At 39.1% G+C, this 72,089-nt stretch overlaps 2 protein-coding genes, 2 long non-coding RNA genes and 1 other non-coding gene across 5 annotated transcripts in view; 4 read left to right on the forward strand and 1 right to left on the reverse strand.

Moving 5' to 3' along the window:
* Positions 1 to 4,899, forward strand: part of LOC104453125 (disease resistance protein RUN1-like) — a 9,553-nt gene extending 4,654 nt beyond the window's left edge. The window contains exons 3-5 of the mRNA XM_010067641.3: positions 3,101 to 3,420; positions 3,509 to 4,185; positions 4,716 to 4,899. Of these exons, the coding sequence (XP_010065943.3) occupies positions 3,101 to 3,400 (300 nt within the window). The 3' untranslated portion in view covers positions 3,401 to 3,420; positions 3,509 to 4,185; positions 4,716 to 4,899. The remainder of the gene's footprint in view (positions 1 to 3,100; positions 3,421 to 3,508; positions 4,186 to 4,715) is intronic.
* Positions 4,900 to 18,604: 13,705 nt separating this feature from the next.
* On the forward strand, positions 18,605 to 24,043 carry LOC120295971 (disease resistance protein RPV1-like). Its single transcript, XM_039317605.1, has 4 exons — positions 18,605 to 19,179; positions 19,577 to 20,147; positions 20,448 to 20,675; positions 24,035 to 24,043. Exons 1-4 carry the CDS (start codon positions 18,605 to 18,607, stop codon positions 24,041 to 24,043), a joined length of 1,383 nt encoding a protein of 460 aa, XP_039173539.1.
* A 1,953-nt stretch (positions 24,044 to 25,996) lies between these two features.
* LOC120295457 lies at positions 25,997 to 27,621 on the forward strand. Its single transcript, XR_005552866.1, has 3 exons — positions 25,997 to 26,218; positions 26,310 to 26,989; positions 27,460 to 27,621. It is a non-coding gene; the product is annotated as an uncharacterized LOC120295457 (long non-coding RNA).
* Positions 27,622 to 36,665: 9,044 nt separating this feature from the next.
* LOC104429023 lies at positions 36,666 to 39,681 on the forward strand. The gene is made up of 7 exons (XR_005553142.1): positions 36,666 to 36,688; positions 36,807 to 36,870; positions 37,693 to 37,761; positions 37,948 to 37,986; positions 38,565 to 38,682; positions 39,002 to 39,156; positions 39,266 to 39,681. It is a non-coding gene; the product is annotated as an elongation factor 1-beta 2 (transcript).
* Positions 39,682 to 47,567: 7,886 nt separating this feature from the next.
* LOC120295638 lies at positions 47,568 to 49,445 on the reverse strand. The gene is made up of 2 exons (XR_005553002.1): positions 48,157 to 49,445; positions 47,568 to 47,991 (listed from the first exon to the last, which is right to left on the reverse strand). It is a non-coding gene; the product is annotated as an uncharacterized LOC120295638 (long non-coding RNA).
* Between the last annotated feature and the right edge of the window lie 22,644 nt (positions 49,446 to 72,089).

Raw genomic sequence — 72,089 nt, forward strand, 5'->3', positions numbered from 1 at the left:
AAACCGATTTGTTGATTCCCATACCATAACCAATTAAACACAATAAAAAGAAAATGTCGACTAAAAAAAATTAATACTTTAGGTAGAAAACAGTATTCTTATCTCTTTCAAATAACCAAAACAAAACAATGTCTCCTTAATTTTTGGTACTGTTGACTGAAAACCGGGTCGATCGATTGCGCCGAACTTAAGTCCATCGGAGAGAGCTATTGACATCACTCCGCGGTTCTCGCGCTCGAAAGCAAAACAGTATTCTTATCTCTCTGTTGTGTTGTGAGTGTCTGATTTTGACTCTGAATACCCCTTTTATACTAATGCCTCTGGTCGACAATACTCGGTTTCTTGTAAAGCTGCCCATACTATCTGAAAATTCCTATTTTGTGTGCGATAAGTTCCACTTTGTCACGTTCTAAGGCCTTCTGCGTTTAACTTCCACATGCATCATTTGTCACCTGCATAGCTTGTCTCCTGCATTACTTGCCACATTCATCCTATGACACTTATCTATACACTATTCTTAAAGGGAGTGATTTCTCTTTGAGTCTCTTAACGTAAATCACTTTAAAATCAAGATCACAGCAACTTGAATTATCTTTAAATGAATTCACGGGCTATTTTCGTCTTTTAGCTCTTAAAAGTGAAAACCCCCATTAACCATCACAACCCACCATCTAAATATAGTTAATCAATTGTCAAAAAAGAAATAATAATAATAATAACGTGTGCTTTGCATTTTTTTAAAGAGGGAATTGTTTTATTTTTGGAACTTCAATTGGTGTCACCAGCCCAATCCGACGTAATTGTGCGTGGAGCGCACTTCACGTTTAGTCTTCTAATTTAACAGGATGACGAGAAAAGTGAGATAGGTCTCAATTTAGGTCCCTTCCAATTTTAACCTTGTATAAGCATTCTTCTACTCATAAAACGAATGGCGAAAGAGTAAATTCTCACTTTAGTTGAGCACTTTTTCTCTAACCGACCCATCCCATACCTTTGGCGGTTCTATTATATCCTCTCAACACACATCATCCCCAATTCTTATCATCATTTCCTTATCATTTTCGAAATTTAAGTTGCAAAGTTCACATAAGAATAAGCCTAATGTTAACAAAGCACGCACATAGCATTAGCAAACTTCAACTGCAAAAATAACGCCATTTCTAGGTCGATTTTTTCTTTATTGTCTCACATGTGCTTTTTCTTGAATAGGTTGAGTGAGAGGCACCACTGTCTTGGAATTACTTTTCTCCAGAAATGGATGTTAATAAATGAGTCCTTATATATAATTTCTGATTCACCTCTTAGAAAAGCATGCCATGCTAAACACTGACAATTTACATTAAGATGCCTCTAGAAAACATATCTGACGAAAATGGATACCAAGATTTACATAGATTTTGTGCCTTTGAAATACTCCTTTAAATCTTATTGCCAAGTGAGACACAAGCTTAATAAGTTCGACTGGATACTATCCAGGGAATTATTTATGCTTAATAGTACGAAGAATCAAACTCAAATCATGTGGCTAATCTACATACACAAGCATTTTCCTTAACCAATAAACGAGCTACGTAGGATTGCCTCTTATAGACACTTCGGCCAAATCTTTCAAAGCACTGTCAGCCATACCTGACATTGCTTTCTTTAACTTATTTCTAATTTCGAATCGTAAAGAACTTGACCATTTAATAAATTTCAAAGAAAAATAACAACTCACTAGACATGTCTCGTTGGCGCCTAACCAAATGTGGCAGGGTTCCATTTAATCATCTCACTGCTCCGCTATTGAAGCAACTGGCTGAGTCATACCCATGGACCAGCCACTGGCTAGTAGCTTTGGCTACCTGTGACCTTTGTTATGTACATCTCAGTCTGTTCATCTGAACGTCTGCTCTATGTCAAAGCTCCAAAATCCTTCGTTCTCCGAATTGTATATCCACGTCGAGTCGGAGCTTGATTTATCTGTGGTTAAATTCAAGACATTAATCCAACAAAAAGTTCAAATGGAGCTTCGTGTCTTTGGAATTAAGGCTCTAGCTTTTAAAATTTTGATACTTGATCATTATTGAAAACTGTCGATGACCAACTGAAATTTTGAGGGGAAAACGACCATTGTTATTAAAGTCAATCAGAGCCATATGGGAATTTTTTTTTTCACCATCTTCAACTATTTAAATGATCTGTTCTAGCAGGAAAGTTAAACTGGATGTTTTGACTTATAAGATGCCAAAGGAAATGGTGCCAATCTTATGCAAACTGACATATATATACCTTCACTCTTCTTTTTGGTAAATACAAATAAGTATGTTTCTCCAGAAACTTTCGTATGATAGAGTTTGTTTGAGAAAAGATATTGCCAGCATCGACAACCTTTTTGTTCCACATGTTAGAAACCTTAATCTAACCATAATATCTTGAAGGAAGTTATTTAATTCATTTTCACTTGGTCTGAAAGCAACTTTTACCAATCTCCGCCCAAATCTAAGATATTAACTAGTCACAGCACTTTTTAAACATACTTTCTGAATATATATATATATATATATATATATATATATATATATATATATATATATATATATATGATTTTCAAAGCAATGATTAAACACTTCACAACAATAGTTAATGAATTGAAAACTAAGCAATTACTTGGTTGCTTAGTAAGTGACTCCAAGGCATTCTTTAATAACTTCTTTCAAAAATTGTAAAAAAGAATTATTTGAAAATTTACAAGTCAACATTTGTGTGTTCTAAAAGGTTTTATGTATTTCGCTCAAATAAACATTAAAATGCATGCGCAACAAAAAATTCGAAAAAAAAGCAAGAGGTACAACATTGAGGTGTGTTTCACTTAGATTTACTAAAGTAAGAAGTATTTTTTTTTTATTTCATGTCAAAATCTAAAATACTGTTCAAATTTCAAAAGGTCATCAAAAAATTAAATGTGAGTATAGGTCTTAACATTTATCTGCTAAGGTTGAAAGGATGACAAATTGTACGAGATCAAGATTTAAAAACGCAAAACTAAAAAAAAAAAAAAAAAAAAATTAAAAATTAAAAGCCAATCCAAACACTTATAGTCGTTTGATTTGATATGCAGCGTACGGCAATGATAGAGACGAATCGTTGCGACGGATTCTTAGTTTATCCATTTTTAGATTGTGGGGCCGCTGAACAGCTACAGGCACGCACAAATTGGCAATTTAGAATGTCACAGAGGTTAAGGTTCCTTCGATTGGGGGACACGACCGCAAGTGAAGACTTAAACGAATTCCTTTCTCAAGTAAGGTGGCTTCATTGGCTTCACATTGAACTCAATCCATCTTTTCCGACAAACGATTTGCATCTACCAAAGTTAAAGGTGTTGCAATTGTCATATAGTTCGATCACAGATGATTGAAAGGATGGAATTCAATCGTGGTAAGATTGAAAAAGCTATTTTTGTGATTTTTGGTTGTTTTGTTATGTCGATTAACTCATTTTGGACAATTTATTCTCCTTTGTATAGGTGGCAAAGCGGTTGCAAGTTATCCAACTTGAATTTATTGATTCTTTAAGATGTACACTTGATCTCTCGGCTTTCATAGAGTTAAAAATTCTCATCTTCAAGAATTGCAAAGAACTGATGCAGGTCCACCCTTCTATTGGCAAAGTCAAGAGCCTTGTTTACTTGGAATTGAGTGGTTGTGGCAGTCTCAAGGAGCTACCGAGAGAAGTGGGCGAATTAGAAGAACTACGAGAACTTATTTTAGATAATTCTGGTATTACAAAGATTCCTACGTCAATTGGTTCTCTGAGGATGCTAGAGAAGTTGAGTGCTTGTTGTAGGTCATTGAGAGAAATCCCTAACTCAATTGGGGATTTACAGTATTTGCAATATCTAGACATTAGTGTGTCTTTGATATCCGACCTACCAGAAAGCATTCGGAATCTTTCTTCTCTCCAACACCTTGCACTATGGAACTGTTACAATCTTCGGTCGTTACCAGAGCTTCCTTTGAGCTTAGAATACCTAAGAACTTCTTATCAAGGGCTTGTATTGCCAGAGCTTTCTTACCTAATCCACCTAGAAAGACTTGTTCTTTCATGGAAACAATCCACTTGAATAAATCTCAATCCTTCAAGACCTTGAATCTTCATGTTGCCTCAACTAATTTGTAGAGGCGACAAAGCAGCAATTATAAGGTATTTATTGATCAACTCATTTTTTGATGGCTTATTCTCATTTGTATTGGTGGCAATCAATTCTTTGAGGAAGCTGAAAAAATTGAGTGTCTGGTCTTTGTGATCGTTTAGATAAATCCCTATCTCAATTGGAGATTTACTAAATATGCAACATCTAGATATTTTGAATTCTTTTGTGAGCTCTTTTTTCGCATCAAATTCGATTAACAGTAGATAATATCCTGTTCAAAACAACACCTTTCAATTCTCCGTGATGATTGGAAACCTTGTCAAGTTTCTTATTGTTCCCTTGAGCATGAATTATAAAAATCAAGGGTCATTTTTTTTCTGGTGGGTGATTAAGTAGTTTTGGCTAGTCTATCCTGCATTATTATAGACCAGCTTCCTATATATTCTAGCGAGGTAAACCGGTGCTGCTTTTGTGATTGGTCTGGTTGGCCTATGTAATAATCAAAACTTACTTTGGACTTCAACTCAATGAGCTGTGTCGATGACTTTTGTGTAATTGCGACAAATTTTCGCTGGTTCAGGGAAACAAGCTGGAGCAAGGAGAACAAGAATTTGCTAGTTAGTTTCTATCCTGTTTGATCCTGTTGTGGCCATGGCATAATACTATCACGTGATTGATCTGGGTCTGGCTAACTTTGTAGAGGAACTTCAAATTTCATAACAGAGACCCATCAAAAAAAAAAAAAAATTTCGGCCGAAAATGAAGGAGAGGGATTTTGCAAAGGAAGCATCGGCAGCAATTGAGGCCCATCTCGCATGCCAACTTTGACGAGGCTTGTGGGCCAGCTGGAGTCCCTAAGGAGTGTTGATGCTTTGAAGATCCAAACACTTGATCTGATCGCAAAAGCACATACTCGACTGACTATGCGTGTAGTTTTTTTTTTTTTTCAATTAAATCTGCTTTCCGTATGCTCTTTGGATCCTACTTCTCTGTTTATGAAATGCGTACATGCTGATTTTTTTTTCCTCATCTGATATCCTATTGCAAAGTTGCTTGATACGGTTGCATACTAATGGTTTCACTCCTGAACTCAATAAGGCTTTGTAGAGGGAGGTATGCATTGCCATTCGTACCATAACTATGAAATAGTAACTTGTGTGCTTATAAAATTTGAGCCATGGAATTTCACCTGAAAAATAGTCTACAAGGATGTATGATGACAATCTCCTCCATTTCTCTTAGTTTATTGTGTGATGACATCCCTTGAATGTTGTCATATAGGTGTGGTTTGATAAGCTCTGTTCTCATGTATGGAACACTGAATTTTTGAAGTTGAAATTCGCCTCTTAGCAAACTCCATCGCTTTGCTGATTTTGCTAATTGCATATGGCGAAATAACTAAAACTTCATTTGTTTCACGGAAAATGAATGATTTGAAAACATATTTGTAAGAAAATATTTTTCTAGAAAATATATTCTGCGAAATAAATGGAGCCTAAAGATGCATTTGTTTCATAGAAAAACTCAAGATTTAGAAAACATTTTTTGAAAAATGATTGGTTATATCTCTTAAAAAATTGTCAATTGAAAATGTTTTCATTACCAACACTATTTTTGTAGGTATTGAAAGAAAATTTGCATTCAATCATTTTTGTAGGTGATACAAGCGATTATTTTTCAAAAAATGTTTTTCCAAATGTTGAGTATTTCATGAAATAAACGCACCCTAAGTAACAAGTACAATTCTCTTATGTAGTTTAGGCACTTCAGTTTTTAAGCCTAATCTTATTAACATCAGGTTTGTTCCTAAACAAAAACAAGGAAAGTGTTGCTAATTGATCACTTCTCCCAAGTCTGTTGTTTCCTTTTTCATCGGCCAGCTAATGAAGTCTTTGTTGATTGCGGTCCAACTGCCAACTAATCAGAGACAACTAAATTCTTTGGCAAAATATGTCGCCAGGTTTTGGTGACGCTGCAAATGATGTTTATGCATTTGTACCTTACCTTTCGTGGGGTAAATTGTGATGCTATAGTCTCAGCTATCTTCATTGATTGATAATTAGTCAATCTTATTCTTCTTGTGTAGATTCAAGCTGCATTTCAGGAAATTCAGAGAAATTCCCAAAAACCAAGGATAGAGATGTGTATAGGAAGGAGCTATGTCATGAGACATAATAAAAAGGCGTTCCGGAGTTTGTCACTATTGGTGTTTCTCATGTGTTCCATGTTGTTAATAATACTTTTCATAGGATTCTTGATGTAAAGCGACCTCTTCTCTTCTCATGCAGTGTAGTAGTCTTTTGCAAGCTTTGACATCATGCTACTCTTTAGCAAAGGCCGAATCTCAAAATTCTTGCAGAAAGACCCCTAGGTGCAAGTTCTGTATGTGAAGTTAAGCAAAATTTTGTTAACAAGATCACCGTTTAGATGTCCACTTCAGTCTACAATATTGTGACTGGAAGAGAAACTTTTCATGGAAAAAGAGGATTTTGTAGTATAAGCAAATAATCTTTTAATGGCAGCCAAGAGTCTCAATGAAAAAGATTCCAAAAGGACAGTGGTTTCTCAAATGGAAGAATTCTGGAAGCAAAATAAAAGTGTCTCTGATCTGGTCTCGTGAAAAAATTCATATGTCATCGTTTTGTAATCACTATAATCTTATAATCTCAAACTTTGATTCATTTGCGGGCCTAAAAAAGAACCTTGATCCATTTACGCATGAATCTACAAAGCAGAAAAGACACAGGCGTGCATTTTCATAATTGAAGTCAAACTTTCTTTGGCGATGGCTACAAGTCAAGCATACATTTCTGCTAGAATGGAAAAAAAAAATGAATAAACAAATAAATAAAAAGAGAGTCCAATTCAGCCATCTATGCAAGTACCCAAACCCATTTGCCGTAGGCCCATTGGCTATTAAATACAATTCATTCACAAGTCAAACCCATCTAACATATGGCCTCATTCACACCAGCCCATCAAATCCAGAGATGCAGTCCAGACCACTTGAGCACATACACTGACCTCACCGGGAAATCCTCTCTGGGAAGTGAAATTCAACTGCCGCCCTTCCTTCGCTGCTGGTCGCTCCCCGCTTCAGAAGGCTCCTCTGTTTTGTTCTTATTTATCTGCGAGGAAGCCCCAAAGTGCTGCTCATCTCTCGCTCGGTAGTCCTTCACCGACTCAGATCAACAGCAGAATACGTTTTAGTGGATGTTCTCATGTAGCTGTGCAAAGAGGTCTGGGTTATGTAGCATATGCGGCTGTTCTCTCTGTATGGCAGAACACGGATTTTGTTTGGCGGGTAGGGAAAGAGTGAAAGAATGAAAAAGATGAGTGGAATTGAGCAGGGAAATTGAGAGTAATCTTTTAGGTGAACTCATGAGGGGAAAAAAGAAGAGAAAGATAGACATGGCAAAATGGGAAGGTTGAAACATTCTGAGTAGGAAAACAAAAGAGAGAATAAAAAGGATTTCTAAAAAGGGACGCAAGGAATAAAGATAAATAAAAATAATTAAACTGATAAATAGAAAATAAATAACAAAAATAGCAGGAAAATGCTAGTCTTGGTTAGGTAGTTACATCTATGCATTAATCAATATTCACTTTATTTCATGTTATTTTCATTTCAATAACATTTTAGGTATTCTAATTCTATTCATTTCATATTATCTCATACATGAAATCAAATAATGAATTTACTTAAATTGAACATCACAATAAAATGTTATCTCTATTCTACAATCCACCGTGCACTTACCAATCCGAAACGAATAGAATCTTTATGTCGTGAGTGTTGACACTTAAATTTTCGCTAAATATCAGTGATTAAAATTACATAGAAAACTAGAAATCAATTTGGCCCTAACAAAAAGAGATTTTTCGCATTACCTAGATATTAATATCATTTGCATCTACTAGGTTGAATTTTCTATTTTCTTTTCTCTTTTTTAACTATATTTTCGGATAAATATTGTTTTTTTAAAAAAAAAAAAAGAGAGAATGGCTTGGTGCTGGGCCTGACCCTAGCCCCTTTCCTTTTCCGCGCAGGCCCAGGGCCAAGCCCTTTCCGGCCCGGCCTCCCTCTCTTTTTTCTTCTTCTTCCTTTCTCCTTCCCCCTCCGCCTTTGCAACCCTCGCAGCTCGCGCGAAGACGACGACGCGCATGAGGACGACCTATGGCGGAGTAGGCCAGTGACAGATGGGACAGCTCGCAGGCGTCATCAATGCCGTCAAGCTAACAAGCAGAGCAGGGCTAAAAGCCTGCTGCGGAATGGACGTTCTAGAGCACACCTGTTCGGCCGAGAGGAGGCTCGGTCGGCGCGCCAAGGACCGGCAGCCGAAGCCTCCGTCCACCGGCCTCCTCGAGCTACAAAAAGGGTGTCCGCGAGTCCGCCAGAGGGAGAAGGCCAGCAAGCTTAGGAGACCCCCCCGAGAGACATCTGGGGCGTCCGGAGAGCGAGCAAGCCGGAGAGCAGAGAGAGATCGGGGCGAGATCCAAGCAGAGGGTGGCTAAAACCACGGCCGCAATTGGTTTCAAGGGCCGATGCTCCGGTAGGCCCCGGTCCTTTTTTGTGCCTCGCTTTGGTCGGGCCAGGCCGGAGCTCGCGATCGTCCGGCGCACAAGCTCCGGCCCCGACCTTCCTTTGTTTGCTGTACACGTCCTGGATTTTTCTTCAAGGATTCGGTTCAAGATTTGAGGGCGTTCGCATCCGCCGGTCCCTCAACGCGAGCTGCTGCAGCTCCGTCGTGCGCAGCCGCGGCGACCGGTGCCGCTCGCCTCAGTTGGCTTTGCCAAGCTGTCGATCGGGTCGGGTGCGGGGCTTAGCCGGGTAGGGTTCCGGTCGGTTTGGGCCGGACGTTCGTGGGCCGGCTTGGTCTAGGTTTTAGGTTTAATTTGGTGCATGGACTACGGGCTGGGTTCTTTTTATTAAAAATATAATCGGACTGGGCCCACTCGCTGAGATCAGTCCGGCTTCTTGCGCCCGGACCAGGAGGGCCCGGGCTGGCTTCAACCCGGGTCGGATGCGAAGATCCGACCCCGTTCCCTTTTTATAATTTAATAATATGTTACTTTTATAATCAAAAATCAGAAAAATAAAAAAAATGTTTTATAATTCCAGAAAAATCGGAAAATCCCAGAAATAACATTTATCTTCCGAAAAACATAAAAAATAAAAAAAAGGTCTTTTGAGTGTTTTTAAAAAAAATGTGTGAAAGTGCATAAAAGAAAAAAAAATCATGTTTAAATTCTTCTAAGCAAATATTGATTTATTCCAATTGCGTCATTATTATGCATGGATTTCTATTCCTTATAATGCATGTAAATCCATATTCCCGTAAAGAATAAAATCCTAAAATTCATTATTAGTATAAAATGCTATATAAATGTTTTACTTGATGTCTAAACAAAGTTAGGTGTCAGAAATACATTAGTGATTAATTAGTATGATCAAGTCTCTGATCATAATTTCTTTTCTAATTGTGTAAAAATGAGATATTTCTCATACTATTTTATTTGGATTTCTAATTAACTCGTCTCAAATTAATTAATGGCTAATCCTATTTAAAAGTGACTTGCAAGTTAAAAAGTTGAATCATAAGTCATGAATTGGTGGCTTGGGAGAGTCCGAGTTAAGCCTAACACTTGGTGAGCCATTAGCCTCCACGTGCCCCGCATGTAAGAGGGTGTCGAAAGGGAGGTCGCAATAGTGAGACCTGAATCCCAAGGTCATCCCCATAAAAGGCTATAATTCAATGGATAGAAACTAACAAGAGTAAAAAATATTAAGACAAATATAATCTACAAAGTGCGGTGGAGCACACAACACAACACATGGAATCGCTAGCTCCATATGTTCAAAAATCAAGAAGCGAGTTGGTACGGCAATAACCGCTCTACTTAGGAGGAAGCAAGTTATTTACCTGATTATTCTTGAAAACTAAGTTGTTTATTTAGTCACCTTCCATTAAGACAAAGATTCGAATGAAGCTTGACTTCATGAACAAAATGCCATCTGGCAGGTCAAACAGCAATAGGCAGGTTTGACCTTTCTTTATGCCGGTGGAAGATTGACATGAGGAGGTGAACTAACTAAAGAACCAATCAAGACATCATCTTCTAATTCTTTCCCAACCGTATCCAACGGCAAGTCACCAACTTATCATCACAACCCTAATTCTACCCGACATTTCTTGCTATATAAACTTCAATCCCCTTCCTCTCAGCTCATCAATTTTAAGTCCCTAAGCTTATCACAACATAACATCTATTGCCCACTTTACCAATATGGCTCCTTCCTCAAAAAGCTTTGTCATCTTCATTGCCATAATTTTCTCTAGCATGAATATGAGCTTCGAAGCTCGTCATCTGCTACAAGCAACCATTCCATCCATACCGACTCTTCCCACCATAGCAATTATACCAAAACCAGGGTCTTTGCCTCCCTTGCCTGCCATGCCAACATTGCCCAAAGTCGCCATGCCACCCATGCCCACCATCCCAACGACCTTGCCTCAACCCACATTGCCGACACTACCTACAACCCAGCCAACATTGCCCAAGACTACTTTGCCGCCACTTCTAAGCTTGCCGACCATGTTGACCAGCTTGCCGCCGATGCCAAGCATCCCTACTTCTCTCCCTAAAATCCCCTCTATTCCTTTCCTCACCCCACCTCCAGCCACAAGCCCCTAAAGATTTTAGTACCATTGATCCATCGTTTATCTCAGCGTGTCTTTAATTAGGATTTATTAGAACGTTTCTTTATTATGAGATGTCTCTTGGGATTCTGTTTGTTTATGTTTGTTGCCATGTATCTTCGTACCTCTATGATATGTATTGATCACACATTACTTTGCTCACGTTTTATTATGTTCTTTTTGTTGCTGCCACAACTCATTATCATGTCCAGTATATGAACGATCTAGTTTCAATTGAAAACACGAGCGGTCCATAATTATAAATTACAAACAAATCTCTTTAAGTGACAAGTTCATGAATTGTATTCATTAGGAAAAAAGATTCAGATAGAAGTGCACTTTGAATGTTGTTCCAGACAAAAAAATTGTTTGGAGTCTCAAAATTGACTGTAGCGACGTGCTTCTAAAATGAGCACTTGGCACGTCAATATGATTGCCGGACATTAACTCCAAGTCTAGTTTCGAGCTCTCCTGAAGGTCAAAATATCGACTACCCTAAAAAATATATAAGCGTATGACTTTTCGCAACACACATGAGAGGGTGTCAAGGCGTTCTTGATTCAACATATGTGGTTCTAGAATGCCATCTTTGTCACAACAAAGAACTTGTTTGCATAAACGGCACAAGCTAGAACTATCTCCTTATTGGCTCTTATGAATCCTGCACAAATAGCTAAGATCAGAAGTTTCTCAAGAAAAGTTCCACATAACCATAAGACAATTGTTTTCCACGACACACTTGTCATGAGAATGAATCGGTAAACTGCATGAAGAAAATTATGTAGTTACAAGAACCGGTAGAATAGAAAATTTTTCTTTTCTCATACCATGTTTACTTCAACATATATAAAAAGAAAAAAAAAGAAATACAAAGAGGACAGTACGAAAAGCAAACAAATAAAACCGATCTTATAAATTATTTATCTTGTCCAGCCATTTGCTTGGCCTGCATTATAGTAGGCCTAAGATGGCTAAGACCCAGCTTCCTTGCACAGTTGTTGTGGTTCTTGCTGTTATGCTCCTGCTCATTGTCATCTAAATCTTGATCACAGTCCACACAATGATTGCTCGAGTTATCCTCATCACCTGAATGGGCAGAGCCGCTTTCCCTGCTTGGATTACCATATCTAAACCTGTCTTGCTCTCTACAGCAATCCCTTTCACAGCGATAGCCATTGCAACCTGTTTTTGCTCTCTACCTCTGTCCCTCTCATCACTAAAACTTGATCCAGCTCCTCTAGTCTTCACACCATTGGCCATAATCAACCATCCATTAGAAGTCTCAAGCCAAAACTTGACAATGTCAACAAAAGAACCAATGAAAAGATCGAACCAAAATGTACACCCTTCCATTCATCTCGTTGATGTCAGGGATATTCAAAGTAACGAAGTTGTTGCGTTCCCTGTTTGGATCAATCTGCGAACCTATTTTTCCTTTTGCCATGGAGATAATATCAATGGCTGTTTTCAGTAACACGACCTGAAACTTAAATGACAACCAAATTGACTCACAAAACTTAACAGTGAAGTCATATTGCAAAACCTATTATTTTGGTTGGATCAATCTGCAAAACCTATTTTTTCTTTTGCACATGGAGATATTATCAATGGCTGTTTTCAGTTACACAACGTTAAACTTAAATAACAACCAAATTGTACTGTAGATCCAAACATGTTGCAGACATACACTGAGGTATCCTCTTCGTCAGATTGTCCTCTTCTTCTTCTGTTCTATGGATCCCTTGCAGTGCCCTCAGTGAAACAGAAATAGTTACAATATACATCGGATTTGGAATCTAGATCCAAGATCAGGTTGTTTAATCGGAGACCTATTCCAATTTTCAAAAGTTTAAAATTAGTGCTCACAGGACACAGGCTGAAGTCCTACCTTGAAGTCCGCGCGGCCTTTTCGTTTATCACCAATCATCTACTGAATTTCCAACTGAAACAAGTGAGATGCATGGCCCAACAAATTTTAAAAAGAATACATGAAATCTTAATTATCATCAATAAATTTAATTATAATTATCAGATGTGAATAAATAATTCATATATTCATCTTCCTTGACAAAGCAAAACCTAAGCACGTTTTTTTTTTTCCACAAAATTTTTGGGGGTCAGGGTCTACTTTTATTGTTGTTTTTTACTTTCATTTTATTCTATTGATTCATTTGTAAAATAGTCCTAACCAAAGGTGTAATACTGAAACTCTTTCAAAAGCTAATAAGCGCATGCAATGCGAATAACCGGCCCAACAATCATGACATTTACTCTTTTATTATTTTATTTTATTTTATTTTTTGCGAGAAGAAGTAAAAACAATTTGCCAGCGAGTGATTCATCCCTTCTGCTTAAAAGAGGACAGAGAAGTGCTGCATCATTCCTTTCATTCTTTCATTTCCATCGAAACCAATCAATTCCCGTGCAATCATGACATTTATTCTTTTTATATTATTATTATTATTATTATTATTATTATTATCATTATCATTATGATTATTATTATTATTATTATTATTATTATCATTATCATTATCATTATCATTATCATTATCATTATCATTATCATTATTATGATTATGATTATTATTATTATTATTATTATTATTATTATTATTATTATTATTATTCTTCGAGAAGAAGTAAAAACCACAATGACAATATTTTCTTTTACTCTTCATGCTTAGTTTAACCTTTCTTACTTGCTACTAAACGTGAACATATTTAGTTTGAACTCAAGAGTTATTATTATATAGGATGTAAGATTTTATAGGATTACTATCCATTATTCTAAAAAATCAAGTTATTAAATAAATGCTCAGTTTAATTTAAATATTCTACAAGTAATAACTCAGGCAAGTAACGAGCCTCTAATTCGTGGTGCTCAGGCTTGGGCTTGGGCTTATGTCTACATTCCAAGGCAAGGTGCGCAGCGGAGACGCTTGGATGGCCGTCGCGCTCATCCTATCGGTCGCGACTCCACACTTCATCAATTTCATCGAGCTTGTTTTGCGACTTGTGGGGATGTGTCGCGGACCTGGACCCCACTAGTCTGAAATGAACGCCACAGGGAATCGGTCGGAGCAGCTTGTACTGTTGGTTGGTCTCCCAAAAAAAAAAAAAAAAAAAAACCAGAAGCAAAAAGCAGAGGAGGAGAATGGCACTTGGAGTAAAGCCCACTGGAGACGCTGCGGGTAGTCTTGCCATGATGCATTTTCTTTTGTTCCCAAGTGTTATCATTGTAGAGTGTATTCAAGTCTAAGGCCTTTCTTTACCAAGCTTGCGTAGCTGGTCTTCTTTGGTGCGTTATATTATGCATTGAGACTAAGTCAATTTTGGGTTTAGACCAACTTGTTTGTGTTGGTTTTTTTAATTGTTTCAAAATTTCTGTATTAATAGTAATCGAGGTTACTCGAGATTATTGCTTTAGTCTATTGAGTTTCACTAGTTCAAAAAGCAAATCATGGTGAATCTGTTCTGTTTTGTTGGAATAGACGTACATTAGATTGAGGATTTTATTGAGGATCCTAAGTTTGATCTATAGTGAATACTTAATATCAGTTTATAACATAAAAAAGAACTCGAAGATTGACTACCGATTCAAGAGAAAAAGGAGGAAAAAAAAAGGAAAGATGAATGGTACTTGCGATCGTCATGGGAGTATTACAGTTGTCCGCTAAATTCATGGTTTTCACACTTGTGTGTTGCTCTCTTGTTTTTAACTTTGTTTCTCAACCTTTTGTGAAGTGATTTGGCCTCACTTTGACCTATCTTGACCAACGTTGCCCCGTGTTGATCTAGGTTGACCAAAATTGACCAAGATTGGCTAAGGTGATCAAGATTTACTGCAATCCAAGATATGATCAAAATTGATCAAGATAAAGGACCCTAGTTGAAATTGGATCATCTCTATCTCATCCTAATCTCATGCATCTAATCCAATCTAGCTCTCATCTCTCATGTCGCATACATGCACACGGATCAGTCTTATCACGCAATCCCGTGGGTTGGAGTTCACGGGCACACAAAAAAAACACAGGATCAATGAACAATGGGAAAAAGATCAGAATGGCTCGACAAAAGTTAAAATCGGAATAGGAGAAGATTCTCGCGTGCTCAAACCGAAAAGCAATTCGGTGAGTTTTCAAAAAGCAAGAAGATCACCACCGTTCAGATTTAGAAAAGATAAAAAGCAAAAGAGCGATGAGGAAAGAGACGTTCTTGTTTTTGTTCGAAGTGACGAGGACCAACCAGGCAGGGATTTTCTTCTTTATTTAACGACTGACAAAATTACCCGTTGTTTCTATTAATTTTTTTTTTCTTTTTGATTGATCACGGATATTTGGTACTAGATTTTATGAATATCAATAATTAATGCACGATGAAGATAAAAATGAGGTATATGCATATGCTTTCTAGTGTAAGCTTACATTGAATCTCGGATTAAATGAATGGTTGGAGCAAATATGGAGAAATTCTTAAATGATTTAGGTACATGCAAGTTCAAGCATTTGAAACGTTGATATTGATGGATCTCACATCTAGTCTGCATCATCTAAGGTGGGAATGCACTGGATTCATGTGCATTTAGGAAAAATATGGATATCACCATTTTAACTTAAGTTAATTTTACAAGTATAGGTGAAAGTTTCTTCCGATCAAGAAAGTGCAAACATCTCCAAGGCAAGTCCCCTTGAAAAGATAATAATGTGCATAGCACCGCTCCAAGCCATTGCTTTTAATATTAGATTAATCAATAGCACCCACCTGAAAAGACTCGTTCGTTAAAAACTTTGCACTTGGAATTGTTCAGAAAGTGTATGCTCTCCAATCAACCCTTTCATTTGTTTATCTTAACCTTTTTGTGCAGCAGGAAGGCATCCTCTCTTCATTTTTGCCTATCAAACTTCCATGGAGAAAGGGCAGAGTCTGAGCCAGGCAAACAAAGCGATGCTTGTTGAAGAAGAAAAACCAATTTAAATTTAAAAAATTAATGCCAATTAAGTTGACAAAAATTGACCAAGATTGGCTAAGGTTGATTAAGATTGAATTTGGTCAGGATAAAGAATCCTAGTTGAAATAGGATCATATCTATATCTCATCCTGATCTCACGCCTCTAATCCAATCTACCGCTCATCTCTCATCTCCCGTACATGTACACGGATCACTCTTACCTCACATTCTCACCCACGCACCAGCAGGTTGGAGTTCACGGGCACACAGAAAGAACACAGGGAGGATCAATGAACAAGGGGAAGAAAGATCAGAATCGCTCAACAAAAGTTAAAATCGGAATAGGAGAAGATTCTCGCGTGCTCAAACCGAAAAGGAATTCGGTGAGTTTTCAAAAAGCAAGAAGATCACCACCGTTCAGACTTAGAGGAGGTAAAATGCAAAAGAGCGATGAGGAAGATAATGGGAATTACAGAAGATTTGGTCAAAGATGGGGAGCTGGAAGTGACAAGGACCAACCATGAAGGGTTTTTCTGCCCTTCACGATCAGCAATGGGGCCAGGAAAGAGACGTTTTTGTTTTTGGTCGGAGCCAGGAAAGAGACACGGGCGACACCTTTATCGAGGATGTTCCTGGGCGGTTACCATGGTTAGGGTAGAGCTAACTCTCGCTGAGAGAGCGAATCGGGGCTGACGGAGGGAGAGAGAGTGAGTGAGTTTACATTTTCGTCTCTCATGTTTCTAATTTCTTTATCGAAATTTTATATGTAATGACTTACAAATTTACCTGCTGTTTCCATTAATTTTTCTTCTTGTTGATTGAGTACGGACATTTGGTACTAGATTTTATGAATAACAGTAATCTAAGCTCGATGAAGGCAGAAATAAGGTATATGCATGCACTTTCATATAGATGCTTGTATCGAACCAATGATCAAAGGCACAATTGGAGCAAATGGAGAAATTCTTAGATGATTTAGGTGCGTGTAAATCCAATCATTTGAAGCTTTGATATTGATCAGTCTCACGTCAGGTCCACATAATTTAAGTTGGGATGCATTAGATTCATATTACTTTGGGAATATCTCATAAAATATGAATATCACCATTTTAACTTAATTTATTTCATCCAATTAAGAAAGTGCACAAGGCAAGTCATCATGGAAAGAAAATAATGTGCATAGCACTGATCCAAGTCATTACATTTACTATTAGATTAATCAATAGACACCCGCCTAGAAAGACTCGACCCTTTCATTTGTTTATCTTAATCTAATTTTGCAGCAAGAAGGTATCCTCTCTTCATTTTTGCCTATCAAACTATAAGGAGAAAGGGCAAAGTCTGAGCCAGGCAAACAAAGCGATGCTTGTTGCAGAAGAAAAACCAATGTTAATTAAAAAATTAATGCCAATTAAGATGCCATTTGGCTTTGACCAAGATTGACCGAGGTACAGCATTCGATCCAGATTTGTCGAGGTAAGGAAGCCTAATTGGAATTAGATCATCTCAATCTCGTCTTAATCTCATGTATCTAATCTAACCTACCTCTCATCTCTCATCTCCCGTACATGCAGACGGGTCTCTCTTATCTCCCATTCTCACCCATGCACATGCGGGTTGGAGTTCACGGGCACACAAAAAAAAAAAAAAAAAAAAAAAAAAAAAACACGGAGGATCGACGAACAAGGGGGAAAAAGATCAGAATCGCTCGACAAAAGTTAAAATTGGAATAGGAGAAGATTCTCGCGTGCTCAAACCGACAAGCAATTCGGTGAGTTTTCAAAAAGCAAGAGGATCACCGCCGTTCAGACTTAGAGAAGATAAAAAGCAAAAGAGCAATGACGAAGATAATGAAAATTGCAGAAGATTCGGTCAAAGATGGGGAGCTCGAAGTGACAAGGACCAACCAAGAAGGGTTTTTCTGCCTTTCGTGATCAGCAATGGGGCCAGAAAAGAGACGTTTTTGTTTTTGGTCGGAGCCAGGAAAGAGACATGGGTGACATATTCATCGAGGGTAGAGCTAACTCTCATTGAGGGAGAGCAAATTGGCGAATATGCTTACGGGGGAGAGAGAGAGAGATAGAGAGTTCACCTTTTCGTCTCTCATGTTTCTAATTTCTAAATGGAAATCTCTATTTAACTGCATACAAATTTACTTGTCGTTTCATTAAATTTTATTTCTTTGGATTGAACGCGTATATTTTGGTACTAGATTTTATGAATATCAACTATCATTTCAAATAGATGCTTATATTGAACCACTAATCAAAGGTATGATTATATTGACCAATATGCATTCAATAATCAAAGGTATATGTGAGCCAAATGTATTTAAATCTTTGATATTAATGGATCTCGCATTGTATAAATTATGCATTCAATAATCAAAGGTATGCTTATATTGATCAATATGCATTCAATAATGTCTCATATAATATGGACATCACTATTTTCACTTTATTTAATTTTATATATGACTATTGTTTATAATTTGTAATTCATTGATCAAAGACATGATTGATGGAAAATTTATCCAATTAGAAAAGTGCACGCATCTAAAAGCTGAGGCCCATTGGGAAAAGAAAATGTGCAATGCACTGCTCCAAGTCAATAACTTTTAATATTAAATTAGTCAACAGACACCCGCTTAGGTAGACTCGGCCGTTAAACATTTTGTATTCGGAATCGTTCATAAAGCAAATGCTCTCCACCCAAAAAGCATATGCTCTCCATCCGACCCTTTTCATTTGTTTGTCTTGATCATTTTGTGCAGCAGGAGGACGTTCTCTCTTCATTTCTGCCTATCAGACTTCCATGGAGAAAGGGCAAAGCCTGAGCAAGGCAAACAAAGAAATGCTTGTTGCGGAAGAAAAAGAGAGCACTGAGGGAGCACCCTCTCCTTCATCCTTCCTTCCGAAACCCACTAAAGGAGGTAGCACTCGATACGACGTATTCTTGAGCTTTAATGGCTTAGATACTCGAAAGGAATTCACTGATCACCTGTACCACAGACTCGGTACTGCAGGAATCTGCGTGTTCAGGGACTGTAACAGAATCCGAATTGGCGAGGAATTTAGTCCAGTGCTTCTCGATGCCATCACATGTTCTAAGATTTCTATCCCCATCATCTCTGGACATTATGCTTCGAGCAAATGGTGCCTCCGTGAGCTTATTCATATCATGGATTTCAAGAAGAGCAATTCACATATAGTTTTGCCCATTTTTTACAAAGTGGACCCATCCGATGTGCGGCATCTGAAAGGAAAATTTGGGGAGGCCTTCCATTCGCATAAGCATCGTTTTGATGAGAAAGATATTGAGGAAGGGCGACAAGCACTTAAAGATGTGAGTGACTTACATGGATGGAAATCCGATGAATTTGCTAGCGGGTACTTCTCTTTCACTTTATTATTATTTTTTTGATGAGTAAGTTTCTTATTCATGCAATTGCGATGAAATATGGATGAACTACTTCCAGTATATGCTCACAAGGAAATCCCCAAAATATCCCGATGGACAACCATAGTATGCCCAAACACAACAAAAACTAGTACTCCCCCAAAATGTCCCCGGAAGCTAAATCAGCAACTGCTAAAAAAAACTACACCTACAAAGGATATCAATGCTTAATCTTCCAGAGCTTAACGCCACCGAATAAAATCAACCTCCAACGGGGATTGGCTGAGTTTTTTTTTTTAGTATGTAGATTGGCTGAATTGATAAGGATCAGATTTGCTTGGACCATTTCTAGGTTCATAGTCTCTCATTGTTTTTGTTGCTTGACAGGCATGAGGGAGAACTGATAGAACGTGTTGTCGAAACTGTTCTAGGAGAGTTACGAAAAGATTTTCCTCTACTTGTTCCGAAGGAACTAGTTGGACTTGATGATCAGCTGAAGAAGATTATGAGTTGCATAAATAGTCCTTCCGTCAATGCTCGAATGATTGGAATTTATGGCATGGGGGGGATAGGCAAGACAACTCTTGCCAAGTGCATCTACAATCAACTCTCGAATAAATTTGATCATGTCTGCTTCCTTCCAGATATTCGAGAAACGACCAAGCACCACAGTATTAAGTATCTACAGAGTCGACTAATATCTGAGATACTACAAGAAAAAAATGAAGTGTCAACGGTTGATTCAGGAATTAACTTAATCAAATCTAGATTCACAAGGAAAAAGGTTCTCATTCTTTTGGATGAGATAGATCACAAGGATCAGTTAGATGCTTTGGCTGGAGGAGGTTACTGGTTTGCTTCAGGAAGTATTATAATTGTTACAACTAGAAATAAAGCTGTTCTTCATCGATCCGAATTCGAGGTAGACTACGAGCATGAAATGAGAGTGATGAATGAGGTGCATTCTTTCATTTTATTTAACAGACATGCATTTCGAACGGAACATCCTTCAAGTGACTTTGTAGTTATATCTCGTCAGATCATATCCACTATGGGTGGGCTTCCCTTGGCACTTAAGGTTATAGGTTCATACTTGTATAAAAAAACAAATCCAAAGGTTTGGGATGATATACTGAAACAATTACAAAAACAACCACATAAAAAGGTCCAAAAGATATTGAAAATAAGTTATGATGCATTAGAAGATGGACATAAGGAGATTTTCCTCGATATTGCCTGTTTCTTTATTGGCAAAAAGATCGAATTTGCTATGTACATGTGGGACGACTGTGAGTTTTATGCAAGTCAAGGAATTGAAGAGTTGAAGCTGAGGTGCTTGATAAAAATTGAAGATAATGGTAAATTAAGTATGCATGATCAACTGAGAGATCTTGGAAGGGATATTTTCTGCAAAGGACAAACACTCATGAAACATAGTAGACTATGGGTCGACGAGGAAGCCTTCAAAGGACTGACGGAAAAGAAGGTAACATATGACACTGCCTTTTCTGTTCCGTCCTCATATTTTCATATATTTGATTTGATCAATTCTAATCTTTTATCTATTATGGACAAACGCTCCCAAATTTTATGGAAAATTCTATGTCAACATCGATTCATATCCATAGATTAACTGTGACAGTTGATTTAGATTACAAATATTCTAAGGATGACATGTTATATTATTCAACTCAAATTCATTGATATAAATTACATCTGTCCAATATTTAATTTACAATCAATTTAAGATCCTTTAATTATGATTCTACACTAAAATTTCATTTACTATAATCGTGTAATTCTCATATCTAGCTGAAAATATTGATAATATGAAAGACTTCAATTTTGAATAAAGATGAAGCACAACATCATAGATCCAATAAATAAAATTTTCCGGGTTAACAAAACAACTGGCAATAAGTGCCAATTAAAATAACTAGTAATTAAACAAAAACAGTAACATTGAAAAAATATCTCACGTTTATCATACGTGCTTGCTTTCTAGTATGGCGGTATGTAGTGTGGTGCCAATCTTATGAAAACCAATGTTTGATTTTTTTTTTTTAAATATTCTAGACACGCGTCCCTCTACTAGTTTTATCTATCTCTTTCACTCTTCTTTTCTTTTAATAGAGACGATAGTAAAAATCCCTTTATTAATTATATTAGGAAAATTTTACCATTTTTTTAAGGTTTATCGCATTGACCTTGTTATGATAAGGAGGGATTTTTCTTTCTTTCTTTCTTTGTTTCTTTCATGTGGTTGTCTTTTCCTTTTGACTTTTCCTAATAAACATTTCTCTCCTCTCCAAGTTGTTTAATTTTATTTATATTTTTCGGGACAATGCCCTTTGCTTATTATTATATCGATGCCTTTTATTTGTTGTATAATTTTCAGCATGAAGCCACTTTTTGAACTACGTTTATCTTTTACTTAAATTTTCAATGTTCATGTCATTTCATTAATTTATATTAACCTAGTTCATTCACATGATTCAATATCACATTCTTTTGTTGATTCAATAACTATTCTTAACATCAGCAAAAAGAGCTCACTATATGGGTGTTTGAATTGACTAGAAGTCGAATCAGTTGGAGCAAAGATAAATGTTGAAAGATGCTAATTAGTTTAGGAAACAAATTAATTGATTGTAAGATGTAAGGGATTTTAATTTGATTGTGGCATATTTATGGGCTAATTTCCAATTTCTCGGCTATTTAATTTATGATTTTGTCTATTTTATATCCTACTTCTATATGTCTTTTTGGTAAAATGTATGTGTATCGTGTGGAAACTTTTGACAAAAGTTTGAGGTTTGGGACCCCCTTTCTATATAAGAGACTTCTTTCTTATGTAATGTAAAGTAGAAATTAATGCATAAGTGAAATTATGAAAGATAGCATGAGATGATGATTTCAGCTGGATTTTAGTGACTGTTTCCATCCTTGGTTTTCACTAGTTAATTATTTCAATTTGGAACTTTCTAAGAAAAATTCTTGTGAAAGAAAAAAGGATAAGTGCATTAGAAGTTTCAAAACTCCAACAAAAATGCAATTGAATTCTAAAATTTTGAAAAAGTATAATTAAGTCCTCACACTTATAAGGAAAATGTAATTGAGTCCTAAAACTTTCAAAAAGCGTATGTAAATCCTAAAACTTGTGAAATTAGTTCAATGATGCCCGTTCGTTGATTGCATTTTTTCAAAGTTTTAGGACGTAATTGAACTTTCATGATAAGTTTTAGAACTTAATTGTAATTTTTAAAATTTTTAGGACTTGATTCATTTTCATGATAAATTTTAAGACGTGATCGTACTTTTTGAAAGTTTTAGGACTTAATTGTACTTTTATTACAAATTTTAGGATTTTCAGTGCACTTATCCCAAGAAAGAAAGGAATGGATCAACTGGTTGTGAACTCATGCCATACGTAGGCATAAAGACTAAAATAAATAAATTAAGCACAAAGATATTAGTATAGTATAGTGTATACCAACCTCTCTTGTCTAGGCACGTATAGACACTTCTTAATAAGATTAAGAATAGTGGACGTTGCTCTCTTTTTTACTTGTTCAACTCTTTTGAAGTTTCTTACAACTTCACAAAAACCCAAAGCCATATGTATATATGTCCGCATGAAGCCGATTTGTTGATTCCCATACCATAACCAATTAAACACAATAAAAAGAAAATGTCGACTAAACAAAAAATTAATACTTTAGATAGAAAACAGTATTCTTATCTCTTTCAAATAACCGAAACAAAACAATGTCTCCTTAATTTTTGGTACTGTTGACTGAAAACCGGGTCGATCGATTGCGCCGAACTTAAGTCCAGTGGAGAGAGCTATTGACATCGCTCCGCGGTTCTCGTGCTCGAAAGCAAAACAGTATTCTTATCCCTTTGTTGTGTTGTGAGTGTCTGATTTTGACTCTGAATCCCCCTTTTATACTAATGCCTCTGGTCGACAATACTCGGTTTCTTGTAAAGCTGCCCATACTATCTGAAAATTCCTATTTTGTGTGCGATAAGTTCCACTTTGTCACGTTCTAAGGCCTTCTGCGTATAACTTCCACATGCATCATTTGTCACCTGCATAGCTTGTCTCCTGCATTACTTGCCACATACATCCTATGACACTTAGTCTATACACTATTCTTAAAGGGAGTGATTTCTCTTTGAGTCTCTTAACGTGAATCACTTTAAAATCAAGATCACAGCAACTTGAATTATCTTTAAATGAATTCACCGGCTATTTTCGTCTTTTAGCTCTTAAAAGTGAAAACCACCATTAACCATCACAATCCACCATCTAAATATAGTTAATCAATTGTCAAAAAATAAAAATAATAATGTGTGCTTTGCGTTTTTTTAAAGAGGGAATTGTTTTATTTTTGGAACTTCAATTGGTGTCAACCAGCCCAATCCGACGTAATTGTGCGCGGAGCGCACTTCACGTTTAGTCTTCTAATTTAACAGGATAACGAGAAAAGTGAGATTGGTCTCACCTTAGGTCCCTTCCAATTTTAACCTTGTATAAGCATTCTCCTACTCAAAAAAACGAATGGCAAAAGAGTAAATTCTCACTTTAGTTGAGCACTTTTTCTCTAACCGATCCATCCCACAACCTTGGCGGTTCTATTATATCCTCTCAACACACATCATCCCCAATTCTTATCATCATTTCCTTATCATTTTCGAAATTTAAGTTGCAAAGTTCACATAAGAATAAGCGTAATGTTAACAAAGCACGCACATAGCGTTAGTAAACTTCAACTACAAAAATAACGCCATTTCTAGGTCGATTTTTTCTTTATTGTCTCACATGTGCTTTTTCTTGAATAGGTTGAATGAGAGGCACCACTGTCTTGGAATTACTTTTCTCCAGAAATGGATGTTAATAAATGAGTCCTTATATATAATTTCTGATTCACCTCTTAAAAAAGCATGCCATGCTAAACACCGACAATTTACATTAAGATGCCTCTAGAAAACATATCTAACAAAAATGGATACCAAGATTTACATAGATTTTGTGCCTTTGAAATACTCCATTAAATTTTATTGCCAAGTGAAACACAAGCTTAATAAGTTCGACTGGATAGTTCAAGGAATTATTTATGCTTAATAGTACGAAGAATCAAACTCAAATCATATGCCTAATCTACATACACAAGGATTTTCCTTAACCAATAAACGAGCTACGTAGGATTGCCTCTTAGACACTTCGGCCAAATCTCACAAAGCACTGTCAGCCATACCTTTCATTGCTTTCGCTAACTTATTTCTAATTTCGAATCGTAAAGAATTCGACCATTTAATAAATTTCCAAGAAAAAGAACAACTCACTAGACATGTCTCTTTGGCGCCTAACCAAATGTGGCAGGGTTCCATTTAATCTCACTGCTCCGCTATTCAAGCAACTGGCTGAGTCATACCCGTGGACCAGCCACTGGCTAGTAGCTTTGGCTACCTGTGACCTTTGTCATGTACATCTCAGTCTGTTCATCTGAACGTCTGCTCTATGTCAAAGCTCCAAAATCCTTTTGTATATCCACGTCGAGTCGGAGCTTGATTTATCTGTGGTTAAATTCAAGATATTAATCCAACAAAAAGTTCAAATGGAGCTTCGTGTCTTTGGAATTAATGCTCTAGCTTTTAAAATTTTGATACTTGATCATTATTGAAAACTGTCGATGACCAACTGAAATTTTGGGGGGGAAACGACCATTGTTATTAAAGTCAATCAGAGCCATATGGGAATTCCATCTTCAACTATTTAAATGATCTGTTCTAGCAGGAAAGTTAAACTGGATGTTTTGACTTATAAGATGCCAAAGGAAATGGTGCCAATCTTATGCAAACTGACATATATATACCTTCACTCTTCTTTTTGGTAAATACAAATAAGTACGTTTCTCCAGAAACTTTCGTATGATAGAGTTTGTTTGAGAAAAGATATTGCCAGCATCGACAACCTTTTGTTCCACATGTTAGAAACCTTAATCTAACCATAATATCTTGAAGGAAGTTATTTACTTCATTTTCACTTGGTCTGAAAGCAACTTTTACCAATCTCCGCCCAAATCTAAGATATTAACTAGTTCACCACAGCACTTTTTAAACATACTTTCTGAAAAAAAAAAAAAAAATATATATATATATATATATATATATATATATATATATATTTGATTTTCAAAGCAATGATTAAACACTTCATAGTTAATGAATTGAAAACTAACCAATTACTTAGTTGCTTAGCAAGTGACTCCAAGGCATTCTTTAATAACTTCTTTCAAAAAATTGTAAAAAAAAATTATTTGAAAATTTACAAGTCAAGCATTTGTGTGTTCTAAAAGGTTTTATGTATTTCGCTCAAATAAACATAAAAATGCATGCGCAACAAAAAATTCGAAAAAAAGCAAGAGGTACAACATTGAGGTGTGTTTCACTTAGATTTACTAAAGTAAGAAGTATTTTTTTTTTTCATGTCAAAATCTAAAATACTGTTCAAATTTCAAAAGGTTATCAAAAAATTAAATGTGAGTATAGGTCTTAACATTTATCTGCTAAGGTTGGAAGGATGACAAATTGTACGAGATCAAGATTTAAAAACGCAAAAACTAAAAAAAATAATAAAAAATAAAATAAAAATAAAAATTAAAAGCCAATCCAAACACTTATAGTCGTCGATTTGATATGCAGCGTACGACAATGATAGAGACGAATCGTTGCGACGGATTCTTAGTTTATCCATTTTTAGATTGTGGGGCCCATGAGCAGTTTGCAGGCACGCACAAATTGGCAATTTAGAATGTCACGAAGTTAAGGTTCCTTCGATTGGGGGACACGACTGCAAGTGAAGACTTAAACGAATTCCTTTCTCAAGTAAGGTGGCTTCATTGGCTTCACATTGAACTCAATCCATCTTTTCCGACAAACGATTTGCATCTACCAAAGTTAAAGGTGTTGCAATTGTCATATAGTTCGATCACAGATGATTGGAAAGGATGGAATTCAATCGTGGTAAGATTGAAAAAAGCTATTTTTTGTGATTTTTTGGTTGTTTTGTTATGTCGATTAACTCATTTTGGACAATTTATTCTCCTTTGTATAGGTGGCAAAGCGGTTGCAAGTTATCCAACTTGAATTTATTGATTCTTTAAGATGTACACTTGATCTCTCGGCTTTCATAGAGTTAAAAATTCTCATCTTCAAGAATTGCAAAGAACTGATGCAGGTCCACCCTTCTATTGGCAAAGTCAAGAGCCTTGTTTACTTGGAATTGAGTGGTTGTGGCAGTCTCAAGGAGCTACCGAGAGAAGTGGGCGAATTAGAAGAACTACGAGAACTTATTTTAGATAATTCTGGTATTACAAAGATTCCTACGTCAATTGGTTCTCTGAGGATGCTAGAGAAGTTGAGTGCTTGTTGTTGTAGGTCATTGAGAGAAATCCCTAACTCAATTGGGGATTTACAGTATTTGCAATATCTAGACATTAGTGAGTCTTTGATATCCGACCTACCAGAAAGCATTCGGAATCTTTCTTCTCTCCAACACCTTGTACTATGGAACTGTTACAATCTTCAGTCGTTACCGGAGCTTCCTTTGAGCTTAGAATACCTAAGAGCTTCTTATCAAGGGTCCATATTGCCAGAGCTTTCTTACCTAATCCACCTAGAAAGACTTGTTCTTTCATGGAAACAATCCACTTGAATAAATCTCAATCCTTCAAGAACTTGAATCTTCATGTTGCCTCAACTAATTTGTAGAGGCGACAAAGCAGCAATTATAAGGTATTTATTGATCAACTCATTTTTGATGGCTTATTCTCATTTGTATTGGTGGCAATCAATTCTATGAGGAAGCTGAAAAAATTGAGTGTCTGGTCTTTGTGATCGTTTAGAGAAATCCCTATCTCAATTAGAGATTTACTAAATATGCAACATCTAGATAATATCCTGTTCAAAACAACACCTTTCAATTCTCCGTGATGATTGGAAACCTTGTCAAGTTTCTTATTGTTCCCTCAAGCATGAATTATAAAAATCAAGGGTCTTTTTTTTCTGGTGGGTGATTAAGTAGTTTTTAGTCTATCCTGCATTATTATAGACCAGCTTCCTATATATTCTAGCGAGGTAAACCGGTGCTGCTTTTGTGATTGGTCTGGTTGGCCTATGTAATAATCAAAACTTACTTTGGACTTCAACTCAATGAGCTGTGTCGATGACTTTTGTGTAATTGCAACAAATTTTCGCTGGTTCAGGGAAACAAGCTGGAGCAAGGAGAACAAGAATTTGCTAGTTAGTTTCTATCCTGTTTGATCCTGTTGTGGCCATGGCATAATACTATCACGTGATTGATCTGGGTCTGGCTAACTTTGTAGAGGAACTTCAAATTTCATAACAGAGACCCATCAAAAAAAAAATTTCGGCCGAAAATGAAGAAGAGGGATTTTGCAAAGGAAGCATCGGCAGCAACTGAGGCCCATCTCGCATGCCAACTTTGAAGAGGCTTGTGGGCCAACTGGAGTCCCTGAGGAGTGTTGATGCTTTAAAGATCCAAACACTTGATCTGATCGCAAAAGCACATACTTGACTGACTATGCATGTAGTTTTTTTTTTTCAATTAAATATGCTTTCCGTATGCTCTTTGGATCCTACTTCTCTGTTTATGAAATGCGTACATGCTGATTTTTTTTTTCCTCATCTGATATCCTATTGCAAAGTTGCTTGATGCGGTTGCATACTAATGGTTTCACTCCTGAAGTCAATAAGGCTTTGTAGAGGGAGGTATGCATTGCCATTCGTACCATAACTATGAAATAGTAACTTGTGTGCTTATAAAATTTGAGCCATGGAATTTCACCTGAAAAATAGTCTACAAGGACGCATGATGACAATCTCCTCCATTTCTCTTAGTTTATTGTGTGATGACATCCCTTGAATGTTGTCATATAGGTGTGGTTTGATAAGCTCTGTTCTCATGTATGGAACACTGAATTTTTGAAGTTGAAATTCGCCTCTTAGCAAACTCCATCACTTTGCTGATTTTGCTAATTGCATATGGCGAAATAACTAAAACTTCATTTGTTTCATGGAAAATGAATGATTTGAAAACATATTTGTAAGAAAATATTTTTCTAGAAAATATATTCTACGAAATAAATGGAGCCTAAAGATGCATTTGTTTCATAGAAAAACTCAAGATTTAGAAAACATTTTTGAAAAATGATTGGTTATATCTCTTAAAAAATTGTCAATTGAAAATGTTTTCATTACCAACACTATTTTTGTAGGTATTGAAAGAAAAATTGCATTCAATCATTTTTGTAGGTGATACAAGCGATTATTTTTTCAAAAAATGTTTTTCCAAATGTTGAGTATTTCATGAAATAAACGCACCCTAAGTAACAAGTACAATTCTCTTCTGTAGTTTAGGCACTTCAGTTTTTCAGCCTAATCTTATTAACATCAGGTTTGTTCCTAAGCAGAAACAAGGAAAGTGTTGCTAATTGATCACTTCTCCCAAGTCTGTTGTTTCCTTTTTCATCGGCCAGCTAATGAAGTCTTTGTTGATTGCGGTCCAACTGCCAACTAATCAGAGACACCTAAATTCTTTGGCAAAATATGTCCCCAGGTTTTGGTGACGCTGCAAATAATGTTTATGCATTTGTACCTTACCTTTCATGGGATAAATTGTGATGCTATAGTCTCAGCTATCTTCATTGATTGATAATTAGTCAATCTTATTCTTCTTGTGTAGATTCAAGCTGCATTTCAGGAAATTCGGAGAAATTCCCAAAAACCACAGGATAAAGATGTGTATAGGAAGGAGCTATGTCATGAGACATAATGGAAAGGTGTTCCGGAGTTTGTCATTATTGGCGTTTATCATGTGTTCCATGTTGTTAATAATACTTTTCATAGGATTCTTGATGTAAAGCGACCTCTTCTCTTCTCATGCAGTGTAGTAGTCTTTTGCAAGCTTTGACATCGTGCTACTCTTTAGCAAAGGCCGAATCTCAAAATTCTTGCAGAAAGACCCCTAGGTGCAAGTTCTGTATGTGAAGTTAAGCAAAATTTTGTTAACAAGATCACCGTTTAGATGTCCACTTCAGTCTACAATATTGTGATTGGAAGAGAAACTTTTTTCATGGAAAAAGTTTCTTTTGTAGTATAAGCAAATATTCTTTTAATGGCAGCCAAGAGTCTCAATGAAAAGGATTCCAAAAGGACAGTGGTTTCTCAAATGGAAGAATTCTGGAAGCAAAATAAAAGTGTCTCTGATCTGGTCTCGTGAAAAAATTCATATGTCATCATTTTGTAATCACTATAATCTTATAATCTCAAACTTTGATTCATTTGCGGACTTTTAAAAGAACCTTGATCCATTTACGCATGAATCTACAAAGCAGAAGAGACACAGGCGTGCATTTTCATAATTGAAGTCAAACTTTCTTTGGCGATGGCTACAAGTCAAGCATACATTTCTGCTAGAATGGAAAAAAAAAAAATGAATAAACAAATAAATAAAAAGAGAGTCCAATTCAGCCATCTATGCAAGTACCCAAACCCATTTGCCGTAGGCCCATTGGCTATTAAATACAATTCATTCACAAGTCAAACCCATCTAACATATGGCCTCATTCACATCAGCCCATCAAATCCAGAGATGCAGTCCAGACCACTTGAGCACATACACTGACCTCACCGAGAAATCCTCTCTGGGAAGTGAAATTCAACTGCCGCCCTTCCTTCGCTGCTGGTCGCTCCCCGCTTCAGAAGGCTCCTCTGTTTTGTTCTTATTTCTCTGCAAGGAAGCCCCAAAGTGCTGCTCATCTCTTGCTTGGTACTCCTTCACCGACTCAGATCAACAGCAGACAAAGTTTTAGTGGATGTTATCATGTAGCTGTGCAAAGAGGTCTGAGTTATGTAGCATATACGGCTGTTCTCCCTGTATGGCAGAACACGGATTTTGTTTGGCGGGTAGGGAAAGAGTGAAAGAATGAAAAAGATGAATGGGATTGAGCAGGGAAATTGAGTGTAATCTTAGGTGAACTCATGAGTGAAAAAAAAAGAAGAATGATAAAGATAGACATGGCAAAATGGGAAGGTTGAAACATTCTGAGTAGGAAAACAAACGAGAGAACAAAAAGGATTTCTAAAAAGGGACGCAAGGAATAAAGATAAAAAAAAAAACTGATAAATATGAAAATAAATAACAAAAATAGTAGGAAAATGCTTGTCTCGGTTAGGTAGTTGCATCTTAAGCGATAGTTTTAATGGAATATCATTTGGTTCACGTTCGTCTAGTTTAGATAAATATAAATGTATGAGCGGTGATACAAGTTGAGGATGGCATAGGGTGCGGATTCTCCGTGCTCGGCAGGGCCCCGCATCGTTTGGGGCGGATTTACACCATAAGAATGGTGCGTCAACCCAGCAACACCTGCTCATTCCACCCCCTACTAATTACAAGTAATCTTGATAATTACTGATTTATTTAATCTTTGAAAATGTTGGATTAATGCATGTGATCCATTGAATCATGTGAGTCTCACGTGAATTCCACGCGATCTAATAGATGGATTGTGTGCACTGGGTGTATATTGACATGCAATTGATAATTTTCCGAAAAAAACGAAAATGACTTGGTGGTAGGTGGGATATGTTTTAAATTCAGATAAAACCACGTAAATTGATCTAGAACAAAACCACAATTTATCAAGGTTATTAAACAATGCAAAATGAATAGTTATGTGCATTAATCGATATTCACTTTATTTCATGTAATTTTCACTTCAATAACATTTTAGGTATTCTGATGAATATTATCTCATTCATGAAATCAAATAATTCAACATATATTATATTTGTTTAAATCGAACATCACAATAAAATCTTATCTCTATTCTGCAATCCGCCATGCACTCGCCAATCCGAAACGAATAGGGATACCGTGTTGTGGGTGTTAACACTTAAATTTTGACTAAATATTTATAATTAAAATTAAAAAAAAATTAGGAATCGATCTAGCCCTAACAGAAAAATATTTTTTGCATCACCTAAATATTAATATCACTTGCATCTACTAAGTTGAATTTTCTATTTTCTTTTCCCTTGTTTTACCATATTTTCGGATAAATAATTTTTTTTAGGGAAAAAACCACGAAAAACCCTGAACTTTGCCCAAAGTGACACATTTACCCCAAACTTTTTTTTGTGACGTGAAAAACTCCAAATTTTTCAAACCGTGACACATTTACCCCACTAAGGGCTTTTTTTGTCTTTTATTCTTTTTTCTTTTTTTCCTTTTTTTTTCTTTTTGTCTTCTTCTTCCCTCCGCCGACCGACGTCCGCGAGGGTCGCCCTCGCCGGCGTCGGGCAGGGTGACCTCACCGGCATCGGGCGAGGGGTGCCCTCGGCAAAGGGTTGTCCTCGCCGGACACAAGCGGCCGCCCGACACCGGCGTCGAGTGAGGACGACCCTTGCAAGATCTAGCGAGGGCAGGGACACCCTCGCCCGACGCAGGCGAGGGCCGCCCTCGCCGGCGATGGGCGAGGACGGTCCTCGCCGGATCGGCAATGGCAAAGGCGGGAACACCCTCGCCCGACGCGGGCGAGGTCGGCCCATCGGCGGCGTCGGGTGAGGATGGCCCTCCCATTTGGCGAGGGCACCCTCGCTGATCATGCGGGCGGCGGCCCTCGCCCGACGCCGGTGAGGGTGACCCTCGCCGACGCCGGCGAGGGTAGCCCTCGTCGGACGCCGGCTTCCCTCTGCTAGGTGGAGGGAAGAGAGAAGAGAAAAAAAATGAAAAGACCAAAATGCCCTATAATTTCAAGGTAAATGTGTCAAGGTTTGAAAAGTTTGGGGTTTTCACGTCACAAAATTTTTTTTGGGGTAAATGTGTCACTTTGGGTAAAGTTAAGGGTTTTTTTTTTTCCTTTTTTTTTTTAAAAGAGAAATGGTTTGGGGCTAGGCCAGACCCTAGCCCCTTTTCCTTTTCCGTGCAGGCCCAAGGCGAAGCCCTTTTCGGCCTGGGCTCCCTCTCTGTTTTTCTTCTTCTTCCTTCCTCCTTTCCCCTCCACCTCTGCAACTCGCGCAAAGACGACGACGCGCACAAGGACGACCTATGGCGGAGTAGGCCGGTGACAGATGGGACAGCTCGCAGGCGTCATCAATGACGTTGAGCTAAGAAGCAGAGCAGGGCTAAGCCTGCTGTGGAATGGACGGTCGAGAGCACATCGGTTCGGCCGAGAGGAGGCTTGGTCGGCGCGCCAAGGACCGGCGGTCGAAGCCTCCATCCATCGGCCTCCTCGGCCTATAAAAGGGTGTCCGCGAGCCTGCCAGAGGGAGAAGGCCTGCAAGCTCAGAAGACCCCCCGGTCGTTTTTTGTGCCTTGCTTTGGTCGGGCCAGGTCAGAGCTCGCGGTCGTCCGGCGCACAAGCTCCGGCCCCGACCTTCTTTTAATTGCTGTGCACGTCCTGGATTGTTCTTCAAGGATTCGGTTCGAGATCCGAGGGCGTTCGATCTGGGCGGGACCTGAGAGAGAGAGAGTCCTCTCCCGACCAAACTGAGGAAACCCTGGCCACGTGAGACCACCGCCGCAACGCTGTCGCGGCGCCCCAGTCAAGCTACGCCGTCCACCGCTGCTCGCCGCTTCACCGGTCCACCGCCATCCCTACTGTTGCTACCGCCTTGCCATCGCATCCGCCGGTCCCTCAACGCGAGCTGCTGCAGATTCGTTGTGCGCAGCCACAACGACCGGTGCCGCTCGCCTCAGTTGGCTCCGTCGATGTTGCGTGAGTGTAATGAGAAAGGGAGGCTGCAGATTGGGTCATGTGCGGGGCTTAGCCGGGTAGGGTTCCGGTCGATTTGGGCTGGACGTGTGTGGGCCGGCTTGGTCTAGGTTTTAGGTTTAATTTGGTGCATGGACTATGGGTTGGGTTCTTTTTATTTAAAAATATAATCGGACCGGGCCCACTCACTGCGCTCAGTCCAGCTTCTTGCGCCCGGACCAGGAGGGCTCGGACTGGCTTCAACCCGGGTCGGATGCGCAGATCCGACCCTAGTCCCTTTTTATAATTTAATAATATATTATTTTTATAATAAAAAATAAAAAATATAACAATAAAAATGGTTAATAACCTAAAAAACCCCAAATTGGTATACATGTGACAAATTTATCCCAAATTATTTTTTTTTATTATGAAAAACCTCAAACCAGACACCTGTAGAAATTTATCTTATTGATCATAAAAACTATAAACCTGAGTACGTTTATGACAAATTTATCCAAAACTTATTTATTCGATTGCAAAAAAAACCCCAAATTGGTAAAATTTGTGGCAAATATACCATCAATAAAAAAAAAAATGGTCTTTTGAGTGTTTTTAAAAAAATGTGTGAAAATGCATAAAATAAAATAAATAAAAATGCGTTTAAATTCTTGTAAGCGAATATCGATTTATTCCAATTGCGTCCTTATGATGCATGGATTTCTATTCCTTATGATGCATGGAAATGCATATTCCCTCTATTTGGGTAAAGGATAAAATCCTAGAACTCGTTATTAGTATAAAATGCCGTATAAATATATTACTTGATGTTTAAACAAAGTTAGGTACCGGAAAAACGTTAGTGATTAATTAGTGTAATCAAATCCCTGATCATAAATTCTCTTCTCTGGTCGCGTAAGAGTGAAGTATATCTCATGATATTTTATTTGGGTTTCTAATCAACTCACTTTAAATCGATTAATGGCTAATCCTATTTAAAATTAACTTACATTAAAAATTCAAATCATAAATCATCAATTGGTGGCTCTGGAGAGCCCGGGGTGTAAGAGGGCGTCAAAAGGGAGGTTGTGATGGTGAGGCACGAGAAATCTGCATCCCAAGGTCATCCCCACGAAAGGCTATAATTCAACAAATAGAAACTAACAAGAGTAAAATATTAAGACAAATATAATCTACAAAGTGCGGTGGAACACACAACACAACACATGAATCGCTAGCTCCATATGTTCAAAAATCAAAAAGCGAGTTGGTACGGCAATAATCGCCCTACTTAGGAGGAAGCAAGTTATTTACCTGATTACTCCCGAAAACTAAGTTGTTTATTTAGTCACCTTCCATTAAGACAAAGATTCGAATGAAGCTTGACTTCATGAACATAATGCCATCTGGCAGGTCAAACAGCAACAAGCAGGTTTGACATTTCTTTATGCCGGCGGAAGATTGACATGAGGAGGTGAACTAACTAAAGAACCAATCAAGACATCATCTTCTAATTCTTTCCCAACCGTGCCAAACGGCAACTCACCAACTTATCATCACAACCCTAATTCTGCCCGACATTTCTTGCAATATAAACTCCAATCCCCTTCCTCTCAGCTCATCAATTTCAAGTCCCTGAGCTCATCACAACATAACATCTATTGCCCACTTTACAAATATGGCTCCTTCCTCAAAAAGCTTTGTCCTCTTCATTGCCGTAATTTTCTCTAGCATGAATATGAGCTTCGGAGCTCGTCATCTGCTACAAGCAACCATTCCATCCATACCGACTCTTCCCACCATACCAACTATACCAAAACCAGGGTCTTTGCCTCCTTTGCCTGCCATGCCAACATTGCCCAAAGTCGCCATGCCGCCCATGCCCACCATCCCAACGACCCTACCTCAACCCACACTGCCGACGCTGCCTGCAACCCAGCCAACATTGCCCAAGACTACTTTGCCACCACTTCCAAGCTTGCCGGCCATGCCGACCAACCTGCCGCCGATGCCAAGCATCCCAACTTCTCTCCCTAAAATCCCCTCTATTCCTTTCCTCACCCCACCTCCAGCCACAAGCCCCTGAAGATTTTAGTACCATTGATCCATCATTTGTCTCAGCGTATCTTTAATTAAAATTTATTAGAACGTTTGTTTATTATGAGATGTCTCTTGGGATTCTATTTGTTTATGTTTGTTGCCATGTATCTACGTACCTCTATGATATGTATTGATCACACATTACTTTGCTTACGTTTTATCATGTTCTTTTCATTGCTGTTACAGCTCTTTATCACGTCCAGTATATGCAATTGATCTAATTTCAATTGAAAACATGAGCAGTCCATAATTATAAATTACAGACAAATCTCTTTAAGCGACAAGTTCATGAATTTTATTCATTAGGAAAAAAGATTTAGAAGTGCACTTTGAATGTCGTTCTAGACAAAAAAGTTGTTTAGAGCCTCAAAATTGATTGTCTCGACGTGCTTCTAAAATGAGCACTTGGCACATCAATATGATCGCCGAACATTAGCTCCCAGTCCAATTTCGAGCTCTCCTGAAGGTCAAAATATCGACTACCCTAAAAAATATATAAGCGTATGACCTTTCGCAACACACATGAAAGGGTGTCAAGGCGTTCTTGATTCAATATATGTGGTTCTAGAATGCCATCTTTGCTACAACAAAGAACCCGTTTGCATAAACGGCACAAGCTAGAACTATCTCCTTACTGGCTCTTATGAATCCTCCACAAATAGCTAAGATTAGAAGTTTCTCAAGAAAAGTTCCACATGATCATAAGACAATTGTTTTCCACGACAAACTTGTAATGTGAATGAATCAGTAAATTGCATGAACAAAATTATGTAGTTACAAGAACCGGTAGAATAGAAATTTTTCTTTTCTCATACCATGTTTACTTCAACATATATAAAAAGAAAAAAAGATATACAAAGAGGACAGTACAAAAAGCAAACAAATAAAACCGATCTAATAAATATTTACCTTGTCCAGCCATTTGCTTGGCCTGCATTACGCAGGGCTAAGATGGCTAAGACCCAGCTTCCTTGCACAGTTGTTGTGGTTCTTGCTGTTGTGCTCCTGCTCATTGTCATCTAAATCTTGATCACAGTCCACAAAATGATTGCTCGAGTTATCCTCATCACCTGAATGGGCAGAGCCGCTTTCCCTGCTTGGATTATCATATCCAAACCTGTCTTGCTCTCTACAGCAATCCCTTTCACAGCGATAGCCATTGCAACCTGTTTTTGCTCTCTACCTCCGTCCCTCATCACTAAAACTTGATCCAGCTCCTCTAGTCTTCACACCATTGGTCCCAATCAACCATCCATTAGAAGTCTCAAGCCAAAACTTGACAATGTCAACAAAAGAACCAATGAAAAAGATGGAACCAAAAATGTACACCCTTCCATTCATCTCGTTGACGTCAGGGATATTCAAAGTAACGAAGTTGTTGCGTTCCCTGTTTGGATCAATCTGCGAAACCTACTTTTCCTTTTGCCATGGAGATAATATCAATGGTTGTTTTCAGTAACACGGCCTGAAACTTAAATAACAACTAAATTGATTCACAAAACTTAACAGTGAAGTCATATTGCAAAACCTATTATTTTGGTTGGATCAATCTGCAAAACCTATTTTTTCTTTTGCACATGGAGATAATAACAATGGCTGTTTTCAGTAACACAACGTGAAACTTAAATAACAACCAAATTGCACTGTAGATCCAAACGTGTTGTGGACATACACTGAGGTATCTTCTTCGTCAGATTGTCTTCTTCTTCTTCTGTTCTATGTATCCCTTGCAGTGCCCTCAGAGAAACAGAAATAGTTACAATATACATCGGATTTGGAACCTGGATCCAAGATCAGGTTGTTTAATCGGAGACCTGTTCCAATTTTCAAAAGTTTAAAATTAGTGTTCACAGGACACGGGCTGAAGTCCTACCTTGAAGTCGGCGCGGCCTTTTCGTTTATTACTAATCATCTAATGGATTTCCAGCTGAAACAAGTAAGATGCATGGCCCAACAAATTTTAGAAAGAATACATTAAATCTTAATTATCATCAATAAATTTAATTAGAATGATCAGATATGAATAAATAATTCATACATTCATTTTCCTTGGCAAAGAAAAACCTAAGCACGTATTTTTTTTTTCGACAAAAATTTTGGGGATTATGATCTACTTTTATTGTTGTCTTTTAATTTCAGTTTATTCTATTGATTCATTTGTAAAATAGTCCTAACCAAAGGCGTAACACTGAAACTCTTTCAAAAGCTAATAAGCCCATGCAATGCGAATAACCGGCCCAACAATCATGACATTTACTCTTTTATTATTATTATTATTATTATTATTATTATTATTATTATTATTATTATTATTATTATTACGAGAAGGGTCATGAAAAGCGAGGATTTTTCTGTGTTTACGAGTGCCTATTGTAATTATAGACTTGCATGAAAGCATGTTCGGAGGCCCTTATCTTCAATTTAAGGTCAACAATATCGATTGCCTGATTTTCTTGGTATGGTTTGGGGAGGAGATCAGTGCATGCCTGCGTCGTGTTCTTTGAATTTGTTGAAGTTGAGAAATTTTCGGCATTGTTGCATCTCATCTTGTTATAGCATTTTATTTTGATTTTAGAGTCGAATGCTTCCTAATGTCTCCTATTTTGTTCAATTGTTTAGCTTCCTGGCAAAGCTGCTGGTGTTGGAGTAGGTGCCAAAGGTGCTCTAGTCGAAGAAGTTAAGGGGGATGTTATATGTACTGATGCAGTGGCTTCTTTTTTAAGACTTCGATGAGAAATTGAATCAAATGAAATGGTGTAGAAGGGTTTATCCACCCCGTTCAGAGGGATAGGCTCAGTTTGTTGTTGTTTTAATAAGAATTTGGCATCATAAGCTTTCTGAGTGATGTTACAGATTTTCTTGTTTTATATATAGGCTAATCTCCTCAATAATGTCAATTTTACTTTCATCGAGGTATGCTTTTCTATTATCAGGAGAGACTGTTCTGTCTGTAAAGCCTTTGCGGCAAATGAGATGGTCCTGCTGCTAGAGGCCTCGCTTCTTCTAGAAATATATACTTTCGTTTGCTAATTCTATTAACTTCTTACACTTTATGTAACCCAAAATGGAATTATCCCTTCCAATCTTCAGTAAGCACCGATGGAATTTTATCCATAGTGGCGAGTAAAACTCAGAAACATTGTTTCATTTGATTCAGTGAATGTTTTTTATGCACTCTGCTACACATGTTACAGAATAGGGATCTTGCTTTGATCTAGGTTTGAACAACTTAATAATGACTAAGTGATTAGACCCTACTATCTTGCCTTCGTGGAGAAAGTTGTCCTTATCTTGTCCTGTGGAATTACATGTATGAGTAAATAGATAGTCTTAAATTTCGAAACAAGGACCTTATGTTAAGTTGACCTTTAGATCACTAAGCAACTGAATGCATCTCTTTAAGATTCGCTTTAACTCGGTAGAGTTTTGACTTTTGCTGACGTTTCTATTTTGAATGGTCAAGATTTGATGTTTCATTTTCTTTTCACCAGGCTGCTCCTGCTGAGGATGGCGACGACTTGGATCTCTTTGGTGAAGAGACAGAGGAGGACCAGAAGGCTGCAGAAGAGAGGGAGGCAGCCAAAAAGGCATTCACAAAGAAGAAAGAAAGTAACTTTGCAATCATTCTCCTAAATTCACTTTCTTGGAGTGACTTCTCTCCTGGGTTAAGAAAAAAAATACATGCAATAGTAGCAGCTGTTATATCTTGACTCTTGGGGGCTGATGCGTCCTGGTTCATTTACGTTTATACCTGATATGATCAGTAAGTGAACTTTCCTCTGCGATAAAGAAAACAAAAGATAGATGTATACAGCTTGCTTGCTTGAAGGTGTTAACCTAATTCTTAGAAACTTATTTATCACGTTGATTAGGCTGCTTGCTAGCCTGAACTTGTTTCTTTTTTTGGAATAAAATTCTCATCAGTGATTTCAATATCTTGGCTTGTGTGTGTATCTGGTTCCTGTTATAGGTGGAAAGTCATCTGTCCTCTTGGATATGAAACCTTGGGATGATGAGACAGACATGAAGAAGCTGGAAGAGGCTGTCAGGAGGGTGAAGATGCCTGGCTCTTCTGGGGAGCTTGTAAGTTTTGACTGTCTCATTATATCGCCAGTATGACCATAATGCTTTGTCACTGAATGTCATGTTTATCCCCTTATGAGGATTTCTTCTTTTGCTTTCTTCCTTGCAGCGAAACTGGTTCCAGTGGGTTACGGGATTAAGAAGTTGCAGATCATGATGACCATTGTGGATGACCTTGTCTCAGTGGACACCCTCATCGAGGAGCATCTTCAAGCTGAGCCTATTAATGGATACGTTCAGAGTTGTGACATCGTCGCCTTCAACAAAATCTAAGAACAGTGCTTCTGAAGTGCTGTGGTGGAATGGCCTTTTTGTCGTGATAATGTAGTTTTACTTACTAGCATTCCATTGCTGTTCTTTAAGCTTTCTTCTGGACATCTACTTTCAGCAAGGTGAAAGATGATACGCCTGCTCTTGAATTGGATGTTCTACACTTGTGTGTTGACTCAGATAGTCTTGTTTGGTGGACGTGTTGTCGTGGTATAATCTCAATTATTCCCACCTAATCGATTTCTTTGAGGGAGAGCTTTTACTATGGCTTTAGATCGACTTGTTCTTGGATTTTGACGATCAATCTGAGCTTTTACTCAGATAGTCAGCCATACTTGTTCCGGACTCGGCGTAGTCGACCCAACCCGAGCTCTAATCTTTTAGTTACTTTTCTCTTAAACTGTTCCATCTAAAGAATAGGTGACTCTGGATTGGCTCGTCAAGTCGATGAGGAAGCTTCGGTGCTGAGGTCGGGTCGGTTCATGGGTTAGGATTTGTGTGGCGCGAGCAATGTAGATAAGTGGGTGAGTGACGTGCTGACGCAAAAACACGTCCACACAGGTTTCGAGTGGGGCGGAGAGGGTGGAGGATTTTGTTCAGAGTGACAACCAATGCCCTTGCTCTTGTGAAGCGGTTCACTTCCACCTTAGTTGAGCCCAACCTGGTGCTCACCCCTGAATGTTCGTCGTTGCATAGCCCTCTTGTTTTCACCTCTTCCCTCATATATGTTTGCCCAACACTTACGAACGGTTAAGTGAGTAATGCTTCCCCCTTATGTCCATTTGGTCTGGTTTCATTCTGATGATTCCAGTCTGGAAGGATGCACGAGCACCCCAATGTTCATGCTGATCTTTCTTAGTTAAGTTACAGCGAGAGAAAATTCCAATATGGAGATCTGAACTTCAAATGAATAACGGAGTCACAAACTTTTCCTAGACTTATGGCAAGGTGTGAATACTTAAATCTTTTTCCGACTGACACTTTTGAATTTCGCACAACTTTCGAGTTAAGTGTCTAGACAAACACTAAATTTCCAAAAAATTAGGATGAATCAACAACGAGCTGGGTGCCGCATCAACATAGTATTGCTCTGTTGGTTTTGGGTTGAAAAATGGGTCTACTTCACCCCCACGAACTTTTTACTAATTCTAGTTTCTACAGCGAGAAAATTGCATACTTCTGAAAATATATAACATTGTGAGGCTGGCATATGCAGTTTCTGCTGAAAGGAGAGAGAACAAAGAGAAGAATGTCGGAACCGCAGAGAACAAAGCTGTGGTGGAAATAGCGCGGGCATTTTTCAGATCCACGGAAAATGGGATTCGTGCGGTTCCCCAATGCTCTTGCTGTTGGTTGTAAGAACGTGAGGATGAGCTCGTGCCATTTCCAGACAACAGCGGAAAATTCTGCATGATTGAAGGAGAAAATGAGGCTCCTTTTCGCTCTCAAACATGGCTGTCGATGTTGGTTCCGCATGCCTAACGCTCTCATTCGACTGACTCCTCGTCCGACTCGTTAAGAGCAAGAAGGGCAAAACAGAGAGTTACTTTTCGTCCTTGTTCTTGTGCTTCCGTGGCTGTTCAAGATCTGAACTTCGTCTTTTTCAGTTTCGGGTATGATGAAGAATGTGGAGGGCAAACACGTGACAGAAAGAACAGAAGAAGGGGAGTTCATCCCTGATGGATCTCCCGGTGCTTTGGTCGAGAGCTCCATGAATGCGCACGTCGTCATTTGGCATCGGCAATCGCCTTTTGATTGGTCCAAGAGCAGTAATTTGCTGGAGAATATGGCCAGAGGTTCGCGCCAAACAACGATGAAAGAGGCGGAGAACGTCACACGCAACGGCAGACGTGATTCAGCCCGAGAGAAGGTGATCTCGACTATAAGGCTCTACAGAGAAATTTGTCGCCAGCTCGAACGGGAAAAACCGAGAGCACGCGAAGAAGGCAGGTGCATTAGAAGGATTGATTTCTTGGCTGCTAAAGAGGTTAAGAGAAGAGCCGGGTACGTGCACGGCGGCAGGCAATTCATTGGAGAGGTTCCAGGAGTGGAGGTAGGACAGAAATTCCGTTACAGGATGGAGCTCGCCATTGTCGGTCTCCATCGTCCTCTTCGGGGCGGCATTGATTGCATAGGAACTCGACCGGACACGCTAGCCACGAGCGTCGTTGCTTCCTGGGATTATGCAGACGATCTGACAAATCCTGACGAGCTGATTTATTTGGGCCAGGGCGGCAGAATGTCCAGTCGCGACAAGGAGGAGGCTGAAGATCAGAAGCTTACTCAAGGGAATTTGGCCCTAGCGAACAGCATGAAGAGGAACAAGCCAGTGCGAGTGATCCGTAAGGACTGGGATGGCAGCTTCATATACGATGGACTGTATGTCGTAGACCGGTTCCAGAAGACTAGGAGAGTTAAAGGAAAGATGGTCTTCGAATTTACAATGAAGCGACTGCCAGGCCAACCGGAAATTCACCAGAAGAAGAAGAAGATGAAAGAAATCGTCTGGATAGATTAATCGGAATGAGTCTCGAGTCACCCCCATCGATCACCAGGACCACGCCCCCGCCTCGCAATCCCTCACGCACTGTAAGTACCCAATCTGACACGCCCACAGTTCTTGTACGCCCGGTTCGGTCGCCAAGCAGCAGTACCCGATCGCTCCAATGTTCATCTCTGTTTCTGGCTAGAGGAGACTGGAAGTGGCCAATCCTGCTAGAAGCTCCGTAATCGGAGATGCCATCCAGAACCTCCTCGTGCAGGTTTCCACCATTAGCCGCCATCGGGATTTCTCCTCGGCAAGGCAAGGTCGGAAACCTTCCATCTCGGTACCGCCATGATCGAGAACAGAGACTAATGTACCATTATGCGAAAACCGACTAGTATCAGGGCTGTTGTTGACGATTTGATCTAAATCTTTGCTGATGCGATACTATTGAATCGAAACGTTAAAGTTAATCCCAGAATCGTCTAATTCATTATTGGGGCGTGTGTTCAGATCTGTTAACTGTTAAAATGTAATCGTTAACGTGTTTGAAACTGAACCATTGATGTAATAGGTTTGCCAAATTCGAGTGGAGTCCCATTGATTCTCATGTCCATTTGTCTGTCAACTAAACCCGCCATGCCCTCTGTATACGAGTCAATCTGTTAGTTCCTTGTTCGTGTTATGATGCAATGATTACTGAACGACTCTATCTCGCGAACTAGTATCGAAGATCCATTGAACAAGTCATCAAGAATTGCTCTGCATCGTAAATGTTCGCTTCGAAATTATGTTCTGTGCGCAAACGACGGCAGCCTTTGAAACTGGTCGCCCCAGGATAACGGTCTGGTTTTGTGAGTGTGCAGCCGCCGGATGGCGGCGGCGGTCCTGTGACTAGAGATGAATGACGGTGATGTTCAATCTAAGCTTGGTTTTGTTGATGGGTGAATCGGTTAAAAATGGAGTTCTCAATATAAGGAAAGAATTAGACTTGAGTAGATCCTTAACAGGCTTAAGGAGGAAACAGGCGAGAGAACCGCCTTGGGGTGAGTAACCCCGCGTTGTCTTCCATATTCGCTATCTGTCAGGAAGACAAAGATAGACAAGGAATTTGGGGGCCTCACGGTGGTGGAGGTTGACATCACGTCAGGACTTTGGTTTTGGCTATCATCGGGTAGGCAGATATAATAGCCTCTCGCGCCTGGGATGAGTGAGGATGGATAAAATGCCCACAGCTGTGTTGAAATTCTCAATATAAGCGAAGAAGAAGGTGATGGGCCTAGAGTAGTTATGGTGGGAAATGGGCTTAGTTGGGCTTAAGGTGAGATTAGTGTTATTACTCTAAGCCCATCACCTTGTGGAACTACATGTCAAAAGTTGTACACCGTGGAGTTTGTTACAGATTAAGAAAAAGCCAAAATGTCACTATCATGAAATTTAAATTAAGTAAAAAGAATCCTGTAAAGAATCTAATCAGAAATTGTCTTGAATTAGACTTGAGTGCGTCATATTGTATTCTGAAAGTTTGAACATTCCCATCTTGGAAATTTTTCGCTTCCCGAAAAAATTTGATTTTTTTTTTAAATTTGTAAATTGTGTTGTCCCGTGTTTTCGTTAGCTTTGATGACTGAGTACCAAAAATGGAAAAAGTAGAACCCAGCCTGATTCCAATGCAGTTTCCTTTTGAAGCATGAAATTGACGTCAACAAGTAGAAAACTAAAGGTCGGCCACGCGGTAATATTTTCCAGCTCTCTCCATTTCCTCGATTCGTTTGGTTGCATACGCTTTTCAAATTTTTTCCTGAGTTTCTCTCTTTTTGTTCTCTTTTTCCTCAATAGAAGGAAGTAACTAAATTTATTACCCACATAACGTACTATTAAGTAATTAAAATTCCAAATTAAAATGTGAATGGACAAACAAAACACGAAATTAATTATAACTCATTGAACGATATGTTGAGCGTATATAATAACATCTCATACCACATTAGGCGAGACATGATCATAAAGAAAAAATTTTCTTTGTCCAAACTCAGATCCGAATGGATAGAACAGATTTGAGATGCTTTACTGTATTTAGATGGTATGGGAAATCGAAGGCGTATCGTGTTCCGTCTAATTAAATATAAGATAAAGCATTGATGAGATAATAGGTGGATGGAGGGGGAGGTGAGATGTACTTTTTGTTTCCCGGACACAATGGTAAGGAAAATCTAAATACGGATGGTGAATCTCGTAATCAGGTCAAGTAAGAGGTGGGCTAAAATGCGAATTGTCGAACACAATATTATTTATATATATAAATTTATTTATTTACGTAATTGAACCGAAAGTCGGAGTTGTACGAACAGAATACATATTGCATGACGGTATGTGAGAGTGAGAGAAGCTCATGCCACTTCCCATTTCCAGATTTCAGCGGAGATTTTGCAGAGGTTGAGGAAAGCTTTCTTCGCTCTCAACCATGGCCGTCTTCCTCTGGCATGCTTCGTCAGCTCCACGAAACTCGTGATCCGCAGCTCACTCGGCGACTCGTCGTCCGACTCGGTAAGAGCAAAAAGAAAGGCGAAACACAGCTACCTTTATGCATTCTCCTTTCTTCTCAGTGGGAACCTCTCTTCTCGTTCTTCCATGTTGTCTAGGATTTGATAGAGTCTTGTCCGAGGTTCAGGTCCGGACGCTGCATCTTACTGCTTAGCCCTGTTGGCAGACAGCATCGCTCGTTTTAGACTGAAAGGAACTTTTCTGTAAGGGTTTGATCATTTTCCTCCCACCTTCAGGTTTTGAGGCTTGGCTTGCTTTGGCTCGTGGCGTGCGTTTCTCGATTCAACTCCGATGATGTTTCGGACAAAATATGGGTAAGTCATGCATGTGCTCTGCTTTTGACCTAATCTTGTTTTGGAGTGCCGTGTTTCATGGATAGTGCGCTAGAAACACCCCGCGTTGTTCTCTTGTCAAAAGTTTGAACTTAACAAATTCGTGGGTGTGGGATATTTCATGCAATCTAGTATTCGAGCCTCAGTACAAGCGCTCTTCAATTACTAAAAGGAACGGAATGGAACTTTGAGTGAATCTTGAAAGTAACGATCGATGGGTTGATTGATTGAAGGTTTCTCGCCCTTGAATTCTCTTGTTCGTCCAAACTTTGCTCGGCAACAATAACGGCTTTGAAGCAGGTGATTTGCAAAGCCTAGTTTGATCGTCAAACAATATTGCTCTCGTCATTTTTAACTCATCTCCTGAATGTGGGACTTCAAGCATGGGGTGAATTACCAAAAAAGTCATAAACCTATTGTAATTGTGCAAATTCAGTCCTAAAAATATTTTGGGACCAATTTAGTCCTAAATCTTTTATAAATGTGTCAATTTAGTCCATCCGGCAAAAATTGATCGGTCGGCGCTGATGTGGACATTGGCCGTCTAGCTAACGCTGACGTGGCATTTTAAAAATATTTGTATTTTCGAATTTTTAAATATTCTTTTAAAATTTTTGAATTTTTTTTTTCCCCATCTTCTTCTTCCTTTGGCCAGCCAACGTCGGCTAGAGGCGAGACCTGGCGAGATCAGCCTCGCTGGCCATTGGTGAGGCTCACCCCCGTCGGCCAGAGGCGAGGGCTGGCGAGGTCAGCCTCACTAGCCACTGACGAGGGCGAGGCCCCGCTGAGGCAGAGGACGAGCTGGTAGGGGCGGAGGCAACGCTGGGCAGCACAGGGAGGAAGGTGAGGGAGTGGAGGAGGACGGCGAAGGCGGAGTTGATGGTGTGGTCGGAGGAGGCGAGGTGGCTGAGGGGGACGTGATCGACAGAGGTGACGCCGGCGGGGAGGCCTGCTCGAGGAGCAGTCCTTGATGTAGTTGAGGGCGACGACGAGGGGGAGGGACGAGGGGTTGGCTTGGTTGTCACAGAGCTTCAACGACCTTCAAAAATGCCCCAAATCCACCGGTGCTAAAACCCTAATCTCGCCCTGCCCCTCGCCATCTACCACTGCGAACAATGGCCAGATCCTCTTCCCTCGTGGTGGTGCCCCACCAGGTTGACCCCTCGTCCCTCCCCCTTATCGTCGCCCTCAACTGCATTGAGGAGTGCTCCCTCGAGCAGGCCTCCCTCGCCGATGTTGCCTCCATTGAGCACGTCCCCCTCAGTCGCCTCGCCTCCTCCGAGCACACCATCGACTCCACCTTCGCCGTCCTCCTCCACTCCCTCACCTTCCTCCCCCACGCTACCCAGCACCACCTCCGCCCCTACCAACTCGTCCTCTGTCTTGGTGGGGCCTTGCCCTCGCCAGTGGCCAGCGAGGTCTTTGGTTGACGAGGGCGAGCCTCACCAGGAGTTGGCAAGGTTGACCTCGCCCCCTCACCTTTGGCTGGCGCCGGCTGGCCAGGGGAAGGAGAAGATGGGAAAAAAAAAAAAAAAAAAAAAAAAAGGAATTCAAAAATTCAAAAAAATATTTAAAAATTAAAAAAAATGAAAAAATTATTTTAAAAATGCCACGTTGGCGTTTGCTTGATGGCTGACATCCACGTCAACGCCGGCTGGCCAATTTTGGCTGGATGGACTAAAATGGCACAATTGTAAAAAGTTTATAACTAAATTGGCAAAAAAATAAATAAATTAGGACTGAATTAACATAATTGCAATAAGTGTATGACTTTTTTTGGTAATTCTCCCGCGTGAAAGGATATTCTATTAATTAGCTATTGAAATGAGAAGTTGTGGCCCATGTCATTTCCAAAAGTAGAATAAATTTTGAGACTTTCAGAGAAAAGCAATGGTTCTTACCAACGTCAACGCCAAATAGGGGTAAATGGTTTTACGTTTTATATAGGTTCCACTTAGAACCTACACTACTCATTAAAACAGGTTCTTTATTTTTCGGAATCTGGAACTTCCCTTGCATATAATGGAATTTAAAATCTACCCTATCACCAGTTCCAAGATCGGTTCTAAGAACTACATAGGTTTCACCTATATTAGTAATTGAACGATTACAGTGAATCACCACATTTAATGATCACCACTTATTATTCTAATTCACTGATCACAACTTATATTTAGACACATGAAGAATACAAAATATTAGTAAAGTAAAAGTCTCAGTCATAAAATTAAAGCGTAGAATACGTGTTTCAGGTTATACACTTATCATTGGACGCTATGGAATACCGTAGGATTGCGCAAATATATATATCAAGAAAAACACAAAAATTTGACTCAAGTTCTAGGTTCCAGGTTCTACACGTACCTAGAACCCGAAATTTACTCGTCGAAGCAGGTTCTCCAATTTTTTAACCCGAACTCTACCCTACATACTTAAGAACTTGGAATCATATAGGTTTCCATCGGTCTAGATCTTCGATTCCAGTGCTACCATAGAACCATGCCCATCCCTAATGCCAGGTGGTCATTATAGTTAAATTCAATATCAGTCTACTCATTTTTTAACTACTTAACTGGTATGTTTTCCAATATCATTTAAACAATTATGGAATAGAGATGCATGCTCAAGTTTGTTGCAGTTACTTTTTTTGTCAACAAGCATATATAATTTCTTTTGCCAAGTTATGATCTATCTGAGATACCATCTATAATTTCATTTCTTACAAGGTTCAAATAATGGCTAATTTGACAACAAAATCCAGACATTACACTGAAAAGAGATACACAAATTAGGTGATAACATTAAAAATTACAAAAAAGTGGTGCTATTATGGTGACTTATTCTGTTTTTTTTTTTTTTAACAGCATTCTATTGGTATTCTCATGGGAGAACATAAAGAGAAGAAGATAAATCACAAGACTCTAGAGATGTCAAAGAAGGCCATGCCTGCGGATGTTTCTTCTGTCAGAACTGTTTTTCCAGCTTTAGGATCTTCTTCCGGTTACACATATATTTTGCAGTCTCAATCAGGTTCTGTTGACTGCAGAAGCAATACTGTGATGAAAAGCATCGGACAATCTACTCTGGAAAAGAGTATGTCATGTTTACCCGCAGGATGCAGAAGTCACTCCCCTCTTCCTAGCCTTGCACAGCATCAGCAAGCACTATTTCCTTCCAAGACAGCCAATTTGAAGCAAGAACATTCTGGTATGATGGTGAATGTGGAGGACAAAAACGAGACAGAGAGCATAGAAGAAGGGGAATTTGTCCCTAATAAATTTCCCAATGCTTTGGTCAAGAGCTCTATGAATGCACGCAATATCATGTGTCATGGAAATGAGAAAAACTGTGCTTTGCAAGGGCAATCACCTTTTGATGGCTCTAAGAGCAGTATTTTGATGAAGAATATGACTAGAGATCCTCGCCCTGAGAAGTGCTTGTTGACTTGTAGAGATTTCCCTCCAGGATGCGGAAGTCATGCCCGAGTAAAAGACCTCATAGAAGAATTCATTCCTGACAAATCTTGTGATTCTTCAATCAAGAGCTTGGCAACTGCACATGTCTTCAAATGGCGCAGGAACAAAGATCATGCTGATGGTCAAGGTGTTGGTGCTAAGGAAGCAGGGTCACAATCACAACTAAAAGTTCAAACATCTTCCATGAGGACAATTAATAAGGAATACCTTAGAAAAGAGAACTCCCTTTACAATCATTGCAACAACGTCAACGGATCAAATAGAGACACCCAAATAACAATCAAAGAGGCCGAGAAAATTGTTCAATGCTCTCCTGGTGCATCCCCTGTTATGAAGAACAAAGGTTCTAAGAGGACGTCTCTTGACAGGTGCTACATCGGGAACTACTTAGAGGAAAGCACACCAGATGGTCTGGAAAGTTTGCATGCTGTTCCAAAATCAGATAGTGGGATAGCAAGCCCTCCCTGTTCTGAGCTCAGAAATGCGAATGTCACTCGCAATGACAGACATGATTCAGCCAGAAAGAGAGTGATTGCAACTCTAAGGCTCTACAGAGATATTTGTCGCGAGCTCTCCCGGGATAAATCAAAAGCAGGTAAAAAGAGCATGTGCATTAGAAGGATAGATTTTCATGCTGCGAAAGAGATCAAGAAAAGAGTAGGATACGTCCACGACGCCATGCAATTTATTGGAGATGTTCCAGGAGTGGAAGTGGGAGACAAATTCTATTATAGGATGGAACTCGCTGTTGTCGGGCTCCATCGCCCTCCTCAGAATGGTATTGATTACATGGGACCTCACCCAGACATCCTAGCCACAAGTGTTGTCGCTTCCTGGGATTATGCAGATGATCTGACACATCCTGAAGAGCTGGTTTATTTGGGCCAGGGTGGAATGCCTGGTCATGACAAGAAGGCTGAAGATCAGAAGCTCACTCGAGGGAATTTAGCTCTAATGAACAGCATGAAGAGGAACAGGCCAGTGAGAGTGATCCGTAAGGATAAGAATGACACCCTCACATACGACGGACTGTATGTGGTAGACAAGTGCAGGAAGATACGAAGAGCGAATAGACAAATGGTCTTCGAATTTCTTATGAAGAGACTGCCAGGCCAACCTGAGATTCTCCAGAAGAAGAAGATGAAAGTACTCAAGTCGTCCGGATAGGAAGAGTCAGTACCTAGCACTCGGAAATGAGAAAAGAGATGGAACAATCTGAAACTTCAAATAGCTAATAGTTGTGTGTAGTAGATCAAGCTGATGTTTTGTTTTGCAGACATGGAGTAGCTATAATCCTTTTCCCTGTGTTCCTAGGATTGTCATAAGCGTATCTCTTGTTAACAGTTGCTTTTATGGTACTTTTTGGGAGCTACTATAGTGTAGTTTATGTTAGATAATACCAACGGACGAGTAAAGTATGGCAATTTCACTCATTATTGGACATCAAATCAGCAACTTCACTTGTTTGTTTAGTATTCAGCAAAAGATAAAAGCAAAAAGAGCCTGTCAAAATTTTAAATGCTATTTGAATTTGAAACTGAGCTGTAAGTGAATTTATATGTCAATATCCATACGCTGTGAAAGAGAAGGCAAAAGTTTCTTGCGACACTAGTTAGCATTTTTCAAGGAAAAATTGTTCAAAAAATCTTAAACCTATTGTACTTTTGCCAATTCAATCATAAAAATTTCCCATCTTTCTCCTTCAAAATAGTCAGGTTATATTTGCTCTGCTTATCCACTATATTCAAATTGATATAGGATAAAAGTCTTGATAGCATGCAACCGATACGATAATTTCCACAATTCTCCTATTAAGTAGTATTTTATGATCATGCTCGCTCATACTCACAATTCACAGGAAAGGGTAAAACGTCATTTTTCATACAAAGTCTTCTCTTTCATCTTACTTTTCATCTACAATATGCAGAAGTCTATTTCTCCAGATTTGCTTCACCTCACATCTATTCTTCCAGATAACTACATGGAACATCATTTTCTTCGCAATTTTCTCCACCTCCTAAAATATTTACTAATGTCACAGATTAAAGATTGGCAAATAAATGACCAGAACTACTGATTGGCATCCATGCCAACCATCGAGGACCAACATGAGAGAGAGAGAGAGAGAGAGAGAGAGATAATGGAGGGGGTGAACGTAGCAACAAGCAAGTGATGCTGAGAGACTAAGTGAGCAGGATTCTAAGAGATGACCACTGAAACTCCATACAGACTTGGTTTGTGCATTTCGTCAAACCTGTGGTGAGCAGTTTCATGATCTGGCAGGCTCCTAATGATGGGTAACTTCTTATTTCAAATGGTTAACTTCCATTTCTGGAGTAAACATGAGAGATGCAATGGAGGTGCGGTTAAAAAATAACCAACAGGACAAGTTAATTTATGCATTATTACAATCTTATCGTGTTAATCGCATAATAAGTCAATCAGGCAATCTTCCCATGAGCTAACTTTCAACAAAAATTAACCGAAAGTAGTCAAGACCCTAGTCATTTTTATAACCCAAAAGCACTTCAAGTTTGGTGGAGAAATTGAAACGACGAACTGAGAAACATCTTACCGTCAAATTTATCATTCTGAGCAGCAACAATCGGCGAGCTGGGGTCATAATTTGGCAAGATAAGGTTCTTTTATTATAAAAAAGAAAGCCATCTAAAGTGAAAACTCTTTAAAGAAGAAAAAAAAAAGGCGAAAAGTCTTTTAATGTTGTACATGTAAGAGAGAAAAAATCATCCAGAGTTATAGGCATTGATTAAACACAGGTTCTTGGTCTAGTTCTTTGATTCCTGGTTCACTTACCACTCGAAATCGAAAATCGAACATATTGTACTAATTCTTACAAATATGGAAGTGGTTTATCCTGAAATTATGTTCTTTCCTGCTACTTTTATCAAAATCAAAACTAAATCATTATATCACTGTGAAAGCAAAATTTTCTTGTTTTTATAGATAAAAGTAGCTATTTTTCAAATTATTGAAGACAAAATCAGCCCCAAACCAATTTTTCAGAGTAACTTTATAACTTATTCCTTTTTCTTTAAGGCAACATTTTTTTTTTTTTTTTTATGGCCAAATGAAACTCCTCGTATATAAGTTTATGTTGACATCTAAATTTTGATTAAATGGTTAGGATAAAAATAGCATAGAAAATTAAGGATCAATTGGCCTAATAAAGAATATTTTTGCATCACATAGACATTGATATTATTTGCATCTACTAAGTTTTATTTTTATTTTATTTTCTATTATTTTACCTTATTTCGGATAAATAAAATATATGTATTAAAAGAGAAGGCCCACGGTTCTCTTCTCCTTTCTTCCCCGAGCGGGCCCAAGGCCCATTCCCTTTGGCCCAACCCCCTCCCCTTTCTTCTTCCTCCTTCTACCCCCTGCAGCTCGCGCGCGCGAAGGACGCCCTACCGAAGCGGAGCAGAGTAGCTGGCGACGGACGGGACGACGTCTCGCGGGCGCCATCAATGCCCGAGTGAGACTCGCGCGGCTGCTCTTTGTTTTCAGCCGTCGTTGCTTGTTAAGTGAGTTTCGATGGAACCCTCGCCGTTACCCCTTCGCTTCGTATGATCTTGTTTCAACGTTTCCCTGTGCATGTCGTGCTTCGCGAGTGACCGATTCCTGGCCGGTGATGATGAAGGGTGGCGGTGCCGGCGACGTCGGTCTGGCGGCTCTCGAAGCTCTGGTCAATGCGTACTTTCGGTTGACTGTGGCAAAGGGCGTTCCGGCCTGGACTTTGTTGTTTGGGAGTGGTGTTCGGCAAAGACCCCTCCAGGATCCTGTCACGGCATGAACAAAGGATGTACGAAACAACCAATATTTCCAGAAAGCATATCAAATTTAAGAAGATGTTCGCAGATCTAGTTGAGGCATTTTATCGAACAATTGGAGCATGGAGCATGGAACGAGAGATTTCCGCCCAGACCGAGACTCAAACCTGGACCGGGACTCATGACAAACAACAAGCATGGACCAGGATAGCAGCACGTATACGCCGGAACTCACACGAACTGGAGAACGCCAGCCCGGTCTTGCGAGCCCAAAACAGAATGCGAGGAGAAAACGGGGGTTGTCGGTGGCATTCCCTACCCGGCTGTTGGTGGCGTCGGACGGCGGACGAGCACGTTAGATCGGGTTGCGTCCGTTCGCCTCGCTCGTCTCCGAGCCGAGGTCCTCGGGAAACTGGTTCCCAAAAATTTGGACAAGTCGAAAACCGGCGAAACTCGCCAGAACCTACCGAAGCTCGGCGCAAGGGAGGAGGAGGGGGAAACGTCTTATGCACGGTGACTCCGGCGAAGGCACCGTGGTCACCGGGGGCTTCAGCCGAGGGGGGCGGTCGACGGAGGCTTCAGCCGCTGGTCCTTGGTGTGCCGACCGGCCTTAGTGCGGCCGAACCGGCCATCTTCTCAGCCGCCCACCCCACCTGCTCCGCTTTGAAGGCGAGTCCCACCCGTTGCCGGCCTACTCCCCTCTCTCTGCCGTAGATTGTCCTCCGCGCGTCGACGTCCTCCGCGCGCGAGTTGCAGAGAACAGGAAGAAGGAGGAAGGAGGAGGCGGAAGGGCTGGGCCTGGGAAAAAAACTGGTGGAATAAGATTTAGGATTTTTTAAATAATTTTGTCAATTATGAAGCATGGTTACATTCCTTGTAGACGAAAGATCCGATTGAAGCTTTGACTTCATGAACACATTGCCATCTGGCAGAAGAGAACAACTATTTGACCTTTCTCTTTTGCCGGTGGGAGATGGAAATGAGGAGGTGAGCTAACTAAGAACCAATGAACTTCTCATCTTCCATTTCATTCCTACCTGCACCAAAAGACTAGTCACCAACTCATCATCTCAACCCCAATTTCAACACCATCTCTTGCTATATTAACTCCAATCATTCTCCTCATACTGCCATCGCAAGTAGAAATCTTTCTTCACTTGAGCCTATACACAACACACAACTCATTCTCCATTTACCAATATGGCTTCTTCCTCAAAGAGCTTCATTCTCTTCATCGCCCTAATTTTCTCAACCATCAACATGAGTTTGGGAGCTCGTCATCTGCTTCAAACAACTATGCCATCCATTCCATCTCTTCCCACCATGCCAACTTTACCCACATCACTGCCTCCGTTGCCAGCCATGCCGACATTACCAAAGGTCGCCTTGCCACCAATGCCTGCCATCCCAACAACTCTGCCTCAGCCCACATTGCCAACGCTGCCCACCACACAACCAGCACTGCCCAAGACTACTTTGCCACCACTTCCGAGCTTGCCAACCATGCCCGCCACCTTGCCTCCGATGCCTAGCATCCCTACTTCTCTCCCTAAAATCCCTTCTATTCCTTTTCTTGCTCCTCCTCCAGCCACCAGCACCTGAAAATTTTAGTACCATACGAGGTCACCTGAGAGTATTTACAATTTGTTGGAGTGCCTCCTTTTCTTTGTAGAATTGTTCGAATAAAGAGTCGTGTGTTACGATCTCTTCTGGGATTCTGTGTACCATTCATGTTACTTTTTATATATCATTCATATATATGTATTGACCGGTGACTTGGCTCAGATTATTGTATTCTTTCCATCGGTTCCAACTCATTTTTTCGTGCAATACAATCAATTGGATTTATGATGAGAAAAAGATTCAGATAGAAAAGTAACAGAAATGAAGAGCGCTACAACTATTGAATTGACACCTCACAGCAATCCATATATTTTGCATTCCAATAAAATGGTGTATTACTCGTGCGTGCGCATGCCCAATCAGATAATTTATAATCGTTGCTTTTAGCAACATAAGTAATTGGAGTTAATTTCTTCTACTTTGTGGAACTCCATTGCCATTGAAAAATGTTCGGCTTTCTAGATGAATGAATTAGGGTATTAGTACATCCGACATATCATCTAAATGTGAAAATTTGTCATCTAAAGGAAGAAATATGAAATGAATTGATAGTAAACCATGGGATTTTGTTATTTCTTCCCTTTCTAAAAAAGAAACTAATGGTAAATTTCCCCCTGTTAGAGCCAACTTTTACCAAATACCTATCGTTGTCATGGCGGCAATTAATTCTACCTGAAAGGGGAAGAGACAAAATCATGATCTGGGTTGTCCTGCATGACCTTTTATTCTTTAGTATGGTTATTAGTGCAGGCTGTTGCCAATGTATTTTTAGATATATGTTGACAAATTTGGAACACAATTTCATTTGATCCCTCAACTTTAGGGTTATTGAACGTTAAATTCCGAACTTTAAAAGGTTTCATTTTCTTACACTTGTTAATGCTGTGAACTTCTTCCGCTATCATATGTTGTGCACATGCCTTTTGGGTGCAAAGTGTAATCTTTTCTTTAATTTTGTATCGAATGGTCCTTGTTGGTATCAATTCCAACAAAAATTTTATATATATATATATATATATATATATATATATATATATATATATATATATATATATCCAATAACCTTGAACTTGCCACTTAAATATATTTGGTTATGAAAAAACCAGATATATTAGAATGGATACCACAAAAAGTAAATTGAAGACAAAAATATTATCTATTGGATTAAGATGTCATCATATTTTTCAACCATTTAGGTTGTAATTTTTTATGAAAATATATTATTTGAAAAATATTTTCTTAAAAATGATTGCTTATATAGTTTGAAATAATTAATCAATGAAATATGTTTTGATTTTCGACAACAATTTATGCCTAAATATTTTCATGGACAATAAAATTAATTTCTATTTATTCTATTTCGTAATTGTTATAAGTGATCATTTTTAAAATTAAAAAAAAAAAAAGGTTTTTCAAACAATTCATTTTTTGCGAAACAAAGCGTACCTTAATTTTTTTTTTTTTTTGGACTAAAAGGGTACCTTAATGTCAATGCATGATTTTACTTGTTATTACAACATATACTTTACTAATCTAATGTGCTTTAGAAAAAACTTTATAAACTAGGAAATTTTAGAAAAATTAAAAAATATTTGTGATAGGCACTTATGGACCTCCAAGTTTGAGAGAGAGAGAGTGAGATAGAGAAAGAGACAGAGAGAGAGACAGAGATGACTTCGCAATGCCATATGTTTCCATGATCATAAACTTTTCTTCGTAAAAAGGCTAGACTTGGAAGTAAATAATGTCCCACAAGTTTTTACTTCTTCAAGTCTGAGAAGTAAACCGAAGATGATCACAGTTTAAAAGCATTGACATGTCCAGAGTAACAGGTATTTGTCAAGGCGACACATAGAAACCCTAGATTAGTACGTTAAAATCCTGAAGCAAGTTATCGATAACCCTAATTAGCAATAGTTATGGAACAAGTTATCTAGTTACCATCCACAAGGACACAGATCAGAAGCTTGACTTTCATGAGATGACGACCATTCGACCAAACGGAACAGAAGACAAAGTTTGACCCCTTCTTTATTATTTATTCCTGTAGAAGATTGAGCGGAGAAGGTGAGCTAACAAAGAACCAATGAGGAATGTTCTGTTTATTCCTTACCATACCCACAGGCCAGTCACCAACTTATAATCACAACCCTAAATTTTTATATAAATATCTCTTGCTATATAAACTGACATCTCCTTCCTCCATTTACTCCAACACAATCAGCAATCCATTCCTCTAAGCTCATTGGCTTCAAGTCCTTGAGCCTATCACAGCACAATATCCTGACTCCATATACCAATATGGCTTCTTTCTCAAAAAGCTTTGTACTCTTCATCGCTCTAATTTTCTCAATCATCAATATGAGCTTCGGAGCTCGTCATCTGCTGCAAACAACTATGCCATCCATACCGTCTCTTCCCACAATACCGACTCTACCAAACCCGACGTCGCTTCCGCCACTACCAGCCATGCCGACATTGCCTAAGGTCGCCGTGCCACCAATGCCTGCCATCCCTACGACCCTGCCTCAGCCCACAATGCCGACGCTGCCCACCACACAACCAGCCCTGCCCAAGACTACTCTGCCACCACTTCCAAGCTTGCCGACCATGCCGACCACCTTGCCTCCAATGCCGAGCATCCCTACTTCTCTCCCTAAAATCCCTTCTATTCCTTTCCTTACTCCTCCTCCAGCCACCAGCCCTTGAAGATTTTAGTACCATACGATGTTACACGAGATTATTTTTTATATGTTGGAGTACGTCCTTTTGTTTGTAGCATTGTCCGAATACACGTGTATTGTGTTATGATGTCTTTCCGGATTGTATGGGTCATTTATATTGTTTTCTAGAGAGGTCTTTGGGTGTGAATTAAAAGTCTTTCCCATTGCCAGGTACCTTTGTATTTATGATATATATATATATATATATATATATATATATATATATATATATATATATGTATGTATGTATTGATCAGTGACTAGACTCCCATTTTATTGTGTTTTTTCCATCGCTTCCATGCTCATTGTTACGCGCGGTACAATCAATTGGATTTATGAGGAGGAAAATATTCAGATAGAAAAGCAACTCAACCAAAAAGTGCTACATCTATACGGAATTGACATCGTTCCTCAACCTCTATCTTCCACATTCACATAAATTAGCGTATTACTCGCATTCGTTTGTGCCCTATCAAACATTTTATGATAGTTGCTTTTAACTAGATAATTAAATGGCGTTAATTTCTTTTCTTATTGGAATTCCATTACCGTTAGCAGCATTTTTATGGAGTTAAAAGATGGATACGATTTGTTAGATTTATTGAGAGCAGTATGCTTTCTCCCCGTTTGATTTTTTTTTTTTTTTTTAGTGGGTTGATTTGTTAAAGATCTCCGAAATGTCATTCCACATCATCTCGGACGAATTTGCAGTACACAAATTTCGGGCGTGGATCCTCTATCCGGTATGGAATGGAGCCCCCTTTCTGTAATTCAACAAATTGTGAATTTATAAAATTGAGGTTTTGATCAACGGCAACTGAAATCTATCGAGACATAAGTATCATATGGAATAGGGGATCTTCCGCCCAGATTTTGATGGCAAGTCTAGTTGGGGTGAAGACATCATTTGTTCTTCGACTTTTTCTAATTGCTTAAGGAGAACATTAAGGATTTTTCATGTGAAATTGAGTCCTCGCCCAATATATTTGGTTTACGGCGGTCATCCTATCAAATAAACTAAGGAAAATGTTCCGCAATGCTTGCATAAAATGTTGTAGTTATATACTCAAAATATTGAAAAAGTAGGGAAAAAAAACTTTAATGAAATGTCACTGACATATGTAAAAGGAAAGGCTAAGCCACGCCCGGTCATTAACTAAAATGGCCGAACCCTCGTTGGGGTAAGGCAATGATGCCGCCAACCCTGGTGCATCATCACACGCTCACTGGTCGCTGAGGGGCGCGCACCTTAGCCACTTAGAATGGCAAGGGTCGCCACTCTCACCCTAGCTAATGTGGCAAAGTTTACAAGGTCGTCTGCACACGGCAACAAGGTGCAACCCTCAAAAGCCGTCCCACCCAATCGCACAAAAGGAAATCGAAAGATTCCATCAAAAAACTGAAGGGGAAAAGAAAGTCAATGAAATTCTGATATCTTTATATAACTCCTTAATTAAACACCAATTTAACTTTTATTCGTCTAGCAACTAAGTTAACATAAATCACTATGAAAACATCAACATATAAATCAGTCCTTGATTATACGAATTTTGCATGGACTTTTAAAAAGAAGTTTCCCACTCTAGCACCAAGTTTCCCAACATTCCCGTCATATCATGATGCAACCAATGCCACTTGAAAGGGGAAGTAGACAAAAACATAATTACCTTATCCTACATGACATTTTACCCTTAGTACGGTCATTGGTACGGATGGCCACTCATCCGTACCTATGAGATATTTAAAGCGGATAACATAAAATATAAATAGACGAAAAAAATTAGTGACTATTCATTATCAGAAGCTGCAATATTTTTTTCAACCGTTTTATGTCAATTGTATGATTTAACTTGTAAAAACTGCTAAATATGAACTTTACTAGTGTAATATTCCAAATCTGAGACTTTAAAGACTGGGAAAGTCTTGAAAAAATGGAATTACTTGGGAGAGGCACTCTAAGGTGTAGAGAGAGGGAGAGAGAGTATTGATTTTGCATATCTTTTATAATATTCCATTTTCCTCAGCTTTTAACGTAAGTATTATTTTATTTTTTGGGATAAGAACTCTAAAAGTGCCAAAACTTCCATACAATATTCACAAGAGTGTCAAAAAAAATTTTTCTCTCGCTTAAATATCACAAATTTAAAAAATCGATTACTTGAATGTCAATTTCGATTTGCCTTGTTAGAAAATTCGACGTAGACGCGGATTATCCAACGTGGCTTCATCGACGTGACGTGAACAATCTTTTAAAGTTATTTAATAGTTTAAATATTTTTTATTATTTTTTGAATTTTTGAATTTTTTTTTTGGCTTTTTTTTTTTTCTTTAAGGCTGGCAAGGGACACCAGCAACCCTCACCAACCACGAAACCCTCGCGAAGGCCCTAGGCAAGGCCGTTGGGGGCTTCCTTAGTCATTCGCGAGGCTGCAAGGGTCCTTGCTAGCTTTGGGTGGCCATAGGCGATGCTGTCTCGCCTTGGGTCGGCAAGGTAGTGATGCCTTCACCCATGGCCTTCATGAGTAGATCTAGGCGAGGGCCACCTTGCCTCACTACAAAAGCCCTAGGTGAAGGTGTCACGACCTTGCCAGTCGTGAGTAATGTTGCCTAGAGCTGGTCCCGGGGGGGCATCACAACCTTGTTGGCTCCAAGTGAGGTTGCGAGGGCCCTTGCTCGCTCTAGGTGGCATCACCCATGGCTGCCCAAAGCTCGCAAGGTTCCTTGCGGCCTCACTTAGGGCCTTCGACCAATGAGGGTCGCCAATGATCCTTACCGACTCTAAAGAAAAAAAAATCAAAAAATAAGCAAATTAAAAATTAAAAAAATTTAAAAATTTTCATGTAAGATGATTTGCCGGAATTGACGCTCAAGTAATTGATTTTACTTTGATGTAGCACTTAGCAAAAAACTAAGTTTTAGCATTCAAGTAAGTGCCATATAAAAATTTCAGCACTCCTAGTTTTATTATCCCTATTTTTTCTTAATCTCATATTCAATGTTTTTTATCTTTTGTTTTGTTAGCTTTTCTTATATTTGTTAGTTTTTCTTAATTAAATAGAATGAAACAAGTGAAATTTAGTTTTGCGGCTCAACATATTTCCAAATGTATTTTAGATATCGCTTATGTAAATTAGTGAAGAATTTAATACAGGAGTAATAAGAAAAGTTGCAGTTTACTTCTCGAAAGAAAGTGCAAGTTCAAAGAGGTAAAATGCAACTTTTTGAGGTGTAGGGTTTAGCGCACATAATAAAATTTATGTTTCTCTATTTCTCTGCTTTTTCTTTTCCCCCGAAATAGGTTTGGAACAGAAATTCATTTGATAACGTAATTTCATTTTTCTATTTCTGGACAGATTTTTATTCGAAATAGATTTGGAACAGAAATCGAAGTTAAAATTTATAGCTTTTCTATTTCTAGAGCATAAATGAGAAATCAAAATGTTTCTCATCGTTCACTCTCGTCACTGCTTGTTGCCCACTCACCACTTGTGGGATGCCAGACGCCCACCATCGGTTGCTAGCCACCCGCCACTGGCCCCGACCACTAGCCGCTGATCGTCGACCGTCACACTGCGGCCGCCCATCGCCAACCACCAATCGCCGAATGCCAGACGCCCATCGGTCATTGGCCACTCATTGCCAGTATTGGATGCCGGAGGCTCACCACCAACCACCGGATGTTCGTCAGCGACCGCTCGCCACCGGCCACCAGATGTCAGCCGCCCACCACCCGCCACGGGACTTTGGCCATTAGCCACTCATTGCTGGCCTCTTGTCATCAAACTCTGGATGTCGGACATCAGACATCAAACTCCGGACATGGGACACCGATTGTCGGTCGTCGAACTCTGGACTTTGGCCGCTCACTGCCGAACGCCGAACGTCGGACTTTGGACTTCGGCCGCCCGTCGCCGGTCATCAAACGCCAAACGTTGGTCGTCAAACGTCAAACTCCGACCACCGGACGCCGGTCGTTTTTGCTCTTTGAAATAGAAATGTTAGGGCCTGTTTGGTAACCATCCAAACAAGTGCCAAATTCTGATTCTTTGTTCCCGGAATGGTTTCGGCCTAGAATCGCGTTTGGTAAAATTTTTGTTCGGGAACAGATTGGGAACGGAATCAAGAATAAAAAAGTTGATTCTTCTTCCGAGAATCAATTTGAGAATCAAAATCAATGAATTTTCTTCTTCCTTCGGCCATCTCACGACCGCCGTCCATCGCCGCCCCGCCACCGTCCGCCATCCGCCACCGCCGTCCACCGCCGCCTGCCACGGCCGCCACCGGAGGCAAGCCCAGCCACCGGCGAGGCTCGGCCTCCCAGACTGGGCGAGGCCGAGCCTCGCGGTGGCAGGCGGGCCTCGCCGGGCCGGGCGAGGCCTCGCCGGACCGGGCAGGGGCGGGCGAGCCTCGCGACGCCCGGCCCACCAACGGCCAGGCGAGGCTCGCCGGCCACCGGCGAGGCTCGCCCGGCCCCGTCGGTGGCTGGCGGGCCTCGCCCAACCCCGACGAGGTCGGCTCGGCCACCGGCGGGGCTCGGCCGAGCCTCGGCGGGGCTAGGCGAGCCTCGCTCGTCGGCCGCGAGGGGCTGCCGACGAGGATCGGCCGACGAGGGCCGGCCTCGCCGAGGGCCGGCGACGGTCCGGTGAGGCCGCCCTCGTTTGGCCGGTCGCCGGTTCGACGGCCGGCGAAGAAGAAGGAGAAGGTGAGAAAAAGAAAAGAAAATGAAAAGAAAAAAATGAAAAAATGAAAAAAAAAAAAAAAGGGAAAATGAAAAGAAAAAAAATGAAAAAATGAAAAAAAGAAAAGAAGAAAAGAAAACAAAGGAAAAAAAGTAAAAAAATTATTTAAAAATTAAAAGAAATTGATTTGGAACAGAATTAATGAATACGGTACCAAACGCAATTCTATTCGAGAATCAGAAATTTTGGACAAGTTACCAAACGGCTTAAAATGCTTAGAATCGGTTCAGGAACAGAATAAAAAGAATCGGTTCCGATCGAATCAGCTCCGGGAACAGAATCGTTACCAAACGCGCCCTTATTCTATTACCAAACGAATTTTTATTTCAAAAATATAAATTTTAAATTATTATCAAAAGTGTTTATTTACTCAAAACTTGTTCATGGAATAGAAATTGATTTATGTTTTAGAAATTTTGTCATGCGCATCTTAATTTGCATCAACACTAAAGTTGAGGGGAGTAAAATGAAAATTTCCATATGTTTATCATTGTTCCCATATGACGTCAAACTTGTTAGACTTATGCAGTTGCATTGTCACATGTTTCAATAAAACATACGTATTTAGGCTTGATCCAGATGTTAAAGCCCCACAAGTTTTGACTTCTTCAAATACTAGGAGTTCACCAAAAATGACATGAAAATAAAGTCCAGAAGCAAGTTGGCATCTCTCTAGTTCGTGGTAGTTATGAAACATGCTACCGGTTACCGTCCACAAAGACAGATCCGAAGCTCCACTTCATGAAAACATGCCATCTGTCGAAACAAGAACAGCGGATTTGACCTTTTTGCTTTCCTTTTGCCGGTGGAAGATTGAGCTGAGGAGGTGAGCTAACAGAGAACCAATGAAGAGACGTTCTGTGTTTCTTTCCTAACCGTACCGAAATGCCAGTCACCAACTTATCATCACAGCCCTAGATTTTATATGACCATCTCTTGTTATATAAACTCCCATATCCTTCCTCCATTTACTCGGACATAATCAGCAATCCATTCCTCTCCGCTCATTGATTTCGAGTCCTTGAGCCTATCACACCACAATATCCTGACTCCATATAACAATATGGCTTCTTCCTTTAAGAGCTTGGTTCTCTTCATTACCATAATTTTCTCAACCATCAACATGAGTTTCGGAGTTCGTCATCTGCTGCAAACAACTATGCCATCTATTCCATCTCTTCCCACCATACCAACTTTACCAACATCACTGCCTCCATTGCCAGCCATGCCGACATTACCAAAGGTCGCCTTGCCACCAATGCCTGCCATCCCAACAACTCTGCCTCAGCCCACGTTGCCAACGCTGCCCACCACACAACCAGCACTGCCCAAGACTACTTTGCCGCCACTTCCGAGCTTGCCAACCATGCCCGCCACCTTGCCTCCGATGCCTAGCATCCCTACTTCTCTTCCTAAAATCCCTTCTATTCCTTTTCTTGCTCCTCCTCCAGCCACCAGCACCTGAAGATTTTAGTACCATACGAGGTCACCTGAGAGTATTTACAATTTGTTGGAGTGCCTCCTTTTCTTTGTAGAATTGTTCGAATACAGAGTCGTGTGTTACGATGTCTTCTGGGATTCTGTGTATCATTCATGTTGCTTTTTATATATCATTCGTATATATGTATTGACTGGTGACTTGGCTCAGATTATTGTATTCTTTCCATCGGTTCCAACTCATTTTTTCGTGCAATACAATCAACTGGATTTATGATGAGAAAAAGATTCAGATAGAAAAGTAACTAAAATGAAAAGCGCTACAACTATATTGAATTGACACCTTACAACAATCCATATATTTTGCATTCCAATTAAATGGCGTATTACTCGTGCGTGCACATGCCCAATCAAATAATTTATAATCATTGCTTTTAGCAACATAAGTAATTGGAGTTAATTTCTTCTACGTTGCGGAACTCCATTGCCATTGAAAAATGCCGGGATTTCTAGATGAATGAATTAGGGTATTAGTACATCCGACATATCATCTAAATGTGAATATTTGTCATATAAAGGAAGAAATATGAAATGAATTGATAGTAAACTATGAGATTTTGTTATTTCTTCCCTTTGTAAGGTTCCCTTTGTAAGGAAGAAACTAAAAGTAAATTTCCCCCTGTTAGCGCCAACTTTTACCAACTACCTATCGTTGTCATGGTGGCGATTAATTCTACGTGAAAGGGGAAGAGACAAATCATGATCTGGGTTGTCCTGCATGACCTTTTTCTCTTTAGTATGGTTGTTAGTGCAGGCTGTTGCCAATGTATCTTTAGATATATGTTCACAGATTTGGAACACGATTTCATTTGATCCCTCCGCTTTAGGGTTATTGAACGTTAAATTCCGAACTTTAAAAGGTTTCATTTTCTTACACTTGTTAATTCCGTGAACTTCTTCCGCTATCATATGTTGTGCACATGCCTTTTGGGTGCAAAGTGTAATTTTTTCTTTAATTTTGTATCGAATAGTCCGTGTTGGTATCAATTCCAACAAAAATTATATATTTTCCATTTAGATATATTTGGTTATGAAAAACCCAGTTATATTAGAACGGATACCACAAAAAGTAAATTGAAGACAAAAATATTAGCTATTGGATTAAGATCATATTTTTCAACCATTTAGGCTCTATTTTTTTTTTTAACGGAAATATATTATTGAAAAAAATTTTCTTAAAAATGATTGCTTGGATCGTTTGAAATAATTAATCAATGAAATATATTTTTATTATCGACAACAATTTATGCCTAAGTATTTTTCATGGACAAAAAAAAAATTACTATTTATTCATTTTCTTAATTGTTATAAGTGATCATTTTTAAAATAAAAAAATGGTTTTTGAAACCATTCATTTTCTGCAAAACAAAGGGTACCTTAATGTCAATGCATGATTTTACTTGTTATTACAACTAAACATATACTTTACTAATCTAATGTGATTTAGAAAAACTTTATAAACTAGGGAATTTTTGGAAAAATGAAAAAGAAAAAATATTTGTGATAGGCACTTATGGACCACCAAGTTTGAGAGAGTGAGTGAGACAGAGACAGAGACAGACAGAGATGACTTCGCAATGCCATATGTTTCCATGATCATAAACTTTTCTCCGTAAAAAGGCTAGACTCGGATATAAATAAAGTCCCACAAGTTTTTACTTCTTCAAGTCCGAGGAGTAAACCAAAGATGATCACAGTTAAAAGTAGGGCTGAGCGCGGTTCCCGGGTTACCCGGGAACCGGAACCGAACCGGAGGAGGGTCCGGTTGGTTCCCGGTTCCAAGGGGGACCGATTCCGGTTCCGGTTCCTTTTTTCTAGGAACCGGAACCGGAACCAAATTCGGAACCGGAACCTGTTTCGGAACCGGAACCGGAACCGGTTACTTAGGGCAGAAAAAGCTCGACCTTGGATGTTCTGGTGACTTGTATGTGATGTTCTAGTTGAAGTTTGGTTTCGGCCTCTAAATGAAAGTTGTAAAGGACTTCTTGGAGTATAACATACTCAAATTTGGGACAAAACAAACAAGTATAAGTGGGTGAAATCGTTATTCTTTGGAAAGACTGGATCTGGAGATTTTGGGACCGACCCTTGATGAATGCATGGACTGTAAGGCAACCTTTTTGTCGAAATTTCACTTCGGTTTCTTAACAAAAGTTGTAAAGGACATCCTGAGGTACAACATATCAAAAATTTAGAGAAAAAAAACAAGAATAGGTAGGTGAAATCGTGGTCCTTTGGAGATGGTTAGATCTGGAATTACAGTACTACAAACAGGGATTTTAACCGTCCATATTTAATTATCTAGGACGAATTTTACTTCGATGTTTTCATGAAGTATCTACCTTATGGTCTTGGCTATCACATAGTCGAATTTCATAATTTTTGAAGGTCATTTGGGTATATAATCGGAAATGTTTCTAAAACTGTGCAATCTGATGTGTTCGGATCTTGTAAGTTGCAATGCGTGGACTATATCATTTTTTTATGAGGTTCTTTTGGAAATGTGTTATGCATGAAATATCTCTGTTCATGTCTTCCCTACAACATATTTAAATTTCGTAATTTTTGTAGTTCATTTGCCTATTTAACCAAAAATGTTTCAAAAACTGTGCAAGTAGAGAATAGGAAAAGTAAATCGATTTTATCTTTTAATCTAGAACGAATTGGACTACGATTTTTTCATGAAACTTGTACCTCTAGGTCTTAAATACAACATGTCCAAATTTCAGAATTTTCTGAGTTCATTTAAGGGTTTAATCGAAATTGTTTTCAAAACTTGTACTTCTAGACATTCTTGTTCTAGTGGTGTTTTATTTCTACTTTCTAGTTTGCTATTTGTTTTGAAATTTCTAATTATATTCTATTATTGTTGTGCAGTGCGAAGTTAATGAATCAAGATAACATGTCAATGGGAAGTTACCATGTAGTATACACGTACATTATATTTTTTTTTTTGTAACGTGCGCATACGTTATATGTTTTTTTTTAGTAACGTGCGTGCATGTTATAATTTTTTTTTGATAACGTGCGCATATGTTATAGTTTTTTTTTTTGGTAACGTGCGTGTACGTTATAGTTTTTTTGGGTAACGTGCGCATATGTTATAGTTCAAATCTGAAAATAACAAAAAAAAAAAAAAAAAAGAACCTGTTGGAACCTGGAACCGACCCTGGAACCTGTGACAGGGTAGGTTCCAGGTTCCTCATTTTGAGGAACCTGTACCCGAGGGTAGGTTCCAGGTTCCGGACGGAACCGAACCAGAACCTGGAACCGCTCACCCCTAGTTAAAAGCATTGACTTGTCCGGAGTAACGAGGTATTTGTCAAGGCGACACATAGAAACCCTAGATTAGTTCGTTAAAATTTTGAAGCAAGTTATCGATAACCTCAGTTAGCAATAGTTATGGAACAAGTTATCTAGTTACCATCCACAAGGACACAGATCAGAAGCTTGACTTTCATGAGATGACGACCATTCGACCCAACGGAACAGAACACAAAGTTTGACCCCTTATTTATTATTTATTCCTGTGGAAGATTGAGCTGAGAAGGTGAGCTAACAAAGAACCGATGAGGAATGTTCTGTTTATTCCTAACCATACCCACAGGCCAGTCACCAACTTCTAATCACAACCCTAAATTTTTATATAACTATCTCTTGCCATATAAACTGCCATCTCCTTCCTCCATTTACTCCAACAAAATCAGCAATCCATTCCTCTCAGCTCATTGGCTTCAAGTCCTTGAGCCTATCACAGCACAATATCCTGACTCCATATACCAATATGGCTTCTTTCTCAAAAAGCTTTGTACTCTTCATCACTCTAATTTTCTCAATCATATATATGAGCTTCGGAGCTCGTCATCTGCTGCAAACAACTATGCCATCCATACCGTCTCTTCCCACAATACCGACTCTACCAAACCCGACGTCGCTTCCGCCACTACCAGCCATGCCGACTTTGCCTAAGGTCGCCGTACCACCAATGCCTGCCATCCCGACGACCCTGCCTCAGCCCACACTGCCGACGCTGCCCACCACACAACCAGCCCTGCCCAAGACTACTCTGCCACCACTTCCAAGTTTGCCAACCATGCCGACCACCTTGCCGCCAATGCCGAGCATCCCTACTTCTCTCCCTAAAATCCCTTCTATTCCTTTCCTTACTCCTCCTCCAGCCACCAGCCCTTGAACATTTTATTACCTACGAGGTTACCTGAGAGTATTTTTTATATGTTGGAGTGAGTCCTTTTGTTTGTAGCATTGTCCGAATACACGTGTCTTGTGTTATGATGTCTTTTCGGATTCTATGGGTCATTCATATTGTTTTCTAGAGAGGTCTTTGGGTGTGAATTAAAAGTCTTTTCCATTGTGAGGTACCTATGTATTTATGATATATATGTATTGATCAGTGACTAGACTCACATTTTATTATGTTTTTTCCGTCGCTTCCATTCTCATTGTTACGCGTGGTACAATCAATTGGATTTATGAGGAGGAAAAGATTCAGATAGAAAAGCAACTCAACCAAAAAGTGTTACATCTATACTGAATTGACATTGTTCTTCAACCTCTATCTTCCACATTCACATAGATTGGTGTATTACTCGCATGCGTTTGTGCCCTATCAAAAATTTTATGATAGTTTCTTTTAGCTAGATAATTAAATGGAGTTGATTTCTTTTCTAATTGGAATTCCATTACCGTTAGTAGCATTTTCATGGAGTTAAAAGATGGATTCGATTTGTTAGAATTTATTGAGAGGAGCACGCTTTCTCCCTGTTTGATTTTTTTTTTTTTTAGTGGGTTGATTTGTTAAAGATCTCCGAAATGTCATTCCACATCATCTCGGACGAATTTGCAGTATACAAATTTCGGGCATGGATCCTCTATCCGGTATGGAATGGAGCCCTTTCGGTAATTCAACAAATTGTGAATTTATAAAATTGAGGTTTTGATCAACGGCAACTGAAATTTATCGAGACACAAGTATCATATGGATTAGAGGATCTTCCGCCCAGATTTTGATGGCAGGTCTAGTTGGGGGTGAAGACATCATTTGTTCTTCGACTTTTTCTAATTGCTTAAGGAGAACGCTAAGGATTTTTCATGTGAATATTTTTTTTTGTCAGAAATATATAGCTTTCGTTACTTAACCAAATATCAAAATACCACAAAGTCTCAACATCTAAGCATAAAATTAAGGAAAGAGAATGGGGCGTGGGGGGGGGTGGGGAGGTAATCCAATTAAGGGGAGTTCTCCTGCTCGGTGGGTTTTTTCAACCCAATCCGCTGCTCTATTGGCTTCTCTGGGCTTGTGGGCTAATTTAACGCTTGGCATGTGGTTCAAGAAGAGGAGTCTGCAGTCTTTAATTACTAATCGGGCAGCCCATGCACATTCTTTTTGGCCCAGAATACCTTGAACAGCTTCTAGATTATCTGAAGTAAGTTGGACCCTTGTTCACTTCCCAAGTACACGCTAGTTTGTGCACTGCTGTCCTATTCGAAGTTCTTCAGCCAAAGTAAGGCTTCCCTCACTGCTAGAATTCTGCGATTAGGACTGAAGACGCATGGATGGGTTTGCGAAGTCGTCGACGAGGAGTCTGCAGCTATTTCGGACAATCCCCGCCATCGAACCCGACATCGTGGAGCTGCACCATGCACTACCAATGTTGATTTTACAGGTTTGGGACTTTTTAGAGTTGTTGTTCATCGAATTTGGGCTTATCTTTGCTTGCTGGATTTTGGTTCGCAGAAGCCGATGCTTAAAAAGTAGGGTCATGGAGGTCGCATCTTCGAAAATAAACCTAAGATTTGGCCGTCGGGCTTGGAAAATCATAGTGTTCCTTGCTTTCCAGATCTGCCATAAAATCCCAGTAAAAAAGGCTTTTGCCCGAGGATCAACCGCCGAGGTAAGGAAATCCATAACCCATTTGTCGATACAAGTTATGTTCATCGGGAGGTGTCGATTTGTAGTCTTGGATCTGACCAAATAGCCTTTGTCTAGCTGCATAACACGAACATATGCTCCACCGTTTCTAGATTTTGATTAAAAATTGAGCATCCCGGATTAGGTATCATCTTCCTCTTGAATAGACTTTCTTTGGTAGGGAAAGCATGTTACACATACTCCATATTAATAATCTGACTGTAGGACTAGTCTGGAGCTTCCAAATTTCATGCCATAATGATTTGGGGATCTGGTAGGAAGTGGAAGGTTGCATTGCGGATGAATTCCTCTCGTGATCTCGAAGCCGATTGTCGCGACCTTCCCGAATTTTTTTGAATGTGAATTACCCAAAGAAGGCTAATGGATTACTAAGTCCTAAGACTTGGCACGGACCCTCCCAAGTCCTACCCATCGCGACTTAATGTTAAGAAATTAATCTATTTAAACATGCAATTGTATTCAATTTGGAGCCACCACTAACCAATTAGGGTTGGTTAGAAACCCAAGTAAAGCATGGGAGAATACTTTATTTTTGTGAACCTGAGATTCAGTAAATCCGGGGACATGATTACACTAGATTAGTCTAACGCCCTTTCGGTACTTTTTTATTTTAATTTCAAAAATATTTTGCAGGCAATGTTGATTAATTTTAACTTAAACTACTAACATGCAAATGGTGGTCATGCGGGTGCACAATCATTAAAATAACATTCAATAATAAAAAAAAAATGCTAGATTTATAAGAAATTACAAACTATAACTTTATTAAAGTCTATCCTTTAAAAAAAAATTTACAAAAATGCTAATAGAATTACATGCCCTAAACATGATTTTCTAAATGACATGATATCTAATTTTTAATTTGTTTTATTTTTTTTAATATTAATTAAATGTAATATTAATTTAACTTAATATGCATGAATTTATTTTAATGACATGCGATATGCAATTCATATGGTATGACTTAAACTTATCACTATATGTATGCAATTTAATTTATATAATCCTAAATATGCATATGCTACATGATATGAGATGAATGACATAACATTTCTATATGAATACTTTGTCATGATTTTTTTTATGATGATTCATTTTAATATATATATGCAACCTATGCTAAATAATGATGATATGAAATGAGATTAATCATGAATTAACCTATTAATTAACCAAGGAAATGATCTTTAGCTTCTTTTTCCTTTTTTGTTAAAAAATACGATTAAACTATAACTCATATGGTGTGCATAACATTTTTTGTTCCTCTTTTATTTTACTAAATGAAAATTGACTTAATCAAAAAATATCTAGGTGGGTTGCTTTAACATGAAATGTGTATGGACCTAAGTACCTAAGTTCTAAATATGACATAATTTTACTAATAAACAAATTCTAATTAAACCTATTATGCAAATTAACTAACATGTACCTAATACTTTTTGGATTTTTTTTTATTGAAATTGAAATTAATAAAGTATAATTAAACTATCTAAAGTGAATAATATTCTAATTTATTTTGGGGATCAATTTAACTTAAACTATAATCTTATCTTAAAAGCTATTTTAAAAATTATCAAGACGTGCCAATTTTATTCAAAATTAGTCCTAATTAAAAAAACAAAAATCACCCATCTAAAAGTATAATCTAAAAATTATAATCCTAAGAATACAATTCTAATTTACTAAACCTAAAAATGCAGTCCTAAATTACTAAACCTAAATGCTCTAATGCAATATTCAGATTTTTATGTACTTTTGATTTTTTTTATTTTTTGGTGCTTTTTTGTAATCTTTCCAAAACAAGTAATTATTTTTAAAGGAATGAAGATGAGAATTAAAATAACTGAAAGAATAATCCGTTGTTTCACAAATTAAATTAACAATTATTTTAACTCTATAATAATTTAACAATTATAATATTATCAAAATTCCTAAAAATTAAGGTAATTAGAAAAATGACCCGACATCTTACGGGTCAAATTAATAATTACCATAATTTGAGATAAAACCCCTTAATGTCTACAAGGTCTACGAATATTGATATGCAATGCTACAATTCATGTAATAAACTTAAAAATAAGATAAGATAACAAAATAAAGTAAAAGATAAATAAAAATAAAAATTAACAACTACCTAAGGCTTGTAAAATGGGGGCAGCGAAGGTGGTAGATGGCACCAGACAGAGGACTCGGGACGGACGCCCGCAGCAGGAGGGAGAGCAGCGGCGTCGGTTGCTGCCGATTCCTGGTCGAAGTAACGCCGATGGAAAGCTGCAAACAAAGACAAGACAAAGACAACAGCAACGTCTTCGGAACGGGTGGGCTGCGATTCGTCTCGGGAAAACGGCGGCGGGAATGTCACGGGTCAGTGGGTCGCCAAATCAAGCGAAGGCGAGATCAGTAAAAATGCAGTGGCTCCGCGGGTTGGTGCGGCGGTGTCGCGCGGTGCGGAGAGCGACGAAGCGGTGGTGGTCGCGCACAGGGGGCCGGCTTGGAGGGGCAGCAGTGGTGCGGCGTCGGACGGAGCGAGCTGTCGGGCGGATTGAGTGGCACTTCGGCGCGGTAAGCAGAGGCGTCAGGGGCGAGTCCGGCGAGGTGGCGGTAGCTGCGCAAGCTGCTGGTACGGGCGTCGACGGTTGCAAGCGTCGAAGGGTCGCCGTGGACAGAGACGCGGGCAGGGGCAGCGTTCGAGCAACAGCAGTTCGCCTTGGGCGGAGACGGAGCAAGGGCGTCGGCGTCGGGGCGAGCTCGCTGGTGGAAAGGTGCGGTGGAGCGGGCAGTCGTCGGGCTTCAAACGGCGTTGATCGCACGATGGTGGTGTGGTGGCGGACGAACAGCAACACCGTGTAGAGCAGAAGCGAAATGGGGAAGAAGGTGAACAGTAGGGGTCTTGTCAACTTTTTCCTTTTTTTTTTTTTTCCTTTCCTCGCACGTCTCACTCACCTGTCTCTCTCTCTCTCTTCTCTGAACTCACGTCTTCTGAATTTTAGCCAAAAGGGAGAAAACTTTTTGACTTTTCCTCCAAGCTTTTCCCTTTCTATCGGAAGCTCTTCCTCGCTTTCTCTTTCTTTACTTTTCCATTTTTTGACGGAAAGAAACCCCCCGAACGATAGAATTTTTTTGCTTCTGAATTTTTTTCGAATTCCTCCCCCCCTAAACCGAAGCCTCGGCTTCTTTATTTATAGAGGAAAAAACTCCAGTTCATTTTTGCAGGTGAAGATTTCCCAATATATTTGCACATATTTACTCAACTACTCAACAAGAAAATGGCTCCAAAATCAAACAACTAAATTTAAAAAAAAAAAAAAATTGAAATTAGGATATATTTTCAACAACAAAGATTTTCAAAAACCGAATTTTGTTTAATTTATTATTATCTAAAATATTAGGTGTCAACACCGATTTTAGCCACTCTTAACTGTGTAGGGTCCTAATCCATTTGCCATCCAAAGTAATTTATCAAGTCCTGGGGTTAAATTAAGAGGAGTCACTAATATTTC

This window comes from Eucalyptus grandis, chromosome 7 (assembly GCF_016545825.1).
Source record: "Eucalyptus grandis isolate ANBG69807.140 chromosome 7, ASM1654582v1, whole genome shotgun sequence".
NCBI lineage: Eukaryota > Viridiplantae > Streptophyta > Magnoliopsida > Myrtales > Myrtaceae > Eucalyptus > Eucalyptus grandis.

What these genes read in the sequence shown, in the direction of transcription:
- LOC120295971 (XM_039317605.1), top strand. Translation starts at nt 18,605, where the DNA reads ATGGAGAAAGGGCAAAGCCTGAGCAAGGCAAACAAAGAAATGCTTGTT. An exon ending in TCCGATGAATTTGCTAGCGG is followed by an intron (nt 19,180 to 19,576) that starts GTACTTCTCTTT and finishes GTTGCTTGACAG; the next exon opens with GCATGAGGGAGAACTGATAG. An exon ending in AAATGAGAGTGATGAATGAG is followed by an intron (nt 20,148 to 20,447) that starts GTGCATTCTTTC and finishes ATTGGCAAAAAG; the next exon opens with ATCGAATTTGCTATGTACAT.